General features: G+C 48.7%; 2 protein-coding genes across 2 annotated transcripts; both read right to left on the bottom strand.

Annotated features, from left to right (window-relative positions):
* Positions 1–4002: 4002 nt before the first annotated feature.
* Positions 4003–8436, bottom strand: C1QC (complement C1q C chain). Its single transcript, XM_084821724.1, has 3 exons — positions 8335–8436; positions 6758–6948; positions 4003–4798 (listed from the first exon to the last, which is right to left on the bottom strand). The coding sequence occupies exons 2-3, from the start codon at positions 6939–6941 to the stop codon at positions 4242–4244; spliced, it is 741 nt and encodes a 246-aa protein (XP_084677850.1). The 5' UTR covers positions 6942–6948; positions 8335–8436; the 3' UTR covers positions 4003–4241.
* Positions 8437–19057: 10621 nt separating this feature from the next.
* C1QA (complement C1q A chain) lies at positions 19058–25566 on the bottom strand. Its single transcript, XM_084821726.1, has 3 exons — positions 25533–25566; positions 23027–23196; positions 19058–19825 (listed from the first exon to the last, which is right to left on the bottom strand). Exons 2-3 carry the CDS (start codon positions 23187–23189, stop codon positions 19251–19253), a joined length of 738 nt encoding a protein of 245 aa, XP_084677852.1. The 5' UTR covers positions 23190–23196; positions 25533–25566; the 3' UTR covers positions 19058–19250.
* Between the last annotated feature and the right edge of the window lie 36059 nt (positions 25567–61625).

Below are 61625 nucleotides of genomic sequence, written 5' to 3'. Positions count from 1 at the left end.
ATGGTCTTATAGGCGCCTTCCAACCCTACTATTCTGTGATTCTGTGAATCTATGAATGGCTCTTACCATGAAGATGTTCTCTTAATGTTTAGCCAAAATCTTCTTCCCTGCCAATTCATTCAGGACAGGTGCTGCTCATCAGAGGAAACAGGATTTATTTATTCTCTGTCCTATCCCACCTTTCCTCCAAGGAGCTCATGCCTCCTTCTTCTCCCCTCACAGTCTTATTTTATTTCATTATAGATCAAACAAAGTAATCTTACCCTCTCAACAACCCAGGCAGGTAGGTTAGCATGACAGAGTGACTGGGCCAAGATCATCAAGAGCTGAGTGGGTGGGGATTTGAACCCAGGTCTCTGCAGTCCTCTCCCATGACGCCACCCAGTATGGTGACTGCCTTGTTTGGTTCAAGGCAGCTTTGCATATAAACCACTGGAGTAACGAATCATAAATTTTAGAGACAGAGGAGATGTTTATTCAGTTTGCATTTTAATCCAAAATTCACCTTATTTCACACTTTGATAGATTCATCTGCCCCTGACTGGTTTCTGTGTCAGGTCTTCAGAGGTTTTTTTTTTTATCTGGTGCGGCTCCCACCCAAGGCTCTATGGTAGAACACATACGTTGCATGCAAAAGGCTTCACGTTCAAGCCCCAGTATCTCCCATTAAAACCAGTCCCTGACCTCAATGCAAAGTCTGGAAAAGACATCTGCCTGAAGCTTCCAAGAGCTACTGCAGGTTTGCTGTAGCTGTTTCCTCTTAAATACACGTGTTGCTTCCCACCATACAAAGCCGTCTAGAAGTGACTTAAATGCAATACAGAAATCCATGATTAATATAGTTGAGGACGGGCAGGGGTGGGGGGAATCACCATCTTTATTACGGTCACTGACCAGACTTTGAACATACAAAAATACAAAGAGTCTACAAACACATTCAGGACACCAGTTCTGAAGAGGTCTTATTCTCATCGCATTCAAGAAGAATTTAGCAAAAGCCTCGATTGTATCTCCATCCTCTGTTGTCCTCAAACAGTAGAGAAATACATTTGTATCTGATCTAGTATCAGACAGTAATTTCTCCCTAATCTCTATATAAAAGGAGCAGCAAAGTAAAACAGGAATAACCGATTCGATTTCATTCCTTCCACATGGGCATATACGATCTAAAAGGGTAGTTTTCTGAAACCTACCTTGTGACAGAGCAGAGGGTAAGACATTACATTTTGCTAAAGTATGTGAATGCTGATATTTGGGAATGTGAGAGATATTTCGCTTCTACCAGCCCATAACTCAGATTTGCACCCCAAAACAGAGAAGGCCAAGTTCTATCTGCTGCAGAACTTAAAGCTTGTAGATCATACTCCCCGACTCTTTGAGACAGAACAGCTCTGGCCTGCTTAGCTTCCATCATTAGTACAGACTTTGGGCATAAGCCCAGAGAATTGATCTTAAGGTAAGGGGAATCAGTGTAAACCATAATCAGCACAATACTACAAATTAAAATGAATGCTAAACAAAATAATCTAAAAAGAATACGATATGAAGATTCTTCATCCACAAATACACAGAATCTACCCACAATCACAGCCAAGAATGAACATCACAAAAGCTGCCCATGAGAATTGGGCCATAAGTAACGTTCAGATGTCTGGGAAAGTAAGTGCATCTTTTCCTGGCACCAAAAAGATGTCAGTTTCAGCGCCAGACAAGCTTCCTTGGGGTGAGCGTTCCATAAACACGGGGCTGTCACAGAAAAGGCCTGTTCCCAGACTGACATCTCCCAAGCTTCTCTTGGAGGAGGGACATGGACGTAGAGGCACCCTCTGGTTCATATACCTCTAAAATACACCCGCAGAATTTGGTTGCCAGATTGCAACTAGCTTTGAAATGACTGGGATCTGCCACTTAAAAAAAGAAGTTAATAGCAGCCATATATTATTATTATTTTTTCTTTAGAAGATTTAAATCCTGCCTTTTGATCAAATGATCGTCAAGGTAGCTTTCAATAGATAGTAATAATTGCACGCACACACTCCAAACCCACACAACACTGCAACTGTTAGTGCCCTGGCTGATGGATGGGGCCAGGGCATAGTTTCCTTCAACTCTCCAGTCTCAGCAGGAGACTGGGAGTTGGAGCTGACTGTTCTTTCTGGCAGGGAGGGGGAAGCGACCTCCCTGCTGTTGTTCCTTCTCTGGCTGATGGATGGGCCCATGGTGGTCTTCCCCTTGCTGTGATGTGCTTCCTGAGAGGCAGGGGGCGCAACCTCTCAGCGGCCCTAGGTCCCTTTGGGTGATAGCAGAGGCCTCCCTTCAGCTCTGTACTCCAAGGGCACCTAACAGGGAGAGAGTCTTCTTGGTGGTGTCCCCCCAATTTTGGAAGGATCTACCTGATGAGGCCTGTCTGGCCCCAATACCATTATCTTTTTGGCACCAGATCAAAACTTTCCTTTTTTCCCAAGCATTTGGCAGCATGTGATGAGTTTTTAATTGAGTCTGGATTTGTTTCATGGTTTGGCTGATCACTCAAAGCTGTTTTTAGATATATGTGGTCTCTGTGTATACCGTCTCTGTGTTTTTTATGTTTTTAGATTGTGCATATTGTATTCTTAATGTTTTCAACCATGGTAAACTGCCCAGAGAGCTTTGGCTATGGGGCGGTATAGAAATGTTATTATTTATTTATTATTAATATTAATATTTCTATATCTCCCAACAGCTGAAGCTCTCTGGACAGTTCACAACAAACTGGATCAGGGCTGTAGTGCTTGGGGAGGAAGGGTTAAGCTCCCCCACACACACACACACGCACACACACTATTTTCAGTATTATTCCCCCACAACCACCCACACTACTTTCTCCATAGGAAGCAACATCAAGATACCAACTGGTAGTTGCTTACCAGCACAATTTTCCTACCTACTTAGAACTAGTAATGCTGCCCAATTTCATCATCCGTCCCCTCGCTGGTCGAACCTCGTCCAACACTGACATTTTTAATGAGCCTGGAGCAGAGGTTTACGAATTTGTTATGAAGTTCAGAATTGATGGCAAGCTTCTGAGCATACATGGTCTGCAGCTAAACAATGCCACTTCTGGGCATGCGCGGTGTTGATTGAATTCCCTCTTTCCTTGCCTAATCAACTGCTGTTTCCCTCCTTGCTGCTCCATTCCGGGTCTGCAAGGAGGAGGAGAGCTCACTGCTCTGGCTCCGGGGAGACACGACGTGGTTCCAAACTGCAGCTTGCAAGATGCACTTTGATGTCATGCATGTGGAAAAGCTGGTTTACACAGGACAAGAGTTCGCTTCGAGCGAGAACTCTCTTCCGAGCCTACATGGGTGAGATCGTTATTTCCCCAGTAAATAACAGACTTACTTGGGGTAAGTTCGCCACCATCACGAATCAGAACATCCTTTCCCAACCTGGTGCCATCCAGATGTTTTGGACTACAACTCCCGGCATCCCTTACCATTGGACATGGTGGCTGGGGCTGATGGGGATCGAAGTCCAAAACATCTGGAGGGCACCAGGTTGGGAAAAGACGATTTAGGGGTACATCCCATTATGTTCAGTGGGACAAGTCATTCTATGGGTAAAATCCAACATAAGCCCGACTTAGAGTAGACCCATTGAAATGAAAGGGGCAGGTTAGTCATGACTACCTTAAGTCCTATTCATTTCAGTGGGTCTACTCTAAGCAGGATTCATGTTGGATTTTACACTATGTACTCCCAAGTCACTCTATGTTCAAAGGAAGGGGAAAAGTGTGATTCGATCATGGCTATTGTTATTCGATTTGCAATTTGTAATTTTTTAGTTATATTTGTTTGCTTTTACTTCAGCTGCTTTTAATCTTTGGAACAAGTGGCCTAAATGGGGAGGGGGGAAGGTTTTCAATGAATAACTATTTCTTTCAAACCAAATCCCAGCTTTTTAGATGCAATTTTAATCTTGCTGACTATTTGATGCTGCTTCTGTGGCTTTTGGCCTTTTTTTGCATTTACGTTTTAATTGTTTTATTCTTGTTGCAAACCAGCCTGGGAATATCATTATAAATGCTTATAATAAACAAAAAAACAAGCACCACAAAGAACAGTTTTATTGAGCATCTTTCACAACACTCGAAAACATTTTTGGAACAGTGGTGAGAAAGGAATAAATCAGACAGTAGTTACACAAAGACCAGGGGCTAGGAGCTGGAATGCTTCCAGAGAGGCTTTGCTCAGCTCCTGCATCTAGTCTGGGAAGAGCAGGAAGCCCGAGAAGACGCTGTCGGAGCCACCAACGCCCACCATGCCATTGTAGTCATTGACTGCCAACCACACCTGGTGGCCCACTTGCATCTGGAGCAGAACCCCACCTGAGCTGACCTGCTTGGTGTTGGACAAGTGGTCACAGAAGCTGGCCACTTTGTCCCGGTTCAGGTACATGTTGACGCAGAGGTTGGCGGTCAGGGACGTGTGGAAGGTGAAGTAATAGAGGCCAGGGATGCGACAGGTGAACTTGCCGGTGCTGGTGTCATAGTCGTTATTGATGTTGGTGACGACTTTTCCAAAGACCACGGGGGCGTTCTTGATGGGGTGCTGACCTGTCTGCCGCATCACTGTGAAGGCTGACTGATGGTTCCGCTTGTAGCCGCCTGGCTCCCCTGGCTCGCCCGTCTCACCCTTCAGGCCGGGCTCTCCTGCAGGTCCATTCAAGCCTCTTTGCCCGTTCTTCCCTGGCAAACCGGGGAGTCCAGGTTCTCCTGCCACCCCCTTGGGGCCTTGGCTTCCGGAAGTGGCTGGAATGCCTGCAAGGATTCAAGACAAGGTAGGTCACACCCCATACATGAAGACTAGGCCATCTCTCCCACCATGTTGCCTGTGCTAAATCTGGGGCCACCATTCCCCCTCCTGTGCCTGTGCTTCTCATGGGTAGGGATGTTAGAGAACTCCGCCACGGACTCCAGTGAGGCCAGATCCTTTCAGATCCGGCCCCATGGAGTCCATGGCGGAATGGAGTAATCCTCCCCGCCACCCCGTGAAACTTCCCTGGGACGGATCTTACCTGGGGTCAGCCTTCAGGTCCATCCGCTGCCCCTGGTCTGCGGCCGCGAATGGCTGCCCTGGTCTGCGGCCACCATTTCCCTCCCTACTTTAGACGTGATAGGCTATGTAAGTATTTATGTAGCCTGTCACAGCAAAGAGCAGGGATGTAAATAGCGTCCGCTACACCATTTGCATCCCTGCTCTTTTTGTGATAGGCTACGTAAATATATACATAGCCTATCATGGCTAACGCAGGGGCACAAATGGCGGCAGCTATGGCCGCAGCCCGGCAGCGGATGGAGGTCCGGCTGCGGGCGGCCCCAGCTGGTGGCTCCGTGGACTCACCACAGAGTGGAGCTGCTAGGGAGGATTCCGGGGGGAGGGACAGATTGCTACCCCCCCCACCGCAGATGGCCCCACCCGGAAGAAGGTAAGGGATTCGTACATCCCTACTCATGGGGCAAACAACACTTTCAGAAGCCCTCTAACTGGAAAATTACCCATGAATATTGCAGGGCTTGGGTGGGTAAGAAAGTAAAGTAGGACATGAAGCTCCCTGATCCATCTTCTCCACCTTAAAGGATTTGGGATGCTACTAGTTTTGTGACCCTTTCCCCCTCCAGGGGGAAAATCTCTGTGTTTTCTCAAAACAAATATTAATGGGGGTCTGGCCTTGAAGCTAAAGATGCTTGCATCTTGCCCTCAATGGGCATTTTCTCCTCCCTACAACAGTCCCAGGGCAGGCCCTGAGGACACATGATCGAGCCACCTTAGTGAAGCTAAGCAGGTGTGGATCTGTTCAGTGCCCAGTTGGGAGACCTACCTGGGAACCCTATTATGGGCCACCTTGAGTTCCATAATGAAAGAAAAGAGGAATATAAATGGGGAGCTGTGCACAAATGGCCTCTTGAAATTCTGCCCCTGATTAGTGGGCAGAGAAATTGGGGGGGGGATTTCTCCAGGAGGAAGGATACATTCTTCAACAGTGTCTCAGGTATATGAATTGCTTATTTGGGTTGTTGTATTACATGCTGAGATGAACTGGTGCTAGACTATTGATTGTACTGATATATCGATATATGTTGTTACGTTGCGAACCACTTTTATGTGGAAAAGCGGTATACAAATTAGAGAGGTGGTGGAGGTGGAGGGTATCCCATTAGCAGTGGAAGGAACACTGCTTCCTAAGGTCTTTGTTTTGGCCACCATTTTGCATCCTCCACCATTTTGCATCCTCACAATGCCTCAGACCTTGCATCGTTCTGGGGCATTTTTGTGCAGGGAGGGAAGGTGAGGGAATAGCTACTGTCATTCCCCCCACCCAAAAAAGACGGAGAATATTCAGAGAAAATTCTGCAAAGCAGCCTTCTTTTTCTAGAGTGGTGAGAAAAAGGCATCTCAGAAATGCTTGCAGAGATTTTGGATTTTGGCTCAGCTCTAATAAAGGAAGGAGAAGGAGAAGGAGAAGGAGAAGGAGAAGGAGAAGGAGAAGGAGAAGGAGAAGGAGAAGGAGGAGAAGGAGAAGGAGAAGGAGAAGGAGAAGAAGAAGAAGAAGAAGAAGAAGAAGAAGAAGAAGAAGAAGAAGAAGAAGAAGAAGAAATAGTCCTGGGGTCTTGGAGTGTGGTGTTCAAAAGTCATTGTTCCTTCATGCAGCAACCCAAATGGTGGACCAGCTGAAATAGAGAACAGTTGTCTTGGGATTCCCACCAGGGACTAGTTACCTGGCTCTCCCTTGGGTCCTTTATGTCCATCTCTCCCATCCTTGCCCGGAGAGCCTGGCATGCCAGGGAGCCCCGGTGCCCCATAGCAGGTTTGGGCAGAAGCAGTTCGTGAAGATGAATCCACCAGAATCAGAAACAGAAGGACGAATCTCGAGCCCAGGAACCTCCTTGACTCTGAGTCCATCTTTGTTCTGTGGAGATAGAAAAGGAAAGCAGAGCGGACATGAGGGGGCATTGCAGATGCCATGCCAGGCTGGATATTGGTGGAAAATATTTCTTTTTTCCCCCTACAGGGTCCATCTCCATCATAAGGACGAGACAAGCAATTCTAGCAGGCTTTCCCCAGCCACTCAGCCCAGATGCAAGGTGTGAGGTGCTTCTTAATTAATCCATTCACCATGTTAATTAATTATATGGATATATCATGCTTTTTAAATGGGGGAAAAAAAACCTCAGGGTGGTTAAAAAAAATCAATTAAAAATCAATCTGAAATATAAATTTAACAAAGTGAGACAGTACAAGGGCCCCACTCCATGGAGATAAGGTTGGCATATGGCCAGAACAAAGCAAAGAAGAAGCTCCTCTAGAGTTCTGACTGGTTCTGACTGAAACCCGGAGTAGATTCACGCCCCACTGACATCAGAGCCACCAGACTCCACTGGGATGTTTGCGCCATGACGGCTTTCCCCTGTTTATTCCTGCAGATCGGCCCGCTGTTAACAGCACAGCAACAGCGGGCAGTTCAAATGCTGGCAACGACCACTCCTCCAAGGTGGAAGGCGCCAGGAAAGCTGGCAACATAGCCCGCACTCTCCCCAGCTAAGCTTGCGATCTCCATGCCCTGAGGGGCTAATGCTGACACTCCAGGGGCAAGTGTGTGAGACCTCTGGCACCAATTCCTTGGGTCGGTTTTGATTTTGTTATTTAAATAAAGAAAACCCAGTTCTGAGGGGAACATTTGGAGCTCAGAAGCAGGGGGAAAGGAATGCCTCCTCCGCCCCACTCTCTGTGGCTGTCCTCCAAGGCCAATGACAGAGGTCTTTTCTGTCCCCTGATATCTCATCCTTTAAACTGGAGACACCAGGGATTGAACCAGGGACATTCTGCATGCAAAGCAAGGGCTCCACCCTTTCCCTAAGAAAAGCTGCATGGGCCAAAATCCCCTCCTCATCCTCCAAGACACAGTGAAAAGGGCCAGCACTTCTTCTTTGCACCTGTTCAGCATGAGGGCTGTGAACAGCCCAGCTCAGCCACGAAACCTGTCGCCTGTTCTTCCCTAGCTGCCATCCCGTCTTACTGGGGGTGGGATGGGGGTCGGAATGACAGCGTTCGCCAGACAGACTTGTTTTCTGTCCATGATTGGAGAGAGATTGCTCATCCTCACTCCAGAAAGGGCCCTATCCGTGGAGAGCTGCATGCCCACCTTCCGAAGAGACATCCTCCCCAAAGCCCCATCCCAGTGCCCCCAAATGGAGCCCCAGCACCACGCAGTCTGCAGAGCTGCAGCCCCGTCCCACCAAGTCAGAGCTGTGTGGGGCACCGGCAGAAAGGAGGCTGCGGCCATGGCCACTCTTACCTCTCGAGGGCTCAGCTGGACGGTCTGAGCCTGCAGGCAACTCGGAGTGGTGAGAGAGATGCAGGCCAAGTCGGTGTGGGCGCCAGTGATTCTGCTTGCAACAGCTTCAGCCCCGGCGGGGAAGTTGGTGGCCTGGGAGAGAATCAGGAACTGGCCCATCCCCTTTCCTGCCTTCATGGCAGGCATCTGCAAATGCCCCAGTCCATACATTTTTATTTAGTGCTGTGCTGAAAATTTCTCCCGCATGTTTTTCAACCGTTCTCATTCGATTTGATAGAAGAGAAACGGCTTTCGAAAAGAAATTCAGTGGTGAAGACATTTGGGAGAAATTCTCATGGGCTGGGTTTGCGTTTCTTGGGCTTACCTTACTTAGGAGGTCTGAGCACAAATGCCCTGTCTTTCATTGTACAATCATCTCTCTGGTGGCTGTAGCCTCCTCAGTTTCCTACATTTAATTAAAGCCCAGATTAAGGCACCATGAGGTAATCCCTCCCACGGGGCATTTCCAGATCAGGACCTGCAGGCAGGCTGGGCAGCTGGCTGGGATTAGGTACACTCAAAAACACCATGAAAATAAATCATAGAACATCCTGAATGAGGCAGAACAACGGAAGCCCCTTTCATGCAGGGAGAAAAGGTTCCGGAAATTGGAGGACAGATTTTGGCAGTGTGCTAACTCCACCTCAGCCCTGGAGCTGGACACAACACTGTCCCACCCACACTGCATTGTGGTGGACGTAAACTAGGGATGTACGAACCCCTTACCTGGCTCCGCACAGGGGCATCCGCAGTGGGGGGGGGAGGCACTCCATCCCTCCCCCCGGAATCCTGCCTGGCCGGCTCCGCTCTGCGGCGGCTCCTCGGAGCCACCATCCGGGGCTGTCCGCAGCCGGAGTTCCGGCCGCGGCCGGGCTGCTGTGGCCGCAAATGGCAGCCGTTGCAGCAGCTGCCATTTGCGTCCTTGCAAGCAGCAGTGATAGGCTACGTAAGTATTTATGTAGCCTATCACGGCAAAGAGGAGGGATGCAAATGGCGGCCGCTACGCCATTTGCACCCCTGCTCTTTGCCATCATAGGCTATGTAACTATTTACATAGCCCATCACGGTAAAAATTATTATTACATAATTTATTTATTTATAAAGAAATCACCGGCTGATAACAGGGTCATAAACCTGTCCATGGATGGGAGAAGGAAAGGCGCCTGAAGCAAGGGATTTTTACCAGGGCAGTCAAATCCAAAGTGATGTGGCAAAGAGAAGACAATTGTCCAGTCTGAGGTCCAAAACACACAAGGGGGGCCGCGAGCAAGGCAGTGGGTCAGGTCCAGGGTCGAAGCTGAAATCCGGCATGAGACACGATGTTGTTCTCCAGCAGCCTCTTCCCAGCCTGCCTTCTGCTTTTAACGGCCATGACTTGAGGCAGCTGCATCCCATCGGTCCCCCTGCCTCTGAGAGCCTCTCCGTCTTAAACTGATAGAGGTTTGCCTACACTGCTCCCAGACATGCAGATGCCTTTGCTCTGAGGGGGTCAGTGGCATTTCACCCTCCAAATCCTCTGGGGGGGCTGCAGCTAGGGATGGCAAAGAATTCTTCCACAGACTCCAACGAGGCCAGATTCTAAAGAACTGGCGTCCGTGGCGGAACGGAACACTTACCTCTGCCTCCCCCCGGAATCCTCTTTGGCTGGATCCTCCGGCTCCGGATTGCCAGCAATACGGCTGCCATGCCGTATCGCTGATGAAGGGGACTGACTGAGGATGCAAATGGCATCCAGGACGCCATTTACAGCCATAAAGGCCCTAGTTTAAGGTAAATGCAGCCGTAAATGGCTGCATTTAGCTTAAACAAAGACCTTTACGGCTGCAAATGGCATCCTGGACGCCATTTGCGGCCCTGTTTTTTCACGCGATAGGCTACGCAAATATTTGCGTAGTCTATTTCATGAATGAAAAGCGGGGATGCAAATGGCATCCAGGACACTATTTGAGGCCGTAAAGGTCTTAGTTTAAGCTAAATGCAGCCAGTTATGGCTGTATTTACCTTAAACTAAGGCCTTTATGGCTGCAAATGGCGTCCTGGATGCCATTTGCATCTGCAGTCAGTCAAGTCCCCTTCAGCCAGGGATATGGCATGGCAGCCATATCGCTGGCGCTTCAGAGCCAGCCAGCGGCTCCACGGGACTGCTGCAGAGCGCAGCCAGCCAAAGAGGATTCTGGGGGAAGGAACGGATCACACACCCCCCCGCAGGCAGATTCCCCACAGACCAGCAGGTAGGGAATCTGCCCATCCCTAGCTGCAGCTGGGCATGGAAACTCCACAGGGGGTAAGGGGTCTCAGGCTCCTTCTGTGCTGGTCCCTTCCCCTGGGTCTGGAGCCTGCCATTCCCCTTCATCCTCAGAGGAGTCCAAGGGAGGCATGGCATATAGGTAGGTAGGTAGATAGATAGATAGATAGATAGATAGATAGATGATAGTGTGTGTGTGTGTGTGTGTGTGTGTGCGCACACCCACACACCCCCACACACACATGGGTGTGAAGTCATAATATCCATCCATCCATCCATCTGTCCTACTAGTAGTACTAGTAATAGCACACCTTGAGTGCCATTTTGAGTAGAAAGATATAAATTCAATAAATAAATAGCACAATACTAAAACTACTCCTATCCCGCTACTGTTTCCCCTTTTCCTTGCCACTAGTACTACTACACTACTATTGCTACTTCTACTATACTACTACTGTGCTACTACTAGTAGTAACAGTAGCATTATCGCTATTCTAGGCTATTCTAGGATTCTATGACTATATCACTACTACTATACTGATGATGATGATGATTGAATAGCCCTAGTCTGCCAATGTGTTTTTAAATTTACCAAGCAAGAGTAGGTACTCAGGATGTCCAAACAATGAAGGCAACACTCATCTGTATTAAGTGGTCCTGAATATGCAGTTTGGACCATAAGCACAGAAGACGTGCGTTGCTGGATCAAAGCGTGCACCACCACATCCGTCATTCCTGTGAAGATTCGCAGCAACCATCAGGTGCTCAGTGGTCCACCAGATATTGGCCTTTAGTGATTGGCCAGTGGACCTCATTGGACCTTCTGGCCTGCCAGCCCTGTTCTGTATGGTCATGTCCAGACTGAAGATATGTCCAGCCCTTTGTGGACAAGATTAAACTCCTACAGCGAGCGAAGAGCCAGGAGGGAGCTGCCAGCTCAGGCTGTGGGACACGTCTGCTGAGAAACAAGGACGGGTGGGAAGCCATCCCTTCTGTTTAGCCAAAGCACCGCTGGTTCCAGGGCCTGGGCAAAATGGTGCTCACCACCTCCACCTTGCCATGGTTGCCAGTGCCTCATTATCTTGCTTCTCCCTCTGGGCCCAGTCCACATCAAATCCCAGCAGGAGAGGAGATGTTGAGTGAAGGTGACTGATCTTCCTCCTCACTTCGCTCAGTGTTTGCTCACTTGCAGAGGGCAGGTAAACAGGTAGCAGCAGGAAGGAGGAGAAGGACCCAGAGACTGACACTGACTCTCCTATCAGGGGATGGGCCTGTTTCCCGGCACTGCTGGTGCCTGATGCCAGAGAAAACGGAGCCGTTGGCAGAGAAGGCACATTTGTTTTCTACTGCTCCAGAGGGGAGGGGAGACCCAGAGGGGCCACATTACAAGAGAGGGGTTTCGACTAAACGTTAAGAAGGACTTCCTGATGGTACGAGCCGTCCAACAGAGGAACCGACTGTCTTGGAGGGTGGTGGACTCTACTTCATTAGAGGTTTTCAAGCAGAGGAAACCAAGCTGGGATTCTGCAGCCACAGATGTCCTGCCTTGGCAGGGAACTGGACTTCTAACATCCCTCCCAACTCTACGATTGGATGATAGCAAAAGAAAGAACCAGAAAGCAGAGCGAGACTTCTGTATTTTTAAAGGAGCTCACCGTTGTTCCTTGGCTCATTTAAAACCAGTCCCTCTCCTCACCTCTTTTGAGTTCTTTTACTGCATGGTCAGGTGTATTTTCCCTGCTCAATCGCAATAATAATGGACAAAAAGCAACTTAGAATGTGAATATAGCCAAGCCAATTGAAAAAACAACGATGACCAGACATGTTATTATCCTGGATGGTGTCTAACAGTGTGACTCTGGCAGTCCTTATTTTGCATGTTTTAGCGTGCAATCCTATGCAAGTTTAGACAGAAAAAAGGCCTACAATCCCAGCATGCCCAGCTATACTGGCTGAGGCATGCTGGGAGTTGTAGGCCTTTTTTTCTGTCTAAACCTGCATAGGATTGCACCCTTAAAAGACTTTGTAACACAAGATTACCTGGAATCAGGGCTGGTTCCTCTTCATAGAGGTTATCTAGGCAAGCTCCAAAGGGGACAAAATTTGGTGTGTGTGTTTCTCAGCTACACCAATATCTTGGTGTAGGAGCCATTGCCTGCACCTTTGGAGGGGTGCGGGGGGGGGGGTGGCTTAGCAGCTTATCAACTGTATGCTGTACGCTACTTTCTAGGGGATGTGAGAGAGAGACTTCAGATCTCTCTTAGCCACCTGGCGCTCCCAGATGCAGTTGCGATGGGGGAGGAACGAGGAAGTAAAGAAGTGACCAAACATGAAACACTCACATGAGAGAAATGACGTCACGGTCAGACCTTGATCATTTCATAATCATGTAACGTGCCATTGTCACTCTGCCAGGCACACTTCATAAGAAGAGGAAATTCAATTCACACAGCGCAGCAAAAAGAAAATCCGCAGCCACGAAAACATGGGCCAGCCCTGGCTGGAAATCCCCTTTTGGTGAGACAGACCAAAAAAAAGTGCTGACCCAAAGGAGGTCTTGCTGACCCATATGAGGGCAGGGAGTGGGCTAAGGCAAAGATCCCTTCCGTATTCAGAATCAGCAAACTTTCGAAGGCACTTTGAAGGTCTCCCAGGGACCTAAGGGAGTCTCCTTATGTAGGACTCCCAGGGCCTGGCTGGGAGTCCTATAGGAAGTCACTGTATCCAAGGCACACAAGAGGTTTAACCCTATATCCATGCTGTAGTGCCAAAGTTTAGCACCAAGGATGTGCAAAGTAGAGCTGAGCCAGAGAGAGAGAGAGAGAGAGAGAGAGAGAACAACTCTATAATATTTCTTTTTCTCAACCCCACCCCACCCCCAAGTAAAAGGAGGCTACTTTGCAGAATTGTCGCCAACTATTTTTTATTATTTGATTTATTTTTACATTAATATCCTGGCTTTTTTCCTCTTTCAAGGAACCCAAGGCAGCTTACATGGTCCTTCTCCTCTCCATCCTATCCTCACCACAACCCTGTGAGGTAGGTTAGGCTGAGAGATTCAGTGACCAGCCCAAAGTCACCCAATGAACTTCATGGCTGAGTGGGGTCTAGAACCCAGATCTCCCTAGCCCCAGTCCAACACTCTAACCACTATACCACACTGGCATGCATCATGCCCACATCACATTTGTCATGCCCAAGCCAGGCTGATTCCTCCTCCAGTGAAGACCCCAATGTCCCAAAGCCTGAGGACCTTATGCAGTCCCCTGACTCCAGTGCTTCTCCAGACACTTCCAGCATCTCAGGAGACACTACACCCGACCCAAGGATGCAGAGGAACTTATAGAAGGGATCCTGACTCCCTGGTGAAGCTGCCTTGCCTACACACTCTGAAGTGAAGGCCAGCTTCAGAAGGTACAGGTGCAGGCAAAGGCTTGGAGGCCTTCAGGCCCAGAAGAACTAGGCTACTTGGAAGTAAGTGACCTCCTCAGGAGTAAAGTACTCCTTAGGATGGAATGAAGACCTTGAAGGCTGGGCTAAGCAGTTGCAGCTGGGCATGGGAGACCAGGCTACGTGAGCTGCCAGTGGAAGATTGTTAGTTGCTAGAATAAGGTGGGTCTTTAGCTCACTTTCCTGTAGGGATGGGTGAGAATTTAATTCCATTTGATTTTGACCAGAATATTCCAAAATTTGCAGAGTTTTCCATATTAGGGACAAAAAGAACTTGAGATTTTTAAAATGACAAATGTGGGCGCAACCAATATTGAATATGACTGGTGCAGATGGGTGAGAATTCCATTTCAGTTCAATTTCGGTAGCATCATAGAATAGTGGGGTTGCAAAGGGCCTATAGGACCATCGAGTCCAACCCCCTGCTCAGTGCAGGAATTCCAGTCAAAGCATCCCCAACAGGTGGCTGTCCAGCTTCATATTGAATGCCTCCAATGTGAGAGAGCCCACCACCTCCCTAGGGAATGGGTTCCATTGTCATCTTGCTCTAACAGTCAGGAAATTTCTCCCGATGTTCAGCTGGAATCTGGCTTCCTGTCACTTGAGCCTATGATTCCGTGTCCTGCCCTCTGGGATGATTGAGAAGACATCCTGGCCTTCCTCTCTGTGACAACCTTTCAGGTACTTGAAGAGCGCTATCCTATCCCCCCTCAGTCTTCTCTTCTCAAGGCTAAACAGTTGGTAAGAAGTTACCGAAAACTTGCAAAGTTGTTCATATTTGGGGGAGAAAGATCTTGAGAGTTAAAAAAAAAATAAAAAATGAGGGGGGGAGGTGTTGAAACTGATAGATTCACCCATCCCTGGTTTCTTGTTCCCTACTCTGACTGACCCCTTGCTCCTGGAAACCCACCTACCCTTGGACTGCTCTAGTTTGTTTGACCTTGCCTTTGCCTCATGATCTTTGGATTGCCTTGCTGTGCTTGGCCCTGGCTTCTTCTCCTTACTGTCTTTCTGGATTGCCCTACTAACTGACTGATATCATAACTGTCTGGAGCATGGATAGCCTGCAATCCTATGGGCTGGCTTCCCCCTTGCCTCCTGCTCAGGGACCATGGCATGATGATTCTCTGTCACTTTTTGGTAGTGGCTGCCATTCCCCCTGTCACCAAATGGTTGGACTCGATGGTCTTATAGGCCCCTTCTGACCCTACTATTCCATGATTCTATGAAATAATGTCCTGCAACCACTCCACTAAATTGTGGCCAGGCTGCCAGAGAAGTTGCCACTGCTGTTACTTGCCTCAGCAGAAAAACAAAGCAACCCCTCCCAAAGACAGAAACACAGCCTTAGAAAAAGAAAGAAGCTGTGCTACAGCCCTACCCAAGAAACGGTTGGGGAGTTTCCTCGTCCCCAGGATAAATTCAGTGAAACGGTCCCCCCGGTTTCTCTGCCCACAATTGGATGGGGAATTTTGAGGGGCTGCTTGCTCCCAGCTCTAGCGCAAACCAAGAGAACGGTGCCTCTGAGCATACACAGACTTTTCTTGGCTATTTTGGCTTGCAACGCAATGCAAGGTGGGCTCAGAGCAGCAGGGAGTAAATGGGTAGTGCTGGTGACTCTAGCTTCCTTTCTGACAGGATCGGGGTCCAAATGGGGTCACTGAAAAATGAGAGGGAGGGATCAGCATGTTCAGGAGAATCCTGAGGTATGCTGAAGGAAATGGGGGTGGGGAGAGGAGAGACCCTCTCAAAAAAGAGTCCAGTGAGAGCTGAGCATGCTAAGTGGATTCCAGGAGCCACATAAGGCTGAGTGTCAGCTAGAAAAGAAAAGGGGAAAAACGGAAACTGGGTATGTGTGTGTGATACCGGAATTGCTTGCTTGAGACTTTTCAGCTGGCAGCACCCTTTCCCAGCCTGCTGCTGTCGAGATGTGTTGCACTACAACTCCCACCATGCTCTGCCAGCTGGGGATGCTGACAGTTGCAGTCCAACACCTCTCGAATGCAGCTGATTGGAGAAGGCTGGTTGTAGCTACCTTGAAGGAAGGTGTGCTATCTGATTGTTTAGAGCCCTGAACAGCCATGCTCCTGTTAGGAGGTGTGGATGAATGCTGCAACATTTTGTTACAGGGCCCCCCTAGGAATGGGTGAAAAATTTGTTTGCTTTTGTTAAGAATTGAGCAAAATTTGCAATTTTCTTCACATCTGGGATGGAAACATTTGAAAAATTCAAAGGCAGGGGATTTGCACAACAGGGGGATTCATCCATCCCTAGTCTGCACTTGTATTTCTGTGATGCTGAGGTGTAGATGAGGAAAGTTGGGGGACAAAGAGAACTGTACAATCCCACTTCTTCATTTCTTTTCCTTCTGCCTTTGCTTGTTCAGACTGTACCACTCCAGCCTCATCCATCCACCTCATTTCATCCCATTTATCCCCCACCCTGATCTGTAGTGCAGATGTGTAGAAGAGGAGACCAGGGAAGGCTGAACCTGGGTGCCTGAAGAGAAGCGCCTCTTGCAAAGGCCCCCTTCATGATTGTGGGAACACTTCAGGGCAGGTGCTGGGGGAAACTTGAGCAAGAGGCTTTCCATGTCTCCCAAGGGTGGCCATGTGTCCTCTCTTACAGAGAGGACAATCCATCAATTTAAAGGGCTATGGGAGGACGGTCTTCCATTTGAAGGTGTCCTCTGTTGGAAGGACTGTCCAGTCCAAGTCTGGTTTAAAGATAAAGAAAGGGAGAGTAGGAAATTGCTCATCAACAGATAGTGTGATGGGTGTTGTTTGCTCCTGAAACCCCAGTTTCCTATTCTTTGTAGCATAGGAAACTGGGGTTTGAGGAAGAAACAACGCCCATTACATTATAACAAAATGAAGAAAGACCTGTGAATCCAAAAGGCACTGGAATGATTGAATTAAACATCCTCTTTGTCTACCCCTTTGCTTTCGGCTTTTCTGGCATTACTTGTGGAGTTCTCTTCTTGCTGGCTTTGGATTACCAGATCATACCTGGACAGCTGCCTGAGCCGGCAGGCGCACACTGGTGGCTGGACCACTGTTGTCCCCACGATGGTGAGATGTATTGCATTTCTGTTCAAGCGATACTCATTCTTTCTCAATGTGCATCTCTACGTAGCATATTCATGTGGGCGGGAGGGTGCTGTTGCACTCATGTCCTGCTTGTGGGCTTCCCGTGGGCAGCTGGCTGGCCACTGGGTGAACAGAATGCTGGACTAGATGGACCCTGGGTCTGATCCAGCAGGGCTCTTCTTACGTTCTTATGTTAAAGTGTTATGCAACTCTGTGCCCTCTTGTTTGGCAATACGTCGGTGGCCACCCTAGTTCCACCCCCACCTTGGAGTGGACATTCCACCTGGCCACTGGCCATTTGCTTATGTCTCCTTCTGCACCCAATTAACATCACCATTCAGACAGAGAGGAAGAAGACAAGTAGAGCTGTGCGCCAATGGCCTCTCGAAATTCTCTATTCTATTTGTGAGGAGATAATTCGGAGGGATAATTTCACGAAATTTCTCCAGGGGGAGGGGAAATTCTCCAACGGTTGCTCACAGGTAGGGCTCAGCATTGGCAGAGGATATAGCACGGCTTCTTTCTTTCTTTCTTTCTTTCTTTCTTTCTTTCTTTCATCTTTCTCCCCCTCCCTCCGTCCCTCTTGTTCAGTCTGTCTGTCTGTCTGTCTGTCTGTCTGTCTGTCTTTTTTCTCCCTCCCTCCCTCCCTCTTGTTTTTTCTTTCTTTCTTTCTTTCTTTCTCTTTCTTTCTCCCTCTCTCATTCATTCTTTCTCCCTCCCTCCCTCCCTCCCTCCCTCCCTCCCTCCCTCCCCCCCTCCCTCCTGTTCTTTCTTTTTCTTTCTTTCTCCCTCCCTCCCTCCCTCCCTCCCTCCCTCCCTCCCTCCCTTCCTCTTGTTCTTTCTTTCTTTCTTTCTTTCTTTCTTTCTCTCTCCCTCTTTCATTCTTTCTTTCCCCCTCCCTCCCTCCTGTTCTTTCTTTGGTTCTTCCTCCCTCCCTCTTGTTCGTTCATTCGTTCGTTCTTTTTTCCTCCCTCCCTCCCTCCCTCCCTCCCATTCTCTCTCTCTCTCTCTCTCTCTCTCTCTTCTTTTATAAGGGGTTTTGGTTTGTTTGTTTTTTAATGCTGCCACAGCATCAACCGTGTTGGCAGGCTGACACCCCCCCCCCCTTTGCATCCGCCACAATGCAGGTGTGAGAGGGGTGCTGTGTTGTGTGTTCTAGCTCCAGGGAAGAGGGGAAGCTACTGCTGAGCCAAAAACTCTCCTCCAGTTTCCTTTAAGCTTTCATTCCCCATGGAAGAGGCTTCCATTGTTCTGCCTCATTCTCAGGGTGTTTTTATAATTTATTTTTGTGGTGTTTTTGAGCTTACCTACACGCTGCTTGCTTCTCAGGCGGCATGTGCTTCCTGATCTGAAAAGGCCCCGTGGGAGGAAGTACCTCACAGTGCCTTAAACTGAAGTGCCGGAAGCTACAGGCCGCCAGAGAAATGATTGTACAATGAAAAGCAGGACACTCGGACACACTCTTTGCCCACCTCCCGAGTAAGGGAAGCACCAGAAACTCAAACCCAACCCACGATAATCTTTCTGAAATGTCTTCATGATTGGTTTTTTAAAAGATTTTTTTCCCCTATCACATCGAATGAGAATGGGTGAAAGAATGTGGGAGAACTTTTCGGCAGAGTGTTACCGACAAGGCATGCAAAGACGCACCTTCCTTCGCTGCTCTCTTGTTCAGAGTAGGCAAGGGTCCTTGCTGCTCTCACTTCTTGCTCCCTTCCTCCCTTGGACAGAGCAGAAGAATGGGAAGCAAGGCTCCCGGGACTGGAAAGGGGAACTCCACACTGCAGATACCCCCCAAATGGCAACCCTGGAAGCCACTTCCCTGCCTCTCCCTTGGTGGTGCTCAAGCAAAGCATGGATGTATTTATCTGGATCCTCAACACATGGCAGACAGCGAACAGCACGATTTCCAAACTCTGAACTTTTATTTTGTGCCAAGTAGGAGTGACACAGAATGCTCACGTGGCAGATTGCCGGGGCAGACTCGGCACACACACCTTGACGCCCAGGCCTAGCAAAGGGCTTCTTGTGGTTGTAGCGTTGTGACAAGAGGGAGCGGGGAGGGCTTGGGGAGAAGGCTGGGCCTGAGCTTCTCAGGGCCCCGACAGGAACAGCAAGAAGCCGCTGAAGACACTGTCCACATCATTCCCGTCATAAATGCTGTTCCCCTCCTGGGGGCCGCTCTCCAGCCAGACGCGGTCGCCCTGGGCCAGTTTCAGGACACTGCCGCCTGAGTTGACCTGGTAGAGGTTCTGACTGTTGGTGTCACAGAACGTGGCCACGACATTGCCTTTGTGCATGAGGCGAAGGCACAGGTTGCCGGTGGCAACCACTTGGAAGGTGAAGTAATAGTACCCCGGGTCCTTGCAGGTGAACTCGCCGGTCAGCGAACTGTAGCCATTGTCCTGGTTGGTGATGATGCTGTTGAAGACCACGACATTTGGGTTTGGAGTTGGGTCCGGATTCTTCCGGGAGGCCGAGAAGGCGGCTCGGGGCTGCTTCATGATGTTGCCACCCCGTCCCTTGGCCCCTGCATCTCCTGGTATGCCCGGAGGGCCCGGAGGACCATCTGGGCCTCTGTAGCCCTGGTTCCCTGGTGTGCCTGGTAGGCCTGGCTTCCCCGGGTCACCTTTGGGTCCCCGTATACCTGTGCTCCGTCCGGCCATCCCTCAGAGGAAAGCAGAGAAGTGTGTGTTAGTTGCGTCAGGGGATGAGGCCAGCCCAGCCCAGGTCCTCGCACTGCCATTTTTTTTCCTGCGACCTGCTCTGCTCTCCCTTCCAAGATTGGTGCTGAGCAATGCTGCAGTCGGAGTGAGGAGCTATGGGAGTCTGCCCTCCTCAGAGGTATTTCAGGCCTGTTCACTGAATAGTTTGCTTTTAAGGAGGTCTCTCTCCCTTTCACCAGAAAACAAAAGGCAACCCGTCTGCTACCCCATTGTCTCTACATGCTCCCATCCTCCAGGGTTCTGGGAGAAGGTATTTTCAAATGTTATAATTATAGAAGCACAATCCTATGCATGTCTACTCAGAAGGAAGCCCTGTTGAGTTCAGTGGGACTGACTCCCAGGTCAGCTCTACGAATGCAGCCCAGATCTCTGTATCCAGTACTATCCCTTCTAGGGATGGCGGAGAAATCCGCCACGGACTCCAATGAGTCTAAAGAATCCAGCCCCCCAGAGTCCGTGGCGGAACAGACTACCCCCACCACCACCTGAAATCCCCCCGGGACGGACCCTACCTGGTGACAGCTGGTGTCAGGGTGGACACTGAGCCCATAGAATCCTAGAGTAGTTCTGATTCTGAGGAAGAGCAGTCGCTCCTGGGAGAGGAGCACGCTCCTCTTTCCCAGGGCCAACAGCTGACGGAGATTCCTCCCACTGGCATTCCTAGCTTAGATAGCAGTCCAGGGAGTGACCGAGCACAGATAGCAGACTTGGTGGATGCACGACGCAGAGAGCGACGCCAGATGGAGGGCGCGGAAAGGAGGCGTAGTGCCAGGTTGGCGTGCAAACAACGGCTGTGCCCAGAGGACCCAAGGGAAAAGGGGAGGGACTCTCCCTAATCCTTAAGTTCAGGGGTCTGCCAGTAATTCCCTTTCAAACGGGGACCAACTGTTCCAACGTAGGGCATAGGTACTGTGCTGCTCAGATCTAGTTGCTACCTGTAGAGTTGTTAAGTTGTAAAAGAAGAATAAAGCTTTGAAAGGAATTCCTTTGTCTGTGTCTGGACTTGGCTACTGGATTAGACTGAGAGAGGCCTCCAAGGAGCCCTTGACAGCTGGTCCGGATCGTCGTCTTCGTTCTGCAGCCATCCGCTGCCGGGCTGTGGAACAAAATGGCATCCGGCGTAGCGGACACCATTTGCGTCCCTGCCCGTTGCCGTGATTGGCTACGTAAATATTTATGTTGCCAATCATGGCCAAGGGCAGGGGCGCAAATGGCGACCCCTACGCCGGATGCCATTTGCGGCCGCAGCCCAGCGGTGGACAGAAGTCCAGCTGTGGGCAGCCCCAGCAGGCAGCTCTGCGGACTTGCCACAGAGCCAGCCGGGCAGGATTCCTAGGGGAGGGATGGATCGCCTCCCCCGCCCGCAGATGCCCGGACTGGAATGGGGTGAGTATTCCGTACACCCCTAATCCCTGCAGTGCCTCCAACAGACACTGCATATCAGGACCAAACAAAACGTTCCTTTAGGGCGCAATCCTATGCATGTTTAGACAGAGAAAACGCCTACGACGCCCAGCATTCCCCAGCCAGCAAGGCTGGCTGGGGAATGCTGGGAGTCGTAGGCGTTTTCTCTGTCCAAACATGCATAGGATTGCACCCTTAATCCCTGTAAGGATCACCATTAGATAACACACGTGATGTTCTTTAAAGGCTTGAAAATACTAGGCAAATATTAAGCATTGTGATGGAATCAAACAAACTGCTTCTAATCCAGCAGCTCCGTATTGATTCCCCCACCCTGCTGGCCTATTCTATTCTATTCTATTCTATTCTATTCTATTCTATTCTATTCTATTCTTTTCTTTATTACATTTCTATACTGCCCCATAGCCGAAGCTCTCTGGGTGGTTTGCAAGAGTTAAAACATTAAAATACAATATTCAAAGTATAAAAGCCATTTGGGACGCAATCCTTTGGCCTCTAGACGGTGGCTAAATGGCCATAGGGTTTTTCAGTTTGGGGGAACCGCATTCAGAGCCAGCGCTCCGAGGTCGGTTCCCCAGAAACCTCCTCCCTGCCCCTCCCCGACCACCTTGTAGGTGGCGTGGTTCATCCCTGGCTCCGTGCTCGTAAGAGCAGTGCAGAGCGGGGGGAAAGAGGGTGTTCCTTTTGGGGGAGGGGACTTCAAAAGCACCGTTATGACACTTCCTATATGCCGTCTGCCCCCCCCCCCGATGCGTCCCAGTTAGATAGCCGAAATCGGCTGTCTAGCTGAAAATGCAGGGTGGCCAGAGCATGCTGGAGAAGATCCCCTCTGCGCTCCACCCGCCCTGCACTGTATAGTAGGTCACCTCTGAGTTCGGAGGCGGCCAACTATTCCCATAGGTTTGCGCCCTTACATGAAAGCACACAGACGAGAGACACAAACGACATATAACTAAAACCAGCTTTGAGCTAAAAGCAGTTTAACAACAACAACAAAATAAATCCAATAATAAAAGCAACACAGCTTTAAAACAACACAGCTTAAAAACAGTCCACAGGAGTCAGCAAGAAGGCCTGCCAGAGTAGCAGGGTCTTTAATTCCTGCTTAAAGACCTCCAAAGGGGTCAGCGGGCGCATTTCAACCAGCAGGCCGTTCCACAACTGCGAGGCGGCCAAGGAAAAGGCCCTCTTGCATGTGGCTGCTAATCTCACATTAGGCGGCCGCAGCAGAGAGCCCTCAGAGGACCTTTGGTGGTGGACTGGGACGTAGGGGAGAAGGCGCTCCCTGAGGCCTATCCTTTGTCTCTCTCACACTACATTGTTTCTAGCTACAGGCTCGGTGCTGGGGTTCTTCCCAAAGGCCTGAGGACAGCCTGTCCTGTGGGAGGATGAGTCTGTCCTGGCACGAACACCATCTCTGCCTCTCCTGTATCCAGAGCACAGCCTGTATAGACACCTAGAGGGCTGCCCCCTTTCTAACAGACACAGCTTCCATTACTTATGACTTTAATAGCTGGATATGAGGCAGTAACAAACAAGGAAGCTTTCCCAGCACAGGGACACAGCGAGGGGAAACCCTTCCCTCCGCCACTGTTACAGGCATCAAGCTTTGTTCTATGAAAAGCTGGTAGTCACCACACCGAGCGATCGCTTCTGCCCCCACCGAGTGAGGAGGTTCCTTCTCCACATCACTGTTGGGCTCTCCCATGATTCCTTACCTGGGTCGCCCACATCTCCTTTCTGTCCTGGCCTCCCGTTCCGGCCCGGGACACCCGGGTGGCCGTCTCTGCCATTGGGTGCTTGACACATGGTTTCCTGGGGGGCCGCAATGTCCAGGAACAGGGCCAGCACACACACAACTGGCCAGAATCCGCTCGCCATCTTTCCCCTGTGGACATCAGCACAGGACAGTGTGAAAGTCTTTGGCCCCCCCAGCCCCTTTCGGCTTCTCAGTGGGATGTAACCCAGCCAAACCTGGCTTCTCAAAGGCTTCTTGGGCAGGCTGTAGCTTTGCATGCCAACGTGGGGGCCGGGGGACGGCAGCTCAGGGCACGTGCTGGCGTCTCCAGTTTAAGAAAAGGATCAAGTTGCAGGAGATAGCAGAGACCTTCTTCCAGGCCAAGACAGCCTGTGCTCACGAAGAGTTTAAGCTGGTCTGTGGAGGCTGGTGACTCCGAATGTCAGTAGGGTGGTGGATCCGCTCTGGGTTTCAGTCAGAATCGGTCAGAACTTTAAAGGAGCTATCCAAGGTGCAACTTGGATAGCTTCTTTAGAGTTCTAGCTGAAACCCGGAGAGGATTCACTCCCCACTGACATTCGGAGTCACCAGCCTCCAGTGATACTGGTATATGGCAGCTGCTTGTGTTGTCCATGCTGGTCAGGGGATAATGGGAGTTGTAGTTCAACACAGCCAGAGGGCACCGAATTGGGTCTAGGGCCTTTGCTGAAGGGCTTTGCTGTCCTGGCCATTTACACGCCTCGGTCATTTTCAGAGGTAACCACTTTCCAACAGGTTAGAACATCAATCTGTCCCCCCTGCTCCAAATAGCTGCTTTTCTGCCCACACCCAGAACCCAAGACCATCAACATCGTTTTCAGCAAGAGCTGAGTGGAAATTTCTCAAAGCTCATTTTTCTGTCACCGTTCCTGAGGGTTTTTTCTTTTTTCCACCGTGCCTAGAAAAAGAAAGCTACCTGCAGAATTTTCTTGGAATATCCTCCACCATTTGTTCACCTGCGGCAGATGCCATTCCTCCCCTCCCCTCCCCTCACTGCCCCACCCTGGTCAGTTCCCCAGAACTATTCCATGAGCCCCGGGGCTTTATGGAGAATACAAAATACCTGCCGGGCTGCCCCTTGTGATGGCAACGATAGCAAAAAGAAAAACCTGAGGGTGGGGGCAAGAAGCGGTGCTCCTGCCACTACCAAAGGTGAGCCCCACCCCCAGCCCTGGGCAATTATTGGAGAATTTCTCCTCCTGCTGGAGAAATATGGTGAAATGGTCCATCCCGATATCTCAGCCCACAAAGAGAGAGGAGAATTTGGAGAGGCCATTTGCGCGAGTTTCCTGACCAGCCTGCAAACAAGGCACACTCTGGGTCTTCCACCTTGACATGAGTGCAAGAACATCACATCCAGAGCTGCCACCGGCTCTCAATGCTCTATTGCAGCAGGAAGGCTTGCAAAGGACTTCGCATCCCATCAAGCCAGGAACGAACCATCAGTACCGCCATTCTTGACATGGAATGGCTGCCCCCACCTCTCCCAGAAGGACAAGGCCGTTGTCATACCTGGAGCCCACATCTCAGTTGCACATTGGCTTGGAGCTGGTGCTCAAGCGGGCTCTGATGCCATGCGCAAGGTTTGGGGGGGTGCTTTTGTGCTCCCATAAGCACAGTTCAGAATCTTTGTGTCAGGCTAGCTGGCTTTGGGGACCACTAGATAAGGAATCCACAGTGTCATGGCTCAGTGCCCTGTTTTTAATGCTCTCTGGCTTGTCCTTGAAGCCATGGAGTCAATGGTGTGCTCTTGCCTAGGGAGTGAAAGCTGGTTGGCTTCTTCCACTCTCCAGTAAACCATTTAAAGCCAGCCCTCTGCCTAAATGAATATTTCACTTCTTAATGAAACTGCTGGGGAGAAAGGCTTGGATTGTCCCTCGGAAGGACATTACGGGGCAATTGGTGGCCATCACTACTTCCCGTGGTAGCAAATATTTACAGAGATGGGAGATTTGAGAGCATGAAGGAAGAGCAACATTGGCGAATATAATAGGAATGACTCACTTTGCAGAGTTAGACATGCCAAAGTTATCACTTTTTCACAGCAGCAGCCAAATGCTCTCCAACTAGGGTCTCCCATTAAGTTGGGCATTATTGGGTAGAGACCCCTAGAGAAACTGTGCTAACCAAGGAGTAGAAGAAGGGACTAGCTGATTGCCTCGAGCTTGGGATGGAGAAAATGCTTCAGGATGAGGCCAAGATGAAGGGCACTCAAGGGTCCACAGACAAGATCTAAAAGCGCACATTAGTTACCTGCTCAGACTGCCTGGTAAGTAAAAAGTGCCCAAAGGTTGGCTTTGACACATTGATATGCACACACTCGGCATATTTAAGCTACATCATGGACTGTGCAGACAAAACCAGGGAGTGGGCTGGCAATCTGAATGAGCAAAGTTAGAATTAAAGTAAGTTAATAGTAAGAAATAACCCTAGAAAGGGTCACTTACCTCCTTGAAAGAGATCTCTACCAGGTTCTTTGGGAAGTCTCTTCTCTTTTTGGCCCCAAGCATAAGGGAAGAAGGAAAAGCAGAAGGGGGCAGGGATGGTTGGGTTTGGCTGAGTCACAGAAAATGAAGTTTCCCTTCCTTTTTTTTCCTCTCCCTTTGGTTGCTCCTTCTTCTCTCCCCCCTTCCCACCCATGAGCTCAAAGCAATCCATAACCGTAACGCCAGAATAGATACAGTGCCCTTTTCGCTATGGGCAGCTCTACGCCAGCCTAAAATCCTGCATTTAAAACGGGGCTTTCTGCTTCTGTTCTAAATGCATGATCACAGCTCCCCTTCCCACCTGCTTCCTGTCCCCCCTCTCTTTTACCCTTCCTCCTCCCCATCTCTGAGTCTTCCGTTATATTTCACTGATCTCGCTCCTCTTCTTGCTGCTTTAACTCTTTTCATGGAGGAAACTGAAGCAGAGACAACATGGGGTAATTTGATAGCTCATGATCTGCATTCTAAAAATGGAACAACGGGCATTTAGTGCGGGAGACGCCCTGGAGGTCTCATCATGTGAAGAGCCCACAAACTTTCATGAAGGAGGAATCTCAATCGCAGGAGACAAGCTCCGTGTGAAGAAAGCCAAGATCTGTCTCATAAACTAGTAGCACAACATAGCTTCCCGATGTAGCTGTTTGGCAGGTAGGATACTTGTCTTAGCTTGCCACCGTGTCAAGCAAACTCCCTAGATACTGGGGGTGGGGTGGGGTGGGGTGGGGTGGGGGAGAGGACCTAAGATTGCATGGTACATTGAAAAGATAAGGATTGGGTGATCTCCGCTAAAAGGGAAACGGAATCAGTGTGCCTTTGGAAAGAAGAATTTCTGGAATACTTTGACTGACCATGTTAGCGGCAAACACTGCCAGCCCAAACGTGGAGGCAAATGAGGCAACTGCCTCGGGTGTCAAAATTCCTGGGGTGCAACTGACTAAGGGGATGCCCTTAGGAGAGCATCCCAGGAACCACAGAATGGCTCACCAAACCCCTCAGAGGTCAGAGACAGCACTTGGAGAGAGAATCTGTGACTGACTGCACGTTTGGTGCTTCCACGTAAGGTGTGTGATGATGGGTGAACTGCCCTACCAACTTGATTCAGAATTGGGCCTTTCAAATCACCAGTGGTAGCTCAATTTCTATGCTACTTCCCCATGTAAGTCTGTTTCTGGTCTATGTCAGTTTCATATGTATTCAATCATAAATCCATTCACATCAGTCTGTGAACTGTAAAACACACACAAATCCAAATCCAAATGAATGTGTGTAACCAATTCCCCTAATCTACAGCTGTTTGTATGCAATTTCCCCTAATGTGCACATTTTTGTACACATTGTTCGAGCCGAGAACTGCTTCACAGATTTATAGAAGTGCACAACCTAAAGGATAACTGTATTCCTATTAATTCGAGAAGTCCTCTTGGCTATTCAGGGGACAGATCCTGTCGTAAGTGAAGCAACAGTCATTAAAAATGAAAATCAGTCCATTTTTGATCGTGAAATATGTGTAAAATACTGTGTCACTTTGTGCATGCACATGTGTGCATGCAAGTTATGTATGTATAGAACCATAGAATCATAGAATAGTAGATTGGAAGGGGCCTACAAGACCATCAAGTCCAATCCCCTGCTGAATGCAGGAATCCAAGTCAGAGCATCCCTGACAGATGGCTGCCCAGCTTCATCTTGAACGCCTCCAGTGTGGGAGAGCCCACCACCTCCCTAGGTAATTGGCTCCATTGTCGCATTGCTCAAACAGTCAGGAAGTTTCTCCTGATGTTCAGCCAGAATCTGGCTTCCTGTCACTTGAGCCCACTTGCACTCTGGGATGATCGAGAAGAGATCCTGGCCTTCCTCTTTGTGACAAGGACTTGAAGAGTGCTATCCTATCTCCCCTCAGTCTTCTCTTCTCAAGGCTAAACATGCCCAGTTCTTTCAGTCTCTCCTCAGAGGGCTTTGTTTCCAGTCCCCTGATCATCTTTGTTGCCCTCCTCTGAACCCTGTCCAGCTTGTCTGCATCCTTCTTCAAGTGTGGTGCCCAGAACTGGACACAGTACTCCAAATGAGGCCTAACCAGTGCTGAGTAGAGGGGTACTAGTACTTCCTGGGATTTGGAAGCTATGCTTCTATTAATGCAGCCCAAAAGAGCAGTTGCCTTTTTTGCAGCCACATCACATTGTTGTCTCATCTTCAGCTTGTGATCGACAACAATTCCAAGATAGTTCTCGCTTGTAGTGTTGTTGAGCCACGTATCCCCCATCTTGTAACTGTGCATTTGGTTTCTTTTTCCTAGATGCAGAACTTCGCATTGATCCCTATTAAATGTCTTTCTGTTGTTTTCTGCCCAGCGCTCCTGTCTATCAAGATCACTTTGAATTTTGTTTCTGTCTTCCAAAGTTTTAGCTATCCCGCCCAATTTTGTGTCATCTGCAAATCTGATCAGCCTTCCTTGCATCTCTTCATCCGAGTCATTAATAAAAATGTTGAAGAGTGCTGGGCCCAGCACTGAGCCCTGCAGTCTTAGCAACTGCATGTTATTAGCCCTGCATGTTATTAGCAACAACAAAAACCTTGTACAAGTGAGCCCCAACTGCAAATCTCAGGGACACTGTTTCCTCCTGCTGTTCAGTCGGAATTGCCTGTGTATTTTTTTAAGTGTTCCTAATTTCCTCTGGCCAATGTTGGACAACTTTCTCTGCCAGAAAACAACTTCCTCCTTTTCGTCTGCATTGGTCAATGCCCTTCATACAGTGATCAAACATGCCTCTAGCACAAACAGACTGGCCACTTCCCAGTACAAGTGAATTATGCAGCTCCAGAGTTCTTCAAGCTTTGAAGGAGAAAAAGAGAGTACAGCGGTGACTCGTGGTAAAAGTCATGGGGACTAGTTGCGTAGTTGCTGAAGTGCAATGGTTTCTCTAGATGAAAGTATTCTAGTTTCATCTAGAGAGGGGGGACCGGTCCCATGACATCCTGTGCCTGTTAAAAAAGGAACAGTTTTTGCATACGACACAGTCTAAACGCTGACATGACCACTGCACCAAACTGCAGCACAGATTATGTGGACGAGAGGTCCAGGCACTAGATGGCACCATCACACAAACGATGCACACTACATATCTTGTGCAATGGTAAATGGTTCCCTGTCGAATTAACGCACAGTGAACGGTAGGATTTGAAGTCCAGTAAAGCTTAGCAACAGTCCTGTTTATGGCACTTTCTCCAGCCCTCACACATTGTAGGAGGCAGCTGCAATCAGCACCATATTTGTGGCTTCCTCCCGGTCTGTCTGCCTCAAGGAATATGGTGTGGCCGATGATTTTGAATGAAGCGTTTGATCATCAGCATTGAGCAGGGGGTTGGACTCGATGGCCTTGTAGGCCCCTTCCAACCCTACTATTCTATGATTCTATGATCTTTTCGGATGCATTCAATTCTATCATAGAGTGTCCATGTGTCCTCTTTTTCAGAGGAGAATCCACTATTTGAAGGGCCATCAGAGGGCAGTCCTTTAGTTGAAGGCAGCCTCTAGCTGAAGTCCTGTCTAGTCCAAGCTCGGCTTAAAGATAAAGAACGCTAAGAAGAGAAGGGGAAAGGCCTTGAAGTTTTCCCATCAAAATGTAGCACCCGGATATCAAACTGAGCAGGCCCACAGGTTTCCCCCACTATGATGGCACGTATTGCATTCCTGTTTGAACTATAGTCATTCTTTTTAAATTTGCACCTATCTATATAAATTAGTAGATGCACATTTTATGCAAATTGGAGCCCTCTTTTGTCTTCTCCTCCGGCAATGCACAAGGGACAATGCTATCGTCCCGCCTGTTTGTTGTAAGATTAAGTAGGAATGGGAGGGTCTCTTGCGTTCTGTTCCTTTAGTGCAGGGGTGGGAATATGTAGTCCTTAGGCCACATGCGTGCAATTTGTGTAATTTCATGCGGCCCTCTGCATGTGATCAGTTCAGACCACCAGAAAGAGCAATCTGCCCCTTCACTGGCTGTCCATTGCGTGTGAAGGAAGACAGAGAGACGGGGGGTGGGGAGAGGAGGAGGAGAAGGAGAAGGTGGCAGGAAGAGAGAGAAAAGGAGGTGGGCGAAAGATGAAAGAAGTGACCCACACAATTGTATCTGTCAGGATTGATTCTGGGCGCAGGGAGGTAGTTAGCAGCTCAGATTCAGAAGAGGAGCAGCCAGAACTGGGGGAGGCTTTTTCACAAGCCAGTTCAGATATGGACAGGTGTGCTTCTCAGGTTACCAGCTCCCCGATGGTCGGGCATGAAACCTCATCCTCACCCCCCTCTGTGAGAAGCAGCGAGCAGGAGGGGGGGTCTTGAAGACTGGGATGTAAGAGACGCGAGGCGGAAAGGCGGAGCTAAGATGGAAACATCAGGGACGGAGCTCAGACGGTCGAGCCGGTTAGCGATGCATGAGAGGCGATGCTGGGAAGCAGCATGCAAGGGGTGGGACCTCCATCCCTAAGTTAGCCTAGCCAGATCGCCGCCTTTTCAAACTGCAGGCAACTTTCGGTGATCCCCTTTGAATCCCCTGAAGGCATTCCTTTGCAGCCAGAGGGTCTTCAAGGATTTGCATCTGTAATGAACCTGCGAATAATGAATTAAAGGCGTGAGACTGAAGCCTCCCCTTTTGTGTGTTTGTGAGAGCTTAAGGAAAGAGGGGGCCAAGGGAGTCGTGGCAGTATCTCTGGCCCTGCCCAGCACAGACAGTAGGTCCTTCTCCTCCTCTTCCTCCTCCCCTGGCTGGCCCCACTGGCAAAGTGCTGTGACAGCTGTCCGGTCAACCCTGCAGGTCCTGCAGTGGGTGGTGGGAGGGAGCAGCAGAGGTGGGGACCCAGTGGTAGCACTATGCCATGCGCCCACTGGAATCTGGCACCAGCCCTGATCCAGCCTCTGCTTAAATGCCTCCAGCAAAGGAGAGCCCACCACCTCTGAAGCAGGTATGGCTAGGAAAGAATCCTGCCTGAAAGCCTGGAGAGCCGCTGCCAGTCAGTGCAGACAATACTGGTCAAGATGGACCAAGCTAGATGGATCAGTTTCCTATGTCTTACATTCAACGTCTTGGGCAGGGCAGGTATGACGGGATATACATTAAACAAACAAACACACACACCTTTTTATTTAACCAAAGGCTTCTTTGCTAGTTTGCTTGCTACATTTGGCTTTTCCCCCCTTTTACTTGTGCTCATTTTTAATTGATGTTACCGTTCCACAAACAGATACAACAGCAAACCAACCGGGGCAGGAAACTCACTTTAGAAAATTGCAAAAGTGCAAATCGTCTAGGTCTAGGGGTGAGAAACATCTTGCTTTTGTCCTTGTTTTTTAATGATCCAGCAAGATCAGCCCGCCATTTAGCAATTCTAAACTTGTAAGCAGTGTGGATCAGATTATTAAGACACAGGCTATTAAAAATTTATCATCTCTGCTGGCAAATGCAGGCTGATTTGAAATTCCTCAGTTTCTGATTAGATTAAAGGTATTTTTAAAAGTCAGAATGTCTCCTCTGCCTCTCGTTTCTCCTTCCTTAGTGTTCATTCTTGTGTTCAGAGCTTTTGCACCAGTTCTGGGCTGATCTCTCAGTTCTCAATATATTTGTCTCCCTTTGATTCTCTGTCTCTTCATCTCTGTTTACCGGGTATCCACAGTGTCGTACAGCCGACACTCACTTGCCTTTCAAGTGCCAATGTTTCTGTGGCTCCGTGTCCATGTTCACCTCTCCCTTCTGTTCTTCTTTTGCACAAGGAAAGACAGAAAGAACGTGCCAGTATGAAGTTGCTGAAAAGTTCCCTGGTACCATCAAGTAAGCATGTACTAAAGCTAACCTTGAGTTCTATTATCTTCCACAGGTCGATTTGCCATGAGGTGGAAATTCCACAAAAGACTGCATTGACATCTCCACACACACCTATGAACTGGTAGTTCAGAGGTAGAGTACATGGTTTGCGTGCTGAGGGTTGCAAGTCATACATTCAATCTCTGACAGCTCTAGGGAACACTGGGGAAGACTCCTCCCTGAAACCCTACAGAGCTGCTGCCAGGCTGTGTAGGTAACACTGCCCAAGATGGGCCAATCGTCTGACTCAGCTTCCTATTTTCCTATAAGTGAAGGGATCTAGCTCAGTGGAAAAACTATATGCTTTGCTCACAGAAGATCCAAGGTTCAATTCCTGGCATCTCTAGATCAGGTTGGCCATGTCCCATGTCTGAAATGCTGGAGAGATGCTGCCGGTCAGTGTAGTCAGTACTGAGCAAGATGGACCAACGTTCTGACTCTGTTTAAGGTAGCTTCCTATTAGGGATGGACTCAGCTGCTCCCAGTTTCATCGGGCGTTCACCGAACCACCACTGCCCCTGCTCACAGCACCACGTGAGCTGCGTTGTGGGCCAGCGAACACCTGATGAAGTTGCAGGGCTGCCCATCCTCCCTCACAAGCCGGCATTTTGCACGACAATGGGGGCTCGGCCACTTCCGAGTTGGTAATGTTGTTTACTTGGTGGCCATAAAGGTCCCTTTTGTGCAACATTACAGGCATGAATGCTCCATTCATGCCTGAAATCTTGTATAAACTGGCGAAGATCTGTAGGTGCCCTGCCTCTGTCAAAAGGAGCTGCAGAACTCAGGGAGCTTCATGGATACAACTTCTTTAGTACCAGAAAACTCTCTTGCTTGAACTATACCTGAAGCTTGATCTTTTGGCTTGCCTTGCCTTCGATTTTCGTGGGACCTTCTCTTGGAAAGTATTCCTGCACCCTGAACTTTTCTAAGTCTACAGACATGTGCCTTTGAAACTCCATCTTAGACTACATCACTGGTCTTCAGAATCCTCACTGGTTCCAGTTTCTGTTTGGATGGTATCTTAGAACTTAATGCTGGATAACCCTGTCCGTGTTCCTAATTGAACTAACTGGTTTACTGGAACTGAAACCTCTGTAAGTTCCCATGCCACAGACTCCAAAGGATTGCTTGTGTGTCTGTCTCACTACAATAGAGCGAGTCAATTTATTTCCATCCTGTGCTAAATTGTTGGTATTACAAGGGAACAGGGCCTGCCAGATTGCTATGATGCCGTATAGTCTGTCTACTCCATCCTTCCCCAACCTGGTGTCCTCCGGATGTTTCAGACTCTAACGCTCATCAGCCCCAGACAGCATGGCCATGGTTAACGATACTGGGTGTTATAGTCCAAAACAACTAAAGGGCAACCAGGTTGGGGAAAGCTGTTCTACTCCATCACTTCCTTCTTTTTCAGCATTAAGCTGCTCTTCTTAGCTTATCACCAGCCTAGTCAAATTCTGTCTGGGTCAAAGATCTGATAATGGCTGCAAAATTCTTTTGTGAGTTTTAAAAACAGCCCATTCTCCCTCTGACAGTTCAGAGGCCTGTTGGTATTATAACAGGTATGGCTGATCCCAAAGGGGATATGTCCTTTTTTTCCTGAAGCTTTGAACCGCTGTGAAATGCACACCCTTTGAATGGGTTTTCAGGAAAGAAGTTTGCAAACAGGGAACAAAAGTGAAGGAAGCATTTTGCCCTCGTTTTGAATTGAATGTTGAATATGTGATCCCTGATTGACTAGGATAGTTTAGGGAAGAAACACATCCATCATCCATCATAATGCCAAAACAGAGAAGTGGAGATTTGACAATAGCAGAGAACAAGTAAACAAGGTGTTATGGAGGGGAGATCTTCCCCCACCCCAAACCCCATTTTATCCCATTTTGCACAGCACTAATACATTGCTTTTGCAAAGTCTGGGGCAAGACAGAGCTGCCTATAAGTTTTTCTTGTTCATACCTGAACAGGCTTTCTTCCAGAGCACATGGTCAGAGGGCCAAGCTATGCATGGCACACATAATTATGCATTACCCACAGTGACATGTTAAAAACAAACAAACAAAACTATTGACATCCCATTTCTGTGCAAGAAAGTGGGGGACTGTCAGTAGAGAAGCAGTGGGGAGGGAGTGCTTAACCTTTATTCTCCACCGAACACTTTCCAACTGCAGGTTCACTCAGAATTTTCCCCATACCCCATTGGGTTTTCAGAAGTATGACTGTTTATACCTGCAAATATGCACTGAGGATGCTATGGGCTGGGGGATTTGCTGTGGAAAGGTATTGGGTGGGGAATGGGCTAAGACACCCCACCATCCTCTTCTGGGCTATGATACCCCCCATTCTCTCTAGGTCTAGACACCCCCCCTCCTCTTCTGGGCTAAGACACACACCCCATCCTCTTCTGGGCTATGATACCCCCCATTCTCTCTAGGTCTAGACACCCCCCCTCCTCTTCTGGGCTAAGACACACACCCCATCCTCTTCTGGGCTAAGACACACATCCCCATCCTCTTCTGATAGTCTCCCTCTCCAGGCCTAGCAAACCATTCTAGGTTTTCTTCTATGAAACTGCAGGTGGCAGTGCCATCTCCACTGTAAGAAGATGGAGTGGGAGCTTGGGAAAAATGCCCCCGGTGTGTTCCCATCTCAGAGTGGGTTCAGCAGCTTCCCCTCACCACTATCAGCATTGCCCACTCATGTGCCCTCGACCCCTATGCAGAAAGGCCATTCATGTAAAAGAACGAGCTGCCATTTTTACACAACATAGCAGCTCAGTGGACCAGTAGGGACTTCCGCTCTTGGCCAGCTGAGACAAGCAAGCATGGCGGTCTGTAGAATGCATTCTGGGAGGCCAAAGTGTACGTGTGTGGACTCCACCAGACTCCACTCCCTCTTGGGCTCCCACGACAAGGGATGCTGGAGAAATCCACAATGGCACCAAACGAGTTTGGATTTTCATGAATCTGACCCATGGATTCCGCAGCAGATCGGCTTTTCCTCTGTTGGGCAGATTCTGCAGACTTGCCGACCGATTTTCCAACTTTCCCAAATTTTGTGCAAATTTCATTTATAGAAAAATATGCATTAAAAAAAAATCTGGCCGAAAATGTGCATTTCCCTCATAGGCTAAAGCATGAAACCATGCAATTTGGGGAATCTCTGCATGTTTTGCATGTGCAAAATTGCACATTTTGTGCAAATGCAGATTTTCGCAAATTTGGAAGCAAAAAGAAAACTGATTCCGTTGATGGGCAAACAAAGGAAAGAAAGGCACCTGACAATCCACCAAACACAGACGGAATGGATTTTACACCATCCCTACATCCCTACCTGCTGCACCCCTAAAATAAGCATGAAGGGGAAGATGGAGGCTCTGGGGATTAGCAGAGGTCTCAGTGGCTGCCTGAGAATACTGACTCTGACACTAGCCCTGCATTGCTGAACTGTCAGAGTTGTGCCTTCAGGGTACCACCATCCCTGTCTTCCCAGCCTCTCTACCCATCTCATCCTCACTCAGTCATATTTTTCCACCTGCAGGCGGAGCCATTTCCCCAATCTAGCTCAGCTAAGGCATTTCAACTCTCTCTCTCTCTCTCTCTCTCTTCCCCTCTCTCTCCTTTAATCTTTTTTGAGGGAGGTTTTTCTCCTTGCAGATTCCCTGCAGGATTCCACAATGGGGAATCGTTAGATTCAGAATTAAAATATCCTCAAAGCGGGGCATTATGCGCAAACGCCTGGCCTCTGACCTCCCTGCGAAATACGTTAGTGCTTCATAATTAGCTCAGACCCACCCAGCTAATGCAAAGTTTGCTGGTTTTGAAGGCGGGTGGGACGCAGTCACTGCACCAGAGGTGGCGGGCATCCTGGGGGAACAAAGAGACGTGTCCCTTCCTGGCAGCTGTTTTGGGGAGCGCTCTTATTAGAAAGCATCAGAGAGAGATTTCAGGAAGGTTGTTGCGTCTCACTCACCCCCACTCCCACCCCCCACCCCTTCTCCCATCCCCTCCAATTTCGGTTCCCCTTCTGGTTCTTGTCTCGGCTTGGCAAGATTAACAATGTGGACCCACCAAGCTGGCTTTCTCCCTCAGCCAGCAGGGGGCTTCAAATAGGGCTTTTGTTCCATGCCAGGTGCCTGACAAGGAAAGCAAAGTCAGAGCAGCTCCTTCCATAAGAAAGCGGGATCTTGAATTGGGTGGAGATTCTTCACACTCAAACACTCACACATGCATCCTATCCATACAGCCCACCAACATTATAATTATAACGTCCGGGATTATTTCCCCCAATCCCTTCCTTTATTGTCCCATGGGTCTGCTTTACCCCTACATCTCACCCCTTCTGAATTCTAGAATTAATTCCAGGACTGGAGATGACACAGTTTGCTGGCCGCTGCTTCCAGATCCTTTGTGTCATTTACACACACACCCTCTTCTCTATGTTACTGTGTTGTACATATGCATTGATAAAGGGGGGGGGGTCTGAATGGTATTGCATGCATGACTGCACCAAGATTCTTTTCTCACACTACCATGCTGATGCTCATCTGCACTCCTGCGTGTTGGTAAAACACCACACAGAAAGAACTGCAATGCAACCGTATGTAAATCAAATCCAGCTTGCTTTCTTACACTGTTTTATCAATGCACAGAAGTACGTGCGAGTATTGCCAAAGTGTCACATTAAGGCCCATGCTTGCCCCCACTGGCGCAAAGCTATAATTATGGGAGGTATGGTGCTTGTGGCTGGCTCCCAGAGAGGGACAGACATGTTGGCCATGTGTACGGGCACATGCCAGATTGGGACGGGGCCTTTCAGAGCTGTTAAGCCTTCACACTGATGGGATGATTTGGAATTGCTGCCTCTTGTTAAAAAGGCAGTTTGCAGAGAAAAACAAAAGGCACACCAGAATGAGTGTTTACCAGTCCCACATGCAGACAAGACTAAAAAAATAAAATAAAGGAGATCACAAGAAGAAAAGGTAAAAGGGTTTACCCACAGTTTCTTACATAAAAATGCAGGTACAGTGTGCAGTTTCAGACAATCTTTGTTCCATCCATTTCTTTGTGTTCTATAAGAATGGTGGAAGAGAGAGCAAACACATACGCTCCCAGCAATGGAGAAGGTCGGAGAGAAGCAGTGGCGAAGGAAGGGAAGGAGTAGGAAACCACACTGTAGGCTATAGAGGTCCTAGCTAGCTATGCCCAAAATGCCCATGTGTTAACTCGCTAACTGCAACACTGCCCCTTTCCTGTAACTTGCAGACAAGGTTGCAATCTTCCCAACACACACTTTGCCATTTTCCTGCACCCACCCTACTACCTTGCATCGGATTCAGAATGTGTGCTGCAGTTGAGCCAACTAGGAATGTTTTGCCCAATATTCAGATTGGTTGAGGGTGCTTGATTTTCTTCCCCTACTCCATACAGATCAGTCTTGGGCACTCAGCTCACAGTGGTGGTTAGGGATGTCTGGATTTGTGAAATCCGTCCCGCGTATGTTTTGTGGATTGCATGGTGTCATTCATTCTGGCATCTGTCCACAGATGGATTTGAATTTTAGTTTTTCTGTTGTGCGGAAAAATACGCAAATAATTCCCTAAGAGAGTTTGCAACAATTTACATAATTTACACTAGTACGTAAGAGTTCGTGCATTGCCCCCCACTCCATTCAACTTTTCCCCACATATATTTACCAGTCTCAGCAGAAACTCGCATATTTTCCTACAAATAAATCTCCATAAATTTCTGGAAAGTGGAAAAGCAGATCTGAAAGCCCATGGACTTGGCCAGAGGAGGTCTGTCTGTAGCGAATTCCACAGGTCAGATTCTTAGAAATCCGAACTCATTTTAGTCCGTCTCGAATTTCTCCAGCATCTCCGTTGGTGGTTGGTGGTATGTGTGTGTGCGTGCACAGGGCACATAGGGTCATTTGTGAGCATTCAAGGGCACCTTTAAGCGGAAGGGGGATTCCCAGATTCTCCACCCACCATTGTGGGACTCAGAACAGGGAAGGAACCCCCGTTTGGGACCTGAATGGGTCACAGAATTAGAGTCATTGTCATGGGACTCAAGCGGCTGGAACTCAGGAGGGCACCCCTCAGGACCTAAAGGTGTCCATGGAGGGCAAGGACAGAAATGTTGCCTTTCTCCAAGCTCAGGACCAGGTCAGATGAGCTAACCTAGTAAGCCCAGGTCAGGTGAGCTAACTTAGTAACACCTCCTCCCACCATGCGCCACAGAGATCTCCCACCCTGGCGGATCTCTGGTGTCGATCCAATGAAGTTTAGCCAACCATCCATGTCTAGCCTGGTTGTTTCTGGAGGGACTGGTCACAAACGAATCTTGATGCAATGATGCATACAATCACAGCAAGATTGACCCCATCTGGCTAGGAGTAGGTCAGCCCCTGTCCTCTCTGGATGCTAACATTTTTTTTTGTTACCCAGGCCTGGTGCTTCCAAACAGATAGCCACATTTCAAAAGCCCTCTGAAAATGATTAATTCAGGCCTGCGGGAAGAGCTGAGGGTAACAGGTGGCCCACCCCTGATCTGGAGAGATGGATGTGGATCCAAATGGTGAGAAGATTTGACTCCTGGATTGGGTCCTTCCCACTGGCTTCTCCCTGCTGCAGGGGACCACTAAGCCCAGGAAAATGGCTACTGCAGAAAAAAGGGACTCTGGGGAATAGAGTAGGTAGTGGTGTGGGTGGGGAAAGGGGTGGCAGAGACCGGTTGGGGAGTCCAAGGCAACATGAGGGCATTGCTGCTTGCTAGAGCAGAACTGCTTCCCACTCATGCGAAATACGAGATACGAAAATACGAAATACGAAATCTTCTGCATCCCCCAAAGAGAGAACACAACAGGGCACTGAATTGCATAAAATGTGAGTGTGCTCATTTATATGTATAGATTCAAACTGAGACTTGAATCTCAGGTTCTTGCTCTTTTCACTGGGCTTGGCCGCAACAGCCCTTCAAATAGAGGACACTTGTAAATAGAGGACTTTTCTCTGAATCCAACCCATTACAGGAGAAACATCGGCTTTCCAACCTCTTGTTTCACTCAGAATGCTCATGGGGGGTGCGTTATCCCCACCCCACCCCACCCCACCCCACCCCAATATTTCACATATAAAAATAGGGACTCTCACATCCAATCTTACCTCCAAGGAACTTGAGGTGATGTATCCCCACAACAATCCTGTGAGGTAGGTGAGGCAGAGAGAGGGGGGGGGAGAGGGAGAAGGAGCAGGAGGGGGAGAGGGAGAGGGAGAGATATCCCCAGTGCTGTGCCAAAAATCTGTCCTCCAATTTTCTCAAAATTGTCAATGGCCATTTCCACCATTCAGGAAGGCTTTGCACTTGAGCTGGGGATTCAAAGGGAGCTGTTGTTTCAGTAATGGTGCAGTTCAAACATATATAGGCTATAGGAGGTGGGGGCTCCATCCCGTCATAGTTCATAGCCAGGCTCTGATGTAGGCAGGTGCTTGCATGCACTTCCCCACCTCCTGAGTAGACTTGACATGCAACTAGCAGAGCACTATGCCTGGTATGCTCTGCAGGTTGAGGGAGGCAAGTTGAGAGCTGGCCAGGAACCCACAGGACTGCTTTGGCAACCTCCATTCCTGTGGCTGTCATGCTAGGGGCCCAAAGGCCATTTGGGGTGGGGGAGTATGCTGGGGATCCTGCCTCCTCTGACCATCCTTTGAGGATGCCCCTGGTTTCAGGTGTGGGCAGGACTGTGATGGGATTATTTGGTAACAATGCGGCAGAGAAAAAACCAAAAGGCAAAACAAAGTGAGAATTTACCAGTCCCACATGCACGTAGGCTACCTTAGCACAATAAAAGGAGAGACCACACCCTTCCTCAGTGGAAGAAAGAAAACAGTTTTCTGTCAAACATTCTTGCCTATACAATGCAGATACAGCGTAGTTTTTAAGAAGAAGTTTGTTCAGTCTATTTTGTGCTCCGTTACATAGGCAGGAGTGAGAAGGCAAACGCATGACGTGCTCCCAGCAATGGAGGAAGTTGGGGGTGGGGGAAGGAGAGGAACAGAAGGAAGAAACCACAGGTAACCACATTGCGAGCTATAGCGATCCTAAGGCCAGCTGTGGTCAAAAAATTCCCATGACTTAACTAACTGCACCACTGCCCCCTTCAGTAACTTGCAGACGAGGTTGCGCTATCCCCATGGGCTGAACCCTGACAGCCAATGCTTGTGATACATTTGAAAATTACAATCCCACTCTGTTCAAGTTACAGGCCAACTAGATTTGAGTTGCAGGGGCATTCAGTAAAATAAATTCGAGGGAGGGAAGGAGGTCAGCAGCTTTTACCCCTGTTCCCATGCCCTGTTGTAACTCTGAGTAAGCGCAACGGGAACAACTGAGTATTGCTTCCCTGTTTACTGCTGCCTCCACTTGTGTCCCCTTCCTCTCTGGTTTCTGCTGTGTCAGATTTTGGATTGCAAGCTCTATGAGGCACGGACCTGTCCTCCTGTACTCAGTAAAGCATCATGTGCACTGGTGCTGTTCTAGTAATCATCATCATCAACAGCAGCCGCAGGTCTTGCTGCTGGTATGTGAAGCATCTGGGTTCAGAGGCCGTAGACCTCCACATATCAATGACTGTGGGGCAAAGGCATAGGAAGGCAATTGCCCACATGTCCTGCATGTGGGCTTTCTGGAACTAGATGGAGCTTCCATCCTCAGAGGCAGTAAGACCCTGAATTCCTTCTGGGGAGCAACAGTGGCAGAGGCCCTCTTGAGGACTTCCTGGAGGCCTCTTGGAGGACACGGTGGGATGCAGGACTCCGGAAGAGAGGGTCTGTTGGTCTGATCCAGCTTCAAGGCTCTTCTTTACAGAAATTGGGTTAGGGCAGAACCCTACACATGTTTAGACAGAAAAAAAGGCCTACAGCGCCCAGCATGCCCCAGCCAACATGGCTGGGACATGCTGGGAGTTGTAGGCCATTTTTTCTGTCTAAATAAGTGGCATGCTCAAAATTTCCCCCATATGTTTTTCAACCATTCTCATTCCATTTGATAGAAAAGACATTGCTTTCGAAAAGAAATCCAAAGGAGGAGAAATGTGTAATAGAGAGAGAAAACACACCCAGCACCCGCAGCCACCTCACAGGGATTAGGCAAGCTCCAGAAGACCACCAAAAATAAATTTTGCCTCAGAATTCTGCCTCAGAAAAGTGGAAGCCCCTCAACCCAGTGGATGCTGTTGCCACCTACAGAAGCAGTGCAATGAACCCCCCCCCCCCAAAAAAAAACCAGGAAAAAAAGAAAGGACCTGTGCTACAAGCCCTGCCAATAGTGAGCCCTCCCTGTGAGAAAGTCTTGGAGAATTTCTACTCCCCTAGGAGAAATTCAGTGAAATTGTCCCCTCAATTTCTCCACCCACAAATAGGCTGGAGAATTTTGAGAGACCATTTGTGCACAGCTGAAGTCTCAATATGCACAGATTGCTTGCACCTTTAGGGTACAAATCCATATGTACGTGTTGCGTAATCAAGTGCTTAAAAGAAATCAAGCAATGGACATACTTGGAATAAGTATGGTTGGGCTACGTGGTAGAGAGCCTGGGCTTGGTGGTTATTACAGCTCCAACCCAGGCAATCCTTATTGTCAAGATTTGGTGTGCATCGAGGCAGCCGACCGATGTCCCCATCACATCATCTGCTGCCCCCGTGCCAGAGCCCCCAGCCCCCTGTGCCTGACCCATAAAGCTTCTTCACAGCTTAGCCTTCCCCATCCTCAGGATCCTACCCTCTCAATCCAAACCTGGTTGTTAAGAGTGTGAACTTATACTCTTGGTTCCTCTGAAGCCTGCAACAGAAACGGAGTGCAAGACAAAAGGGCCGTCCGTCAGCGGTGCCTTCGAAAGTCCCAGCAGCCAGCTACAGAGGCAATCAGGGTTCCCTAAATGACAATACGGTGCCTTCCAAATTGAGCAGACGTGAGAAGTGAAATTCAGCCTTGGATCGATCAAGCTGCCAAGGTCACTTGGAGGGAAGCACAGAACCCGTTGGGAAGCAGCACGTGGCAATCATTTCCAGCCAGTGCTGACTTCCAACTGCTCCTATGACCCACTTACTGCCAGAGCTTTTCATTGCAACTAAACAAAACAAAACCCTGCCATGCATTTGCATGTAGCTTGAAGGAAAGAAGCCTTCTGGCATGGAATTAGTCTGGGACTAAGAGATGGGCTGAAAAACCACACGTTCCATCTTGCCTCTCTTCAACTAATGCCATTGTATCTATTCCTGCACAATTCTTTTTTTTTTTCCCCCTTCGTTTTCCACCATTCCATTCCTTCACTCCTTCTGAATTCTGCTTTAGGAGAATTTCTAGAATTAATTTCAAAATGGGAGCATGTGGAGTTCGACACAGCTTTCAGATCCTTCCATTCTTTCACATCCCACCCCCCTCTGCACCAACATCACCGATGTACTACATTACATTACATTACATATGTGTGCATTACATAAGCACACTGCAGGCAAGGGTTCTTGATTGTATGTGATTGTATTATCATTGCATCGAGATCCTTTTCATGCAGCATTTTATTGAAATTACATTACATTGAAATTGCATTACATTGCATTACATATGTGTGCATTACATATGCACACTGCAGACAAGGGTTCTTGATTGTATGTGATTGTATTATCATTGGATCAAGATCCTTTTCATGCAGCATTTTATTGAAATACACAGTATTTTACTTAAACACAACATAAAAGAGGCTTCTTGTTGTAACTGTATATAACTCTTATATTGTGTCTTTTTTCGGTAGTGTTTTAGCAACGCATGGAAGGGCACATAGTACACTGTACAAAAATAATCTCACATAGAACATAAAGGAAGCTGCCTTAGACCATGTCAGTCTATATGCCCATCTGGTACAGTATTGCCCAGTTGTGATGCACTCATACATATGACCCCATCAAGACTGGGTTTTTGCAATGTTTTCTAAATGCTCAGATGCATATTGGGAATGTAGAGATAGAAAAAGACTCAAACGAACTGAAGAAGCTATAAGCTCTAGGAAATTGCATATGGCTTCTGCACAATCATCAGTGTGCACATGCTCAGCCCAACAGTGAAACACCCCACAAAACAAACTGTGATGCAATCATATGTGCAATGACATAAAGCTTGTTTTTCTGCAGTGTTTCATCAATGCATATAAGTGCATGGATAATGTAGTGATGGGGGTGGGGAGCAGAGACAGGAGCAAAGGCAGGGCTGGTAAAGGCCTGTAAGAAACTTGCTGGTTCCTTGGATAGCAGATGCAAAGGGAAGGGATCTTCCTTCCCCTTTGCAATCAATGCCACAAGGAGGCAAAGCGTCAGGCAATACATTCTTTCAGAGAAACTACATTTTAGAATGTGCATTGAAATACAGATTTCATTGCAAGTTGTCTGCAGGTAAAGAAAACACACATTAATACATGGAAATGACTTACAAGAAAACACATGTGAAAATGACACTGACCTGAAATAGAAGGATCAAGGGGCAGAGTTTTGAGTAAGGATGGGAAGGAATTTCATTCAGGTCTCATTTTGATAAGAATTTATAAATCGATATGTGAACCAGAATGCTGTTATCCTTCAATATTAGCTCTTCGTAGGATTTTGCAATGCAATTTTCTTTTTTTAAAGGGCCTTTTCTGCTGTGGCACCCTGGCTATGGAATGAGCTCCCTAGAGAGGTTCACCAGGTGCCTATGTTGTACTCCTTCCAGTGCCAGGTGAGGACCTTTTTGTTCTCCCAGTATTTTAGCATTTTAGCTTCCTAGTCTTTTAGCTTTGGTGTTTTAAATCTGTATTTTAAATCTCTGCATTGCTGCTAGGTTTTATTCTGGTTGTACTGTTATACTATAGTTTTACGCTTTTATATTTTATATTGTTTTATGCTGCACTTTATGGTTTTAATTTTTGTGAACTGCCCACAGACCTTTGGCTATTGGGCAGTATAGAAATGCAATAAAATAAATAAATAGTTTTTTAAAAAATGTATGAGAATGCATACATTAGGGAAAACTGCACACAAGAATGTGTATATTAGTGGGAAAAGTACAGAACAACATTATATTAACTACTAAGAATAAGTGAGACTATTAGGCAAAATTGCATACAAAAATGCAATTAGTGGAAATACGCACAATAATGCATTCAAATTTCTGTGCATTAAAAAATGCAGAAATATGATGGAATTAAGTTAAGATTGCAAAAATGAGAATGAGGACCAATGCAGGTGTTCAAGAGAATGTGTGAGGACTCAAAGTGGGTACTGGGATGGAGCTGTGCATCCCAGTCTCACCCCCTCAGTTCAGACCTTGCCATGTTGAACCAACGAAGTCTGAAAAGCAGTTCTACTCATATTCACTTGAAGGGAGTAGACCTCCCAGTGTGATCGCAGACCCTATCAGTGTTCCCAGTTGTGCTGAGACATCTACTTGTGTTGAAGTGAACATGACTAGAATTCCCTTTCGAGCCCTATTCAGGCATTCAGGCTTTCATCACCCTGTACTCATGGAGGGTGACAGTCTGAAGAGGAGAGCTTCCTCTAACCATGGGGGCTGTCCACGTGATCTGGAACACTGGATAATCAAACTGTCACCCTCCATGAGGGTGATGAAACATGACGACGGAGAGGGACAGAGCTGGAGCACTCCCTCCCCTCACATGTTTAGCCTATTCAGGTTTAGCATGCCTGAATAGGGCTTCACTCTTTGCCGGTTCAACACGGCAAGTTCTGAACTGAGGGGGAAAGGGCCAGTGTGCCTGGAGATGCAAGGGTGGGGCTAGCATGCAGAGCCCTGTCCCTGTACCCTCTTTGAGCCCTCACACGTTCAGGCAAATGGCTCAATGGAGCTTCAGAGAGGCCAAAATTGACCAATTCATCCATCCCTAGTTTTCAGGCCTCAGTGCTGACCATGCAATTGTGAGGATTTTCAAGCTCAGGGCCACCCATGCTGGAAGAATTGTGCTTCTGTAGCAGGCTTATCTGAGGCTCCTTATTGAGAATTCACCCTCCATATTGGAACAAAAGCAGTGTGAGGAGCTGGAGAGGGGAGGGGGAAACTGCTTGCTTTTCATCTACATCTCTCCTCTCCTGTGGTTCATCTCGTGCTCGCTTCCTTGGCTCCCTACCCACCTGATCCACTGTGGTATTAGTTACCCAGTGGGATATACAACAAAGCGAGTTACTTAGGTATCAAAATAGCAAATTACAAAGACACAAATTAATGAGGGGAGGGAAAAATCCATCAGACTTTGTACACACTGTGTGGAATTCCCAGGTATGATAAGAATGTAAATGGGACTCCCCGCTGTGCCAACATGTCCCAATTGCCAGATTCAATAGTTCACTCCCGCTGTCCAGGTGACCATTTTAATAAGGATCCCTGGGCGAAGAGGATGCCGGTCCCTTCCTCCCCTTTCCTCCACTGCCCCAGCCCAACCCAGCCACACCCCCAATCGGACACCAAACCTTATTTGTTTGTTTGTTTTATTTGATTTATTAGCTGCCTATCTGGCTGGCTACCCAGCCACTCTAGGCGGCATAGGATACAAATAACAATACAAAATACAACATAATCAACTGAACCAAACAACATTGTTCTAAAAAACCCTAACCCACCCCAAATGCCCACCTGAACAGCAAGGTTTTCAAAGCCCAGCGGAAAGTCATCAAAGAGGAGGCATGGCAGAGGTCACTAGGGAGGGAATTCCACAGAGTGGGGGCCACCACAGAAAAGGCCCTCTCCCTAGTCCTCCCCAGCCTAGCTGTCCTGGCTGATGGGACAGAGAGAAGGCCTTCTGAGGCCGATCTCGTTGAGCGGCATCCTAGTGTTGCTGGAGGCGCTCCTTAAGATAGACTGGGCCAGAACCATATAGGATTTATGGTTTCCATAAATCCATAAACCTACATAAACCTTGCCTTGCCTTCTTCCAAAACAGCCTGTTCCACACACCCCATTTTCTTACAGCTACGCACAGAGAGACAGACACACTCATGCAATGCGTACCCATAAACAAGCACACAGTCAAAGTTGCATGCATTTTACACATGCACATGCCACGGACCCAGTGGCATCCTGCCATGTCCAATAATCACCCCCGCCCTGCCCCATTCTCCAAGGACAGTCCCTATTTTGGGTATCTGCCTCTTGAAAGCTTTCTTTATTAGTAGTAAGACAACCAAATACAGGCTGTAGCCAGATGTACACACTTCTGAGAATAAAACCTACATAAAATAGAGCCTATCATGTACAGAGAATAAAACGTTCAAAATCTTAAGTCTCAAAGTAGGACAGATAAGCTTGTCTAAGCTGGGCAGCCTTCACTGCAAATGTAGCCGTATTAAACATTATAAGCCTCTCTGTGCTGGATAATAGGTGTTTAATCTTATTCATATCACTGAATGTATGGATCTTTGCTACAAGATTCTGCAAATATTTTCACCTGGGTCCATTGTACAATTTACAATACAAGACATGCTCTAAGGCAGCGGTCCCCAACCTTTTTGGTGCCAGGGACCGGTCCAATTTTTCCATGGACCGGGGGGGGGGGTTTTCCACTGGCGGACGTCCAGCCGGTGGGACACAAATGGTGTTCGCTACGCGGATGCCATTTGCGTCCCTATTCTTTGCAGTAATCGGCTACGTAAAGATTTACGTAGCCTGTTACTTGAAGAACAGGGACACAAATGCCGTCTGCATAGTGGACGCCATTTGCGTCCCAGCAGCCGGAAGTCCGCCGGCGGCCGGAGCCGGCCAACAGATCTGTGGACTCGCCACGGAACGGAGCCAGCTGGGGCTGCCGGGGCCAGCAAGGATTCCGGGGGGGGGGGATCGCCTCCCCCCCTGCAGACCCCCAAGGTGAGGGGGTTTTGCACACCCCTGTGGCCCAGTTGCTAGCAGGCCATGGACCGGTGCCGGTCTGCGGCCCGGGGGTTGGGGATCCCTGCTCTAAAGTGTCCTCTAGCTGTTGGCTGCTGGAAATGCATAGCCACTGTTCTCTGGGCATTTTCTTGAATCTCCCTTCCAAAAAGTTTGATTTCATTGCCTGACAGCGCAAAGCAGCATATCCCTTGTGAAGGGAAGCTGGTTTTAATTCAGACAAGTAGTTCTCTTCTCCATGGCATTGTTTTAAACTGGAGAAGGTATTAGAAAATCTGGATGAACTTATAGCATCCATATCCTTCACTACAAACAAGTCTTGACCCCTTAAAAAACACTATTTTCCCCCCTATTTGGCCCTGTTTTGAGGGAGTGTTCACAGGATCCCAGAGCTGGCCTCAATGCCTGGCATACTTGGGCAGTTCCCAAGGGTCCATGTGCCCCTGGAAAGGCCCACTGTGCTGATAGGCTACAGGGATCACCCCCCACCCTCACCTCTCAGTCAACGGTTCCTTTTCTAAACCTAGCACCACTGGACATTCCTTGCTGGAAAAATGTTACATCAAGGCATGGTGGGAAATCAAAATGGAGGATGGCTGACAGCCACCCACTGTATGGCTACTCAGTGCCACTGGTAAGAATGCTGTGCAGGCCCTGCTAGCCCTGGGGGACCCACCAATGCCAAGGAGATACTAGGAATGTACAGATTGTGAAAAATCCATTGTCTGTGTTTCAGGGGTGTTAGATAAAAAGTCCTTGCTTTCGGTTTAGAAGAAAAGAATGCCAGGCAGGCAGCAGTGGATCCAACACTATTTTATTGAACGTTTTGCAAAACGGGTGCAGAGCAGTCTGGACCCCGAGACACGTGTGCAAAAGCCCTTTATATCATATCGCTTCTATTGTTCTTACCAGTAACCAATGAAACAGTTAGTACATCGGCTCACTAAGTTAATATCCAATAAACAGTCACTATCAGCTTACCAAGCCGTTAGTCATGAGTGCGTCAGTATGATTCCCTTTTTGCTCCGCCTATATTTTCCCGCCACTCGGGCTCTTACGTAACTTGAGACGCCAATGGTTATGGAGTCTCCTTTTTTTTCTAACAATTCCCTCCTTTAAGTCTTTATTCACGTCTTAAAGCATTTAAAATGGAGTTTCTTTATCAGCACAATAAAGCAAGAGCATCTGTTTTGACAGAGCGGTTTCAATTAACCGCTGGGATAAGCCTCTAGTGCAGGGGATAATGCAACAACCAAATAACACTAAAACTCCTATCATCACTACAAGCGAAATAAGGATTGAGGCTGCTAGGTGTTTCCATTTTCCAAACCATCTCTCCAGCCAGTCAGTCACGGGGTTGTTAATCCCTGAATTCTCGGCTAATTCTTCAGACAAGGCGGTGAGACCCTGCAAAGCCCTTGTTACCGTGCCATCTGGGGCAGTGTTGTTAGGGATGAAGGTGCAACACCGTCCACCTAGCATGACACAAACCCCTCCTTTTTCTGCTAACATCATATCAAGAACACGCCGATTTTCCCAAGCCATTTGGCTGGTGGCATCTAGCTGCTCAGACAATCCTTTTACAGCATCTCGAGTATAGTTTATAAACCTCTGCTGGTTATAATAAACGTAATTGATCCAATCTACATTTTTGTTAATGGTCACCCACCAAAACAGGGTAGATTCAAATCCTGCAGAAATTTGATTTCTTCCTTTGAACTCATCTGGCACTCCCCTTGGTACTCCTATGGAGTCAATATATATTTGATCATCAAAAGGGGTTACTGATCGTTTCTGCCGGGGTTGGCCAGTCTTCTCTGCTGGATGATATGCAATTGAAAAGGGGACTGCCAACTGAACTAACCCACAAGCTCCGGACCAATTGGAGGGCAATACCTCATACAACTCTAGGCCACCACAATACCACCAGAGATCAGCTCGTGGGATTGAAAGGGAATTATTCCTAAAGCGGGTAGAATTAACACATCTTACTTTACTCGTCAGGTTCCCTATACGCCCCTCTGTGTCTGCAAGGTTTCGGTGTATGCATCCGGTATGGTTTCTTCTTTGCAGGAAGACTGTGGAAGGTCTGACACGATCCTTTGAGTGGGGGGTATAATTTATTGAGGGTTTGGCATTCCTCCTCTCCCCATGCATCAGGGTGTTGGAACAAACGGATCACGCAGGTGAGGAGGGAAGGAGTGTCCCATCCCAGTGGAAAGGGCAGCACCTTTGCTACAGATCTCCCTGTGGCACAAACAAAACAGTCAGACTTATTTAAAGACTTGGCTGTATACTTTATCCACTCTAACCACACATTATCAGTTTCCTCTGTTATTGGGATCCCTAACCTGGTTCTCCAGGGACGCCTCTCTTTCTCAGGGATCTGTACCAGAAGTGGTCTGAGGGGTATTGGTGTGACATTTCGGGGTTTTATCTTAAAGCTGTCAAGCCCAAGTCCTTGAGGTATCACCATCCACGTTAATATTTCTTTAACCAACATTACCAACACCACCCACAATACTTGCTTCATATTACAAGTTTTTTGTAATTCGAACCCGAGCTTTTCCCAGATGTTGTGACTTGTATATTACAGGCGATTGTGGCTCCTGGATGGCTTCTTCACCTGTGTCCTTGGCAGCTTCCAGAGGGGTGCCAGGGAGCAAAGGACCGTTGCCTGTGTCCTCCTGTTCTTTCCAAGTGACAGAAGGAAGCGAGGGTCGCTTAAATGGCTTTATCCGGCTGCAATGTGTCCATTTACTAGAACCCACAAGCTTTACACACGAGTGGCTGGTTGGTCCCACCAAATAAGGCCTCTCCCACCCTTCCTTTAAAGCTTCTTTATTCCACTTTTTCAGCAACACCTCGTCTCCCGTCTGGAAGAGATGGATAGGTGCATCTAACGGCAGTCTCTGAAACGGAACGGAATAAGCTCGTAGCTGTGAAAGAACAGACTGTAGAGAAGTCAACTGATCCCTCAGCATCTGATCACCCACCTCCCACTTGACTTCCTCCCTCCTTCCGCAGTGTACCCGAGGCGGGAACCCAAACATCAGTTCAAAGGGGGACAATTTTATGTCCTTTCTTGGCATCCTTCGAAGCTTCGTTAAAGCTATTGGCAGAGCCTCAACCCAAGTGAGCTTCACCCCTCGTTGGAGTTTGGTTAAAGTCTCCTTGAGGCTCCGATTGATTCTTTCAACCTCTCCACTTGCCTGGGGCCTCCAGGGGCAATGTAAATGCCACTCTACTCCCAGAGCTTGTGCCAGCCCCCGTGTAATAACTGAGGTGAAATGTGAGCCCTGATCGGACTCTATAACTTCGGGCAGGGAGAACCGGGGCACCACCTCCTGTAACAATTTAGCAACAACAGTTTTAGCTTGGCAGTTCCTACATGGAAACGCCTCTACCCACCTGTAACCCCTACATGGTGGCATCTCAGCAAAATATCTGCGCCCTCTGGAAAGGATAGTAGGCCCATGGTCGCCCTCCTTTTGGAGGAGGGGGTGCCCTGGGAGGGTTGGTTTTCTGGCAGACTTCACAGGTTGCGGCTAGTCGGTGGGCGCATACAGTTAAGCCAGGGGAGACAAACAGCCTCTTGCAATAGTCGATCATGGCTGATGCTCCAGGGTGTCCAAGAGAATGGTGAACTTGCTCTAGAACAACCCTCTGCAGGGTCTGTGGAAGAAGCAGTCTTCCATCTGTCATCTGGATCCATCCGTCATCGCAGGGACTTATTCCGTGTTCTTGTGCCATCCGTAACTCAGCAGGGGAGTATGTGGGGCGCTCTTTTCTTTTGGGTAGAATGAGGAATGTTTCTTGGATTCCCTCTCTGGCTGCTCTTTTTGCGGCCTCATCTGCCTTCTGGTTTCCCTGTCTCCATTTTTCCTCTTTTTCTTTCCCATGGGCTCGGACGTGGACAACAGCTACTTGTGAGGGTAGCTGGAGGGCATCCAGAAGATCCACTATTAGGCCGCCATTAGCCACTGGAGATCCGTTTGCTGTAAGGAATCCCCTCTCTTTCCACAGTTGCCCATGAGCATGCACAACGGCGAAGGCATTTTTGCTATCGGTATAAATATTTACTCGCTTTCCCTTGCTGGCTTGCAGGGCTCTTGTCAGGGCTACCAGTTCAGCGGATTGGGCGGAGAAATGAGGAGGCAGCCTTTCCTCACGCACACTCTCCTCTAGAGTAACGACAGCCGCGCCTGTGTAGCGCCTTCCATCCAGCATATAGCTAGATCCATCTACAAACAGATCTCTGGCTCCCTCTATTGGTTCATCCTCAAGGTCCGGTCGGCCTTTGGTGTCCAGGTCTAATACTTCAAGGCAGTCATGATCTGGGAGTCCTGATCCGTTTGTGCCCAGTAATGTTGGCAGCAGTGTGGCGATATTAAAGCTGGAGCAAGCCTTAAAAGTGAGGTTTTCGTTTGTTAGTAAACCTATTTCATATCGGGAACGCCGGGCTCGGTTGAGAAATTTGCTTCCTCCTCCTGATCCCAAAATTTGTGGCACTCCATGCGGCACCCAAACTTCAATGGGTCCTCCCATTGTCATTTTCTCCGCTTCAGCGCAAACCAGAGCCGTTGCCGCTACTGCCCTCAGGCAACTTGGCCATCCTCGCGCTACGACATCTAGGACCTTGGAGTAATATCCCACTGGTCTCCAAGAGGGCCCTTTTCGCTGGCAAAGCACTCCCGAAGCTATGCCCTTATTTTCATGCACATAAAGTCTAAATGGCCGGCTGGGATTTGGTATGGCCAGTGCGGGTGGTGACACAAGAGCAGCTTTAAGACTGAGGAAAGACTTATTCATTTCCTTAGTCCATTTCCATTTATCCAGTCTATCTTTCTGCAGCGCCTCATACAGCGGCCGCGCTGTCTCCCCATAGTTTGCTATCCATAGTTGGCAGAATCCGGTCAACCCCAGGTAGGCCCTCAATTCGCGGGGGGACTTAGGGACAGGAGTGTCACGGATGACTTCAACTCTTTCTTGCCCTAGGCTCCGAGTCCCTTTAGTTATGTGGTAGCCTAGGAATTTTACAGTTGGTTGGGCCAACTGTACTTTTTCTTTTGACACTTTATACCCCCCCCCCCGCTAGATAGTTGAGGAGGGAAACCGTCCCACTCAGGCACGCATTCTTGGCCTTGGCTGAAATCAGGAGGTCGTCACAGTACTGGAGGAGATACACCTCTGAGTGCTGCTGGACCCAGGGTTCGAGATCCTTTTGGAGCTGCTGGCCAAAGACCACCGGTGAGAGATTCAGCCCCTGAGGGATGACTGTCCATGCTAATTGAACTTTTGACCCCCCCCCTGGGCTTTCCCATTCAAAGGCGAACAAAGGCCTTGAATCAGGGTGGAGGGGGATGCTGAAAAAGGCGTCTTTTAGGTCTATGACAGTGAAGCAGGCGTGCTCTTCCGGAATTCCTACAAGGAGGGTGTGTGGGTTGGGGACCACAGGATGGGGGGCCTCGATCTGCTGATTAATGAGCCGGAGGTCTTGCATTAAGCGAAAGCCCTTGCCCCCCCTCCCCTTTTTGGCACAGCGATGATGGGCGTGTTATAGGGGGACATTATCTCAATGAGCCGGCCTTCTTCTCGGAGCTTTGTTATTACTGGTTGTAGGCCCTCCTTTCCTTGGCGGGAAAGGGGATACTGTTTCACATGAACAGGCCTTGCTCCCTCCTTGAGGGGAATTTTGTATGGTGCTGCCGACTTGGCACGAGAGGCCCCTCCAATCCCAGCCCAAGCTAGAGGGTTGACTCTGTTTTCTATTAAGCTCCAGTCCTCGGTGGCCTCTGGGGTGGATTCTTCTGCAACCTTCAAAAGGGCCATTTGGTAGTTACTACTCTGCTGTTTAGGGAGCCGTATCTCCATCCTTCCGTCAGGAGTAAAAGCAATCTCAATTTGGAGTTTAGTCAATAAGTCCCTCCCTAGCAATGCCACCGGACAGGAGGGGGTACAGACAAATGCATGTTCTAGGTGTGTTTTCCCAACCTTGGTGAACAGGGGACGAGAGAGGGGCACTTGGGTTGCCCTTCCCTCGACCCCCATTATGGTGGTGAACCCCCCACCTCCCGTTGGGGGCTCACTGAGGGGGAGGACGGACAGGGCGGCCCCTGTGTCCACAAGGGCTTTGTAGGAGCGGCCCCCAACCTTTATTTTGACCATGGGGTCCCGTCTTGCCTCAGAGACGGCTAAGAGGGGGCCGGGCCCCGGTCTGTCCTAATCTCTTTCCTGTTCATACAGAACTCTCTGCGCTTCTCCCGTATTTTCCCCTCTCTCTTTCTGCTTCAAAGCCTCACAGTCACGCTTCCAGTGCCCCATTTTCTTACAAAAGGCACATTGATCTTTCCCCAGGGGAGATCCTTTCCTTCCCCCTTTCCTCCCCTTCCTAGCTCCCTCCTTGTCAGGTTTAAGAACCGCAGCAAGGAGCTTGGCCTGCCTCTTGTCTTTTTCTTTTCCTTCTTCTTCTTCTCGCCTCTCATAAACCTTTTGAGCTACTTCAACTAAAACTCGTAAGTCAGCTGCCAACCCTCCTTCAACTTTTTGCAACTTCTTTCTGATGTCCTGGCAGCTATTTCCCACGAACTGAGTCGTGAGGATCCTTAAATTATTTGGATCATTCAAGTCAATGTCAGTATATTTAGCGAAGGCTTCCCTCAGCCTTTGGAGGAACACAGCAGGAGGTTCGTTTTTGTCTTGCTGTAGAGTCAGGACTTTTTGCAAATTGGGGCCCCTTCTCACGGCTTGCTTCATGCCTGCTAAAATGAGTCGAAAATAGTCAGCATGTAAGCGTCTATGTGCCGCTGTGGCCACCCCCCAATTGGGTCGCCCTGTGGGCAGAACCTCCACCGTCTCCTCCTCAGTTGCTTGGGGATTTTCCTCCCTATACTTAGCTCGTGCCCCCGCAAGGATGGTTGGCTTTTGGCTGAGAAAACAGGTGTTCAATAGCATTTGTGTATCGTCCCATGTGGGGTTGTGAGTAAGCCTCACATTCTCCATCAGAGACAGGAGTGGCCCGGGATCCTCTTCAAAGGAGGGGTTAAATTGTTTCCAATTATACAAATCAGATGTTGTGAATGGGACATAAACAAACATCGTCCCTTGAGGATGTTGGGCGGTAGGGTCGGGGACTTCTCTGATGGGGAAGGTGAACTTCACCGGTGGTTGGGGGTCCTTTCGCAGGTTGTAGTTAGGTCCCCCTTTTGCCTCTCTCTGTAGGACCTCCAATCTTTCCTCTAGGGAATATAGACGATCTTGGAGAGTGTCCTGGCGTTCAACTAGAGGGGTGGGGTCCTCTGGTACTATTTCATGAGAGGGGTCCTTCTCGGGGGCATCTAACCGCTGGGCGGGCCCCTCAGGAGAGGGTGGTGGTTGCAACGAGCGCCCTGCGACGGCTGTCCCGTAGGGAGGAGGAAGCAGTAGGTCCTCCGGTGCCGTGGCCACGACCCTGGGTGGTCCTTCTTTTGGTGGTTTCCTTTTGACCACCATGGGAAGGGCAAGGGACATGCATTTAACAACCCACGGAGCAGGCCTGCCGCCAAGGGGCACACAAGTTGCCCACGAATCAATATAAGGGAACTGGTCCCAACTTCCCCTCTGTGCTACTATTGTTCGCACATCAGATACCAGGGTTGGGTCAAAAGACCCCTCGGGTGTCCATTTGGGTTCTAATATTGGCCATTCCCGGGTGCAAAAAAAGACAAGACGATCCTTTGTCATCTTAGTTCCATAATCCTGCTTAAAATGTGACCAATTGCGCAAACAACACTCCAAGGGCGTATGGGACTTCTTCGCAGACTTAGATTGGGACCCGCCCATGACGGTGGGAATTTCAGTCAGCAATTCTTGCGCTTCGCCCTCCTCTGACCTAGCCCGTCTCCGGGGTAAGGAAATGCAGATCGGGGCTCCTCACTCGCTTCGCCCATAGGCGTCTCACACAATCACAAACACACCACCGTCCCGCGTTTATCCCCTAATGTAAGCTGTTTCACTTACCCCAAAAGCCTCTTCTGTCCCGCCCGCAGCTGCGTCCAGCTGCTTATTGATCCACTGCCGGTGCCTAAAAGGAGTGATCACATCTCCCTCTTCCTCTGGCGTTGGTCCCCAGGCGCTTCTGCCGCCACCGTCGTGAGGAGAAGGCAGTATAAAACAACCGCCTGTGGCCACTTCTCCTCCGCGGCCCCTCGGCTCAGCGCGAAGGGGACGCGCCCCGAAGCAGGATCCGAGTCACGGCACCAAATTGTTAGATAAAAAGTCCTTGCTTTCGGTTTAGAAGAAAAGAATGCCAGGCAGGCAGCAGTGGATCCAACACTATTTTATTGAACGTTTTGCAAAACGGGTGCAGAGCAGTCTGGACCCCGAGACACGTGTGCAAAAGCCCTTTATATCATATCGCTTCTATTGTTCTTACCAGTAACCAATGAAACAGTTAGTACATCGGCTCACTAAGTTAATATCCAATAAACAGTCACTATCAGCTTACCAAGCCGTTAGTCATGAGTGCGTCAGTATGATTCCCTTTTTGCTCCGCCTATATTTTCCCGCCACTCGGGCTCTTACGTAACTTGGGACGCCAATGGTTATGGAGTCTCCTTTTTTTTCTAACAGGGGTTGTCAGGCGCCCTTTGTTCCATCATCTGCCCATGAACGGAATCAGATTTTTGTTGTTGTTTCCGAATTTATGCAAATTTGCAAGTGCGAAAATGCAGATTCCTACAAAATGCTCATTTTCAAACTTTAGCCTATGGAGGAAATTCTCATTTTCAGCTGGGGTTTTTTTGGGGGGAGAGGGTATTTTTCTATGATGAAACTTGCACAAATTTCTGCAGGGCTCAGTTCTGGGCCCAGTGCTCTTCAACATTTTTATTAATGACTTGGAGGAGAAGGTGCAAGGAATGCTGATCAACTTTGCAGATGACACAAAATTGGGCGGGATAGCTAATACTTTGGGAGACAGAATCAAAATTCAAAGTGATCTGGATAGACTGAAGTGCTGGGCAGAAAACAACAGAATGACATTTAATAGGGATCAATGCCAAATTCTGCACCTAGGAAAAAGCAACCAAATGCACAGGGACAAGATGGGGGATACGTGGCTCAACCACACTACAAGTGAGAAGGATCTTGGAATTGTTGTCGATCACAAGCTGAATATGAGCCAACAATGTGATGTGTGGCTGCAAAAAAGGCAAATGCTATTTTGGGCTGCATTACTAGAAGCATAGTTTCCAAATCCCGGGAAGTACTAGTTCCCCTCTACTCAGCACTGGTTAGGCCTCATCTGGAGCACTGTGTCCAGTTCTGGGCACCACACTTGAAGAAGGATGCAGACAAACTGGAGAGGGTTCCGAGGAGGGCAACTAAGATGATCAGAGGACTGGAAACAAAGCCCTATGAAGAAAGACTGAAAGAACTGGGCATGTTTAGCCTTGAGAAGCAAAGACTGAGGGGAGATATGATAGCACTCTTCAAGTACTTGAAAGGTTGTCACAGAGAAGAAGGCCAGGATCTCTTCTCGATCATCCCAGAGTGCAGGACCCGGAATAATGGGCTCAAGTTACAGGAAGCCAGATTCCAGCTGAACATCAGGAAAAACTTCCTGACTCTTAGAGCAATACGACAATGGAACCCATGACCTAGGGAGGTGGTGGGCTCTCCCACACTGGAGGCGTTCAAGACAAGGCTGGACAGCCATCTGTCAGGGATGCTCTGACTTGGATTTCTGCATTGAGCAGGGGGTTGGACTTGATGGCCTTGTAGGCCCCTTCCAACCCTACTATTCTATGATTCTATGATTCTATGATTCTATCTCTTAACATATCTTGAGTCTAGCCCACATGGATGTAAATTGGGGATGGGTGAGAATTTCATAGGTTTTGGTCACAATTTGCCAACATTCACAAAGTTCTCCATATTTGGGACAAAAATAATTTGTGACTTAAAAAACACTGAATGTGGGAGAGACCAAGAGCTTTTCTATGCAAGGCATTGATTGTGTGTAAGTCATTCCCTACTCACAGTTGTTTACAGGTTCATTAGACAAAGTTGTGACCCTCCAGTTTTGTTTCTGTTTTTAAGCAGCTCTTTCGGTGACATTTCTTAGAGTGGAGAAAATGCAGAATTATTTGTGAACACGAAAGAAAACACTTTCCCCACTTCTCTAATTGAGCTATTCTGCTATACCACAGTGCCACCTAGAGGTTATGCAGTAGAACACTCTTCTTGTAGTTCTTGGATCTCAATTCTGCGAAAAAACCAAAAGTAGATACAGCAGATTAACAGCCTCATCTAGAAAAGCTCTGAAACTAACAGATTGCTCCATCCAGGCAGAGGGCTTTCAATGCTTTGCTGTTACTCCACCATGTTTGTGGTGTTGAATTAGGGTGGCCACCTCTTTTTTTCTGATAGACTCCTCAGTTTCACATCTACATGGCAGGTATGGGCAACATGGCTCTCTCCCTGCTTGATAGCTGCACATATTGAATTTGGCCAGTGCAGGCAGGTAAGCATTTCATTTCAGCTGGTTTCGATAAGATGTTACCAAAAAAAATGGCAAAGTTCTTCATATTTGGGAGAGAAAGATCTTGAAATAATAATAATAAGGGGATCAAGGCGGTGGTGAACGCCTCCCTTGAGGAGGGAGTGATGCCATCAGCCCTCAAGGAGGCAGTGATAAGACCGCTCTTAAAGAAGCCCTCCTTGGATCCTCAAGTTCTGAACAACTTTCGCCCAGTCTCAAATCTGCCATTTTGGGGCAAGGTGATTGAGCGGGTGGTGGCGGTGCAGTTGAAGGCACACTTGGAAGAAACTGATTATCTAGACCCATTTCAGTCGGGCTTCAGGCCTGGGCATGGGACAGAAACGGCCTTGGTTGCCTTGGTAGATGATATGAGGAGGGCTCTGGATAGGGGTGAATGTGCCTTCCTTGTTCTCCTCGACCTCTCAGCGGCTTTCGATACCGTTGACCATGATATCCTCCTGGACTGCCTGGAGGGGCTGGGCATTGGGGACACCGTATTGCGGTGGTTCCGGTCCTTCCTCTCCAGCAGGTACCAGAGGGTAGCACTGGGAGAGGAGGTTTCGGACCCATGGCCACTTACTTGTGGGGTGCCAAAGGGTTCCATCCTCTCCCCGATGCTATTTAACATCTATGTGAAGCCGCTGGGGGCTATCATCAGGAGGTTTGGGGTGCAGTGTCATCAATATGCGGATGACACACAGCTCTACCTCTCGTTCAAATCTTCACCAAGGTTGGCCGTAGAATCCCTGTCCAAATGTCTGGAGACAGTGAGTGGCTGGATGGGGAGGAATAAGCTGAAGCTGAACCCTGACAAGACCGAGGTACTTTTGGTGGGAGACAAGAGGAGGCTGGGGGATGTTGACCTGGTGTTGAATGGGGTACGGCTACCCTTGAAAGACCAGGTCTGCAGCCTGGGGGTCATTTTGGAGTCCCAGCTGTCCATGGAGGCTCAGGTGTCAGCTGTGAGCCGGACAGCGCTGTATCAACTCCATCTGATAGGGCGGCTGCACCCCTTCCTTCCCGACCATCTGCTCCCATCGGTAGTACATGCCCTGGTCTCCTCTTGTTTAGACTACTGTAATGCGCTCTACGTGGGGTTACCCCTGAAGACGGTTCGGAAACTGCAGCTGGTACAGAACGCGGCGGCTCGCCTGATTAAAGGCAGCTGCCGGCGAGATCACATCACTCCAGTGCTGAAGGAATTGCACTGGTTACCAGTTGTTTTCCGGGCCAAATTCAAGGTGTTGGTTTTGACCTTTAAAACCCTATATGGTTCCAGCCCAGCCTATCTTAAGGAGCGCCTCCAGCAGCACCAGACAGGCCGCTTAACAAGATCAGCCTCGGATGGCCTTCTCTCTGTCCCATCAGCCAGGACAGCTAGACTGGTGGGGACGAGGGAGAGGGCCTTTTCTGTGGTGGCTCCCACTCTGTGGAACTCCCTCCCTAGGGAACTCCGTCATGCCCCCTCTTTAATGAGCTTCCGTCATGCATTAAAAACGTTGTTGTTCAGGCAGGCATTTGGGGTGGGTTAGGGTATTTTAGAAAATGTTTTTATTGTAGAATTTTATTGTTTTAAACTGTTTTTATTGTATGTTGTACATCACCCAGGGTGGCTGGGTGACCAGCCAGATGGGCGATTAATAAATTTAATAATAAATAAATAAATAAAAATAAATAAATAAAAAATGTGGGAGGAAGTGAAACTGACTGATTTGGCCCTTCCCAATGAGCACGCTCCGGGAGAGAGCGCAGGACAGGAAGGCCTGGCGTGCTATGGTCCATGGGGTCACGAAGAGTCGGACACGACTGAACGACTGAACAACAACAACAAATGTAAATACTTGGGGGGGGGGTCTAAATGGGTGTTTGCCCTTTAAAACATGAATTTGGAAATCCATAGGTGATGGCGGAGGGAGATGCTTGATGAGCTGATTTGGAGTGAGCAAACAGTAGGTGGGGAAAGGGATAAGCACCCCTCTCCTCTGCTGCTTCTCTCATCTTATCAAGGTAACGTTACCTGCATCTGTGTGTGACATCTCTTTTAGCCCTGACTCATGCTTGTCTTTTCATGGGGAATATGTTAGCCTTCCTAGAATGAGGAGTTTAAAGGAGTCCATGACAGAGAGCAGGATAGGGCCTCTCCTGCAGGGCCGGCCCTACTATTAGGCAGAATGCAGTTCCTGTCTCAGCAGCAGATTCGGGGTGTCCTGAAAGGGCAGCAAATTTGCTGTTGATCTATTTTTATTTCCATGGAGGGGAAACGGTACTTGTGGGAGGTGTCGAAATGCTGACTTGGCTGGCCTTGGGCACTCTGCACCTTGACTGGATGGGGAGAGGGGGAGCCACGTGAGCTCCCCCCTCAGGCAGAAAAAAAAAAGTCTTGGGCCATCTCCAACTTCCTGTCTAAGAGCGGGGTGCAGTTCACCTGTGGCATCTCCTTTCTGCAGCAGACTTAGCATATTGATGAATCTGTCCCAGGCTCCATGCAAAAGCACAGCAAGGCAGGACCTATCCTGCAGCCCCATTTGCATGCGTGACAAAATGGCTCTTTGCCCCACTCCTCCCACTCCAACTCCCCCTTGAACTGCCTATGGTCTCTGATCACAGATGCTATTCAGGCAGGAGCAGTAAATGACACCCCCTTCAACTAGCTGGGCAAGCTGTGACACCCCCTTTTTTTGCTGGGTCTTGCACCCCGAGCCAGGCGGCATCCTCATCCCAGTGCATGAAGGTGCTCAGGTACTGCTAGAGAATCCATGTGCCCCAAGAGCAGATGGGATGCTGCCCGGCGTCCCCCTCTTAGATGCATAGATAACGGAGTCACCCGACCGTTTGTGCCAGCAGCTAATTCAGTGGAAAGGCCCCCCACCAAGCCGCACTGGCAGTTTTGCCACTGAAAGCCCAGCTTCTCAAGTCAGAGGGAATGAGGCACAGCCAGAAGCAAGGAGTTGGACCTGCGCTCAGCTTCAGCAGGGAGGACCACCGGCCCCAGAGTGACCACGGGCCAAGAGGGGGGCTGCTTTGAAACACCCTGGAGTCAAAGGCAGAGCCGGAGCAGATGAAAAAAAAGCAAAACCCTGTGTCCAGGAGACGGGACAGGTGAGTGACCCCTTCTCAACTTTGCTTTCCCCCACCCTTGCGTGAGCATTTTACTTTCTGTTGACTTGTGCTTTGATACCCCATGAGGGGAGATGTGAGGCAGCCTTGGAGTGTCGGATTGAACAGGGGGGACCTGCCACAAATTTCTGGGGCACGGCATGCTCCCTCTCCAGGATTCCAGACACTCGATTATAACCCCCCCACCCCACCCCTGGTTTTCCATTCCACCACCCAAGGTCAATCGTCATCCCGTGGCCGCTGCGTCTTCACTGGGCTGTGTTGGGGTTCCCCCTCTTAGAGTTGTGTTCCTAAATATATTCTTATGCTTCTACAAAACTTGGGTTTCCCTGCAACCCTGCTGATATCTCCCCCTGTGCTTGGGCTTCATAAATGAAGGAACTCATGGCCTGAACATAGGAGATAGATGATGGAACAGTGTATTCCAGCTTGTCCTGTGGTTGGTCCCAGAAGTCACATGTCAGGCTTATATACCATTTTGGCCTAATGATTCTGCTACTGAAATGGCCAGTTTGTACAGAAAGTTTGTCTGGCAAGTACATAAGTATTATCCTGCTAGATCAAATCAAGGTCCCCCTTAGCTGGTCTGACTGTATTTTGCTTTCTAACCGTAGCCTACCAGAAGTAGCTTTCTTTTCTGGAAAGCTGGGCTTTCCCAATGCTTGTCCTGTGCACCTGGCATTCAGAAACAGACTTATTCTAATTATTGTTACTGATGATGATGGTAATAATAATTAAATTTCTATACCACCCCATAACTGAAGCTCTCTAGGTGGTATACAAACTTCATTAAAAAACACAACAACATCACAATATACAACATTATGATTAAAACAGACTAAAAAAACAACATAGAAAAACAAACAAAATAAACAGCTAAAAGCAATTTTAGTAAACATTTTTTTTAAAAAAATCGACCTGTTGAAGACAGCAGACATAAATGCGCCATTAAATCATATGTCATTAAATGCCTGGGAGTAGAGGGCAGCCTTAACCTGGTACCACAAAGATGACAGTGTCAGCGCCAGGCAGGCCTCAGTCGGAGCTCATTCCATAGTCTGGGCAGGGGGACACCACTGAGAAGGCCCTCTCCCTTGTTGTCACCTTCTGAGCCTCTCTTGGAGGTGGTGGCACTTGGAGGAAGGCCCAAGATATTAAGCAACTAGATAGGCATGTTCTACTTGACTGTTATAGTTGTTGACAGATCCCCTGTTAAAGATACTTAAATCCCAGTTCACACTGGAGAAAGGACTGGGATTGGGTGCTAAGATCATAGAATCCTAGAGTTAGAGGGGACTTTGTAGGCCATGTAATCCAACCCCTGCTCAGTGCAGAAAATCCAGAGCTAGGGAATCCCCAACAGATGGCTTGGAGAGCCCACCAACCCTCTAGATCATTGTTTCCTCTGACCATCAAGAAGATGGGAAGGGCTGTAGCTCAGTGCCAATGCTTTGCATATAGAAGGTCCCAGGTTTGATCTCCGGCGCCTCCAGGTAGGCCTGGAGGAGAAGTTTATCAATGGCTACTAGGCTTGATGGCTATGTGCTACCTCCAGTACCAGAGGCGGTACGCCTTTGTACACCAGTTGCTGGGGAACATGGGTGGGAGGGTGTTGTTGCACTTGTGTCCTGCTTGTGGGTTC

The sequence above is a fragment of the Heloderma suspectum genome, chromosome 15, assembly GCF_057233095.1.
Source record: "Heloderma suspectum isolate Gila_16-S chromosome 15, 16-S_ref, whole genome shotgun sequence".
Classification (NCBI taxonomy): domain Eukaryota; kingdom Metazoa; phylum Chordata; class Lepidosauria; order Squamata; family Helodermatidae; genus Heloderma; species Heloderma suspectum.
This window is presented reverse-complemented; position numbering and strand designations above follow the sequence as displayed.

What these genes read in the sequence shown, in the direction of transcription:
- C1QC (XM_084821724.1), bottom strand. Translation starts at nt 6,941, where the DNA reads ATGGACTCAGAGTCAAGGAGGTTCCTGGGCTCGAGATTCGTCCTTCTG. An exon ending in AGGACCCAAGGGAGAGCCAG is followed by an intron (nt 4,799 to 6,757) that starts GTAACTAGTCCC and finishes GAATCCTTGCAG; the next exon opens with GCATTCCAGCCACTTCCGGA.
- C1QA (XM_084821726.1), bottom strand. Translation starts at nt 23,189, where the DNA reads ATGGCGAGCGGATTCTGGCCAGTTGTGTGTGTGCTGGCCCTGTTCCTG. An exon ending in AGGAGATGTGGGCGACCCAG is followed by an intron (nt 19,826 to 23,026) that starts GTAAGGAATCAT and finishes CTTTCCTCTGAG; the next exon opens with GGATGGCCGGACGGAGCACA.